This window comes from Daucus carota, chromosome 6 (assembly GCF_001625215.2).
Source record: "Daucus carota subsp. sativus chromosome 6, DH1 v3.0, whole genome shotgun sequence".
Lineage (NCBI taxonomy): Eukaryota > Viridiplantae > Streptophyta > Magnoliopsida > Apiales > Apiaceae > Daucus > Daucus carota.
In genome coordinates this window covers 15,346,775-15,418,863 of record NC_030386.2, presented here as the reverse complement: position 1 = coordinate 15,418,863, position 72,089 = coordinate 15,346,775, and the positions used below count along the sequence as shown (strand labels likewise).

Sequence of the window (72,089 nt, the reverse complement as noted above, 5' to 3'; positions counted from 1 at the left end):
TTAAACTTTAAATGTATATTTGTTTGATTTTAATTAAAATTAAACTTTAAATGTATATTTGTTTGATTTAAACAGTACCGATTAAACGGCAGGTATAAATATGAAATTTGGAATTTTATTATTATCAATTTTCTTAGTTATAGTAAAAAGATTAAAAAAAAATTATAACCAACAATGAAATGACAGTCTATTGATCATTCTTTTCTTGTAAAATATCATATCAAATTTACTTCTGGACCCTTTTGTTGACAAATATATATTTCAAAAAGAGTAATGCTACGTTCACACAAAGCGTCACAGAAAAAGGTTACAGAATATCACTTATGTTCCTTTTTATTTTCAAACATCTTATTACTTCTATTCTTTTTAATGAAAATAAAGAGTCTCATTTAAATATTTCTCATGTGATTTTTTCATATACCTTAAATGATTTTAAAAAGGTTTAATTCGTATGAATTATATTTTCAGTTTTTATTTTATTTTCTTCTCTATGTATTTCACCTTTTATTTTTTACTGCTTTTTAGTTTTTAATTATTTATGTCACTTATTTTAACTGTATAATATTTTGATGTAAATTGATAATTTTTCTATATTAGACTCCTAATATATAAAATATGTGTGGGTTTTTTAGTTATTTTTTTTGTTTTTTATATGTAATCACATTTTTAGTTTTTATTACTCTGTTTTCCAATGTATTTATATCGATTATATTTTTCTATTACTTCTAATATTAATGTTTTGATTGAAATTAATATTTTAAATATATTAGATTCATAAAATCAGTTGAAAAATATTATGAAATTGGTCAATTGAAAAATTAGTTGAAATATGTGATGAAACTGGTGAGTTCAAAAAATATAAGTGACAGAAATATATTAGGAAAAAAGTAATAAGAACTAAAAAGATGATTGCATAGAAATAAATAAAAAAATAACTAAAAATAAAAACTCACATAAGATATATATATATATATATATATATATATATATATATATATATATATATATATATATATATATATATATATATATATTACAAGTCTAATATCATAAAATTATCAATTTACATCAAAATATTACAAAAATAAAATAAGTGATATAAATAATTTAAAAGGAAAAGATAATGAAAATTAAATGGTAAAATACATAAAAAAGCAAAATAAAACTAAAAATATAATTCAAATAAACTATATTTTTCTGAAAGTTATTTCAAAAAATCACATAAATTGAAATTATACTCTTCATTTTCATTAATTATATTATACAAATAACCGACATAAATACATTGAAAAATAGAGTAATAAAAAGTGAAATATTGATTACATATAAAAAAAAGTAAAAGAATAACTAAAAAACCCTCACATAATATATATTAGGAGTCTAATATAGCAAAGTCATCAAATTACATCAAGATATTATACAGTTAAAGTAAGTGACATAAATAATTAAAAATGTGAAAGGCATATGTTAAGCCTATTTGTATTTAAGAGGAATCAACTCAACTCTGATAAGAAAGCAAGAAAATAGCAAGTACTGTTAACTGGAATCCGTTCGAAGAACGTCAAATGATTTATTGAAGATTTTATGTCAGAAGAATTTCAGGATGCTGCTGCAAACCACTGGAAGAAGTTCATTAATATGATCAAGCCTCAGTGTACAAATAATCTTTTGTAGCACGTCCAGAAGATCAGAAGGTATAAAGTTTAAATACTTTATTTATTCAGAAGATTCCATATTGTGTCAACAAATGAAGATGAACTAAGAAGACGAAGAATCGACGAACAAGCCACTGCCTAATTGTTTAATTGACAAGGAATATTTAATTCAGCTAGTTACAGATGAACCAGACAGTACATTTGTGTATCAGCTCATCCGGTTAAATATTCTGAGTCAAGAGAAGGTGGTCGTTCAATCAAGTCGAAGATCATAATTATTTAAAGAAGACTGAAGACTCTGCTGAAGAAGGAAAAGGATAATTAATTATCTAATTAATTATTTCACTTCTCAAAATAATTATATTGGATGTGTAATTTATTTATTAAATTAATTCTATCTCGAATTAATTTAATTTATGAATTTATGCATTTAAAATAATTAAGTGAATATTAATTGGTTAATTAATTAAAGGGAAAATGGATTGTCTACTTGAAGTATACAAGGAAAGACAATCTATTTGATTGTCTAGTTGAAAAACAAGAAGGAAAGACAATCTAGTTGATTGTCTAAGTGTTTAATCAAAAGGAAAGACAATCCAAGGCATTGTCTTGCTAAAACAAGCAAGGTAAGACAATCCAATGGATTGTCTTGCTGTTTTAAGCAAGGTAAGACAATCCAAAGGATTGTCTTACCGACTGTTGCCTTCACACAACACGGCAAGACAATCTCCTAGATTGTCTTACCGCATTTCTTCCCCTTCCTTTACACGGGAAGACAATCCTTGTGATTGTCTTACCGATTGTTTCAATTGTCTTGCCTTGGTAGCTTGCAAGACAATCCTTGTGATTGTCTTGCCGATTGTAGAACAGTAAGACAATCTCCCAGATTGTCTTACCGCACTTCTCAATTGTCTTACCGACCCCTAGATTGTCTTGCCCACGGATTTCATTGTCTTACTAGTTGTAGACAATTAATTTAATTGTCTTACAAGCTCTAAAATAGCAAGACAAAGTGCCAAATTGTCTTAGCAAGCTAGGGATTGTCTTTGCCACCATTGTCTTACTAGTTCAAGGGTTTTGCCTATAAATATGGCTCTCCCCCCTTCATTTATTCTTGTTCAAAGTATTGTAAAGCTTTCAAGTTGTGCTAAACTTGCTATTCGTTAAATCCACAGTTTACGGTGCTTTGATCATTCGGTTGTTTTGTTCCGCTGAGTTAGAATACTTTCTGTCAAATTTATTCTACGAACTAGTGGACATTAAAACGAACCATATTAATTATATAACGACTTAAAACATTGTTATATTAATTAATCTTAATCTGATTAACAAGTTACATTCCAATCAGATTTATTCCGCCGCGATTATTTTGTGACGATTGTATTCAACCCCCCCCTTCTACAATCGTATCTGGACCTAACAATTGGTATCAGAGCGGTTGATACCATTTTACCGTATCAGATCCTATACACACTCTGTAACGTCAAAATATTTTTTATTCGAATTAATTTTATTCCAAAAATTAATTTTGATTTAAAATATTTTTCATTCAAAAATCCATTTCTCATCCAAACACTATTCACTTTAAATCCTTAAAAATGAGTACCCAAAAGATTAGTAGCATTAAAATCCCACCGTTCAGCCAAGAACACTTTGGCCTATGGAAAAGGCACATGTTCCTATTCCTCCGAACAGCGAACAGAAAATACATCGGGATTTTGGACAAAGGTGTTACTACTCCGATGAATGTCATATTAGCACACGAAGAGGATGGTGTGTTAATACCTCATCAGGTCATTCCGAAAGAACTTTCTGAGTACACAGATGAAGAGAGTGAACAGATGAACTTAGATGACGCTCTTCAACTAATATTGGTTGAATCTCTAAATCCAGTAATGTACAATGCTGTTGTAAATTGTACGAACGCCAAGCAAATCTGGGATACATTAGAGATTATCAATGAAGGCTCAGAGGAAGTTAGGGAAAACAAGAAAGAGATACTGATGGCTCAGTATGAACAGTTTGGTTCCCATCCCGGTGAAGGGATTTCAGAAGTATTTATCAGACTCAATAATCTGATTAATAACTTGAATCTGAATGGGAAATTCTACGACAAGAAAGAGGTCAACATGAAGTTTCTCTTAACCCTTCCCGAACATCTGGAACACAGAATCACTGCCATCAGGGAAAGCAGAGATCTGAATGAGATTTCTCTGGAAAGACTCTACGGAGTTTTGAAAACTTATGAACTGGAGCAAGTTCAGAGTAAACAGAGATATGGCTGGGGTAAAACACAGAACCATTCGAGAGCTCTAGTTGTTGAGTCACCTGCACCGGAAGAAAAGAAGGATGTTGTTGTTCCTTCTAAAACCACTCAGGAATTTGTTGTACCTGAGATGGGTCAGACTGCTTCTTCCAGTGGTGACGAAGAGTTCTATACAATGGAAGAGCTAGAACAGTTAGAAGATCAATCTCTATCACTGTTTGCCAAGAAATTTGGAAACATGAGATTCAAGAAGAACCCCTCCTACAAGTACAAACCTACTGTGAACAGGTTTCAGAAAGGAGGTTATTCATCTTCTACGAGCAAAGGAGGATACAAGACTGGGATGGTCGATAGAAGCAAATTCAAATGCTTCAACTGTGGTGAACCGGGACACTTTGCAACTGAATGCAAACAACCCAAGGTTCAAGGAAAGAGAAAGGATTCGTACGACGAGCTGAAGCAGAAGTATGATGCACTAGTGAGAAAGCATCAGGGTACTTCTGGAAGTCAAAGTTTCAAGAGCAAGTCTTATCTGGCAGAAGGGAAAAGCTGGGATGATACAGACAGTGATGAAGAAGAGCAGATAGGGAATGTTGCTCTCATGGCTAATGCTGGATCATCTTCACCTCCTCCTGCTGGAAGCTTTCAGGTAGATCCTACATGCCCTAAACTTTTTATGCAATTAGGACTTGAAAGAGATGATGCTATTAAAAAGATGAAAGCTGCCAATCTTAAAGTTGATACTTTAGTCTTAGAAATTCATGCTTATAAGATGAATGAGATGAAAGTATTAAAACCTAAAATAGAACAATTGACTATGGATTTAGGATTACAATGTGCTAAAGTCAAAGTTCTAGAGAAAGGTGAGATTGCTTTAAGACTTCAGCTAGACGAAGAGAAAGTGAAATGTAAAGCCTTCAAGGATGCCTCCATGATAGTCAAAGAACTTAATGATAAACAAGAGATCAAGAGAACTGTTGGAATAGGTTTTGACTATAACAAATCTGTAGGTAAGGCTAGTAACATTACTCCTTTTAAGAAGAGTGCTGAGGAGAGAGGGATTCCTTTTGTTTTGAAAGATTCCCCTAAACCTTTGTTTAAAACCTCAGAAGCTGAACCTCTTTTAGAGACTCCTGTTGTCATTAGATATGAACTCAAACAGGAAGACCTTAAATTGAAAGAGAGTAATGAGAAGAGAGATGAGATCCTGACATCACTGAAACCAATCAAAGTGAAAGGCAATGTTAGGTTGCCCAAAGCTGGTTTAGGTGTCAACTCTGAGAGAACTAAATTCAACAAGCCTAATAATTTTGTGAATAGTAAGAACAAGAACAATAGATGTCATTCTACTGAAAACTTTAAATCTGATAACAAGGTTAGAGTAGAATCTATTGATGTTCCTACTACTATGACTGATACTCCTGTTGTTTCTGCTTTTGATGCATGTCATAAATCTTGTAGTGTTGATAATTGTATGACTTGTGCTTTCAATTTGATGTCTGCTTATTTTAAAAATTTGCATGCTAAAAATGAAAACACATCACCTAAACAACACACAAACAACAAGCATGCTAGATCAAAGACTGCTAGTCCTACTCGTGTTAGGAAGGAGACTTATGTTCCGAAGCCTAAAACCAAGGTTTATAAGGCTGTTGTTAAGGAAGTAAGTTCAGTCAAATCGGAACCAAGTATCAGTCCAAGAGGCTCTGTTGTTACACCTGATAGAAATCAGTTCTTTAAGTTTGCTGGACCCAATCAAGTGTGGGTCCCAAAGAATGTTTAATCAATTTGTCTTTTGCAGGGTGCCAGTGGAATTGTTCGTGTTACCTGGGTGCTTGACAGTGGAGCGTCAATGCACATGACTGGCAATAAATCCCTGCTGGAAGACATAAGAGAAGGAGCTGGCCCTACAGTCAGTTTTGCTGATAATAGCAAAGGTCGTACTGTGGGATATGGCAAGTACAAAATTGGAAGAATCATCATAGAGGATGTTGCTTTAGTTGAAGGACTTCAACATAATCTCCTGAGTGTCAGTCAGTTTTGTGACAAAGGATATTATGTTCACTTTGAAAAGGAGATATGTATCATCAAACATATCAAGGATAAGCGTCCTTCACTATGTGGCGTAAGGAAAGGCAATATATACGTAGCTGATTTGTCTTCAGGACCAGGAAACGAAGTTCACTGTTTCTATGCTAAAGCATCTGCTGAAGATAGTTGGTTATGGCATAAGAAGCTCTCACACCTCAACTTCAAAACCATGAACTCTCTAGTCAAGAGAGATCTAGTGAGAGGTTTGCCTTCCCTGGAATTCTCATCTGATGATCTGTGTGAAGCTTGTCAGAAAGGAAAAGCGAAGAGAGCATCTCACAAAGGCAAGACCATCAATACCATTACAGATCCACTTCATTTATTACATATGGATTTGTTTGGCCCTGTGAATGTTGCATCCATTGATGGAGGAAGATATGCCTTGGTTATTGTGGATGACTTCTCGAAATTTACTTGGGTTTACTTCCTTGCTTCTAAGGATGAAACCCCGTTGACAGTGATTGATCATATAAAGTTAGTTGAATTGGATAAAGGTGTGCCAGTCAAAGCTGTAAGGTCAGACAATGGCACAGAATTCAAGAATCAAACTCTAATCAACTTTTACTCTGAAAAGGGAATTAGAAGGCAGTATTCAGCACCAAGGACTCCTCAGCAGAATGGAGTCGTCGAAAGAAAGAATCGTACATTGATTGAAGCTGCAAGGACAATGATTGCTGAAGCAAAGCTTCCTCTGTACTTTTGGGCTGAAGCTGTGTCTACTGCCTGCTATACCCAGAATAGAACTTTGATCAACAAGGATCATATGAAAACTCCATTTCATCTGTATAACAACAAGAAACCTTATGTCAAACATCTTCATGTCTTTGGAGCCAAGTGTTATGTTCTCAAGGATGGTGAAGAGAACTTGAACAAGTTTGAGCCAAAGGCATCTGAAGCAATTTTTGTTGGTTATACAAATAATGCTTATAGAGTTTTTGTAATTGATACTCTGTCAGTGAAAGTTAGTGTCAATGTAACATTTGATGACACTAAACTACCAAGTTTACAATCTGCTGATCCATCTGAATCACTGAAGTTTGACAACTATCCAGATTCTGATTCAGATGATGATGTGCCACCTGAGGTTGCAACAGGTGATGACAACAATGATAATGATCCAGGCAATGGTGGAGGAAATGGCAATAATGCTGGAGATTCCACTGATGCTAGTGGTGGATCATCAAGTCATCCTGGCAACAACTCAGGGGGAGCTGGTGGATCAACTAGTCATACACATCAGCTTACTGACAATACAGCTGAATCATCAAGGACACAACTTCCAAGGGAAAGGATTTGGAGCAGAGATCATCCCTTTGATCTTATAATTGGTGATCCTGATGTTGGTGTAAGAACTAGAAGTGCTACGACAAATGAATGTCTATTCTCTGGTTTTCTATCACAATTGGAACCAAAGAAAATAGATGAAGCACTTGCTGATCCTGATTGGGTTCTTGCCATGCAAGAAGAACTCAATCAATTTGAGAGACAAGAAGTCTGGGCCCTGGTTCCAAGGCCAAAAGGAAAGTCTACAATTGGAGCTAGATGGGTCTTCCGTAACAAGTTAGATAGTGATGGCATTGTTGTAAGAAACAAAGCCAGACTGGTCGCAAAAGGTTATTCTCAAGAAGAAGGAATTGATTACGATGAAACCTATGCTCCAGTTGCTCGTCTTGAAGCCATCAGAATATTCCTTGCATTTGCTGCACATTCCAACTTCAAGGTTTATCAGATGGATGTGAAAAGTGCATTTCTGAATGGAAAGCTAGAAGAAGAAGTATATCTGGAACAGCCCCCTGGCTTTGAAAATCCAGAATTTGCTGATTTTGTTTACTTCTTATTCAAAGCTGTCTATGGGCTCAAGCAGTCACCAAGGACATGGTATGACACTCTCTCTGAGTTTTTAATTGAAAACAATTTCACTAGAGGTGTCATAGACAAAACTCTCTTTTACAAATTGCATGATAATAATATGATATTTGTTCAAATATATGTTGATGATATTATATTTGGTTCTACTAACGATAACTTGTGCAAGAGATTTGCTAAGTTAATGCAGAGCAATTATGAAATGAGTATGATGGGTGAGCTGTCCTACTTTCTTGGTCTTCAAGTAAGCCAAAAGGAAGATGGCATCTTCATTTGCCAGTCAAAGTATGTCAAAGATCTTCTGCGAAAGTACAATCTAGAAGACTCTTCTCCGGCAAAGACACCCATGGCCACTGCCACAAAGCTTGACCAGGATAAATCTGGTAAGAAAGTTGATATCTCAAGCTATCGAGGTATGATTGGCTCTTTACTCTATCTCACTGCTAGTAGACCAGATATTATGTTTGCAACATGTTTGTGTGCTAGGTTCCAAGCTGATCCTAAAGAATCACATCTTATAGCCGTCAAAAGAATCTTTAGATATCTTAAGGGTACACCTGGTTTAGGTATTTGGTACCCTAAGAATACTGGTTTTGACTTAACCGGCTATACAGATTCTGATTATGCAGGATGCAGGATTGATAGGAAAAGTACGTCTGGAAGCTGTCAATTTCTAGGACGTCGGTTGGTTTCCTGGTACAGCAAGAAGCAGCATTCAGTGTCTACTTCTACTGCTGAAGCTGAGTACATAGCTGCTGGAAGCTGCTGTGCTCAGCAACTGTGGATCAGAAACCAATTGAATGATTATGGGATTTCTGTCGACAAAATTCCAATATTTTGTGACAACACAAGTGCCATAGCCATTTCCAACAATCCGGTTCAACATTCCAGAACCAAGCACATAGATATCAGGTATCATTTTATTCGAGAACATGTCATGAATGGTACTGTGGTGTTACATTTTGTGCCCACGGCTGATCAAATCGCTGACATCTTCACTAAACCACTTGATGAATCCACTTTCTCTAAGTTGGTTTGTGAGCTAGGGATGTTAAATATGACATGATTCTCATTGTATAATATGCTTTATATGATTTTATATAATTTTATGAATTTTCTGTGTATTTATAGGTATATTATTAAATTTTATATGTTTACCTGTAATTTTCTAAATGCCTGATTACTCCCCTGTATTATTCTCTATGCATTTAGATAATTATTTGTAGTTATTTTGTATTTTTTCAAAATTAATTAAGCATAAATATTTGAATTTAAGTTAATTCATTTTTATGAATTAAAGTTAAGTTCATAAGTATTTATATTTAATTAAAGTTGAATTTTACAAAATATATGTGTAATATTTAATATTGTTTTTATTTTAGATTTTTGATTTAATGTGCAAAACATTTTATTTCAAAAATAAGTCAAAAATCACCGTTATATATATATTTTTTTTTCGTTTGTTTTTATTCTGAAAAACTCGGCAAGACAATTGTTTTAATTGTCTTACCGAATTTCTCAGGTTTTTCGTCTATTGTCTTATTGAAAACTCGGCAAGACAATTCCTGTAATTGTCTTACCGAATTTTTCATATGTTAAATGTCTTTTTCTGTTTTTATTCACGGCAAGACAATTATTAAAATTGTCTTACCGACTTTTGTTTGCATATCTTCTCGCGCACTCTTCTCAGGGTCGGCAAGACAATCTAACGAATTGTCTTACCGAGTTTTGAACTCGTAAGACAATCTGCCAGATTGTCTTACCGACTTCAAAACCCTTAAGACAATCATATAAATTGTCTTACTCCCCATTTCTTTCATCTTCTTCATCCATACGCGTATATACACACATAGTTTCTCGAGTTTTTCAAGTTTTAATCCATAAAAACTTGCTGTTCTTCGTTTTCAAGTAACGTATAACTTGCTGGTGTGATTTATTTGGTTGTTTACTACCGTTACGCTGCCGGATTTTCGCCGGAATCTTACCCGCTTGCCCGAGTTTCGATCGGAGTTTTCTGGAGTTTGGGGATCGTGTTTACACTGAGATTCTTGACTATACAGTCGATTTGAATAGACTAAACTGTTGTTTTTAGTTCGAATTAAGGAGAAAAGCCCTCGTTTTTGATTCTTGGGTTTTCGAAATTAGGGTTTCTATTTGTTTAATTTGGGGGTTTTCGATTTCTGAGGCTTTTGTGGAGATTTTGGACTGATTTTGGAGTTTTGGTTCAAGTTGGATTGATTTTTCATACATTAAATTAATTAAATTTTAATTCGAGATTACATCAATATTTCGAATTATCAATTAATTAATTAATTGTTAATTAATTATCAAGTGAAATTTGCGAGAAATTTGAGAAGTTTCGTTTAATTTGATAAATTCTCGCTTAATTCATTTCATAATTATACTAATGGCTGGAAAATTTGTAATCCAAGAGACCAATTACAATGCCTATCTGGATCCTGAGGTTTGCCCGAGCCGGTTCAAGCACTGGGTGAGATTTCTGAATGAACAATGTATCGCCAGTACTGCCCTCACCGCATCTGCAGAGTTACAGATACAGCCTCTCTACGACTTCTACTCAACCGCGCTGAATTCTACACTGCTAGAAGAGTACAGAATGATCGGAGATATAAGGCTTGGTGATGTGAACGGCCGAAGGAGTATTTTGATTACATCTGATGATGTTAATCGTGTTTTGGGTTTTCCTAGGGGGAACTTTGCTGAAGTTCCTGAAGAACCAGAGTTGGTACAGTTCTTTCAGACCATACAGTACCAAGGAGATATCAATCTGCCCAAGATGTCTAAGGGTCATTTGAAGCCTGAGTGGGAGATTTTCTTTGACACCTTGGCTAAGGTGTTCTCTCCTACAGATCGCAGAAACTTCCACAACATCTCCAACATCCTTCAGGTTTTTGGACTTTGCATTGCTTATAATCGTCCAATTGATTTTGGAAAGATAATTCTGAAGGAGATTCTGAGGAAAATGGGACCACTGATGAGTCGATCAGTGGATAACAATGATAAAGTTGAATGCTTCTACCCTCGGTTTCTTATGCTGCTTTTGAATGACAAGATGACGGAAGCTGATAAGAACTTCTACTTCAACAGTGAACGAGCTTTGGTCAAGAAGGCCAGTACTAAGTTGGTGAATAAGCTCGCTAAATCTAAGAAGCACCTTTCTGTTCCACTTGTAGTCACTCCATTCATGTCAGAGATGTTCAACGCTCCGTTGGCACCTCTTCAGTTTAATGTGGCTCAACCTGAACCCCTGCAACAACAACAACCTCAACAGCAACAACAACAACCCCTGCAACAGTTATTTCAACCACAACAACAACACTCTCCTCAACCATCACCTCAACACTCACCTCAACAATCACCTCAACAATCACCTACTCAATCACCTATCCACCACCAACAAGAATTCCATTCAGTTGAAGATGAGCCTCTACAATACAACTTCTTCGAAAATCATCCATCTTCATCTGAACCTATAATACCCCTCACTCAAACACAATACTCTCCACAAACACAATCAACCTCACAACCACTACCATCAGAATCTAATGTCAACCCTGGACTTCAGGAATTCAGAGATAACTTACAGGTAGCTCAGGTACTTACTGACTTCTCATCTAACTTTAATGTTGATATATCTGATTATGGTTGTAACTTTGATTTGTTTTGTCAGCCTGCCAGCAATGAACCTGACAACACACAGGTTCATATCCCCGCTGATGTTTCATTTCAACAAACTCTCTCTTCTCCAAACACAACAAACATCACTACTACGAAACCTGTTCGTAAAGTAGCCCGGAAAAGGAGTGGGAGTGCTTTTGTGTCTGAACCCGCAGCTCTGTCTTCTCTAAAGAAGCAAAGGGTGGAAACCTCTAAGACAACTGCAGCCTCATCCTCGCCTTCTCAAAAGGGCTTGGACACTGATATGGCAATACAGTCTCTGGAGTCATTCTCTCAACAGAGTGAACCCATTGAAGTTGACCGTCCAGCCACGGTAATCTGTACAGAGTCAAGCACTGATCTAGCACTCACTCTAGTGCAAAATCAAGCCAATACACAGGTTACTACACTTTCTGAGAGCACAGTTTTTCAAAACCAATTTACTATGTATGAAAAATTTGCTGATCATTCTTTCTTTAATGATCAGGAGCTGCTTGGCAATGTGCAAGTACATCTGCCGTCAATGGCATCCGGAGGACAATTTGTTCCTCCACTACCTTTGAACCCATCTCAGGGAACATTGGTAGTATATACAGGTACATCTGGAGCTATGAGTGAATCGAGTGATGAAAGGCAAACACCGAGCGATACACATGCACGAGAGGCTAGTGAAACAGCTTTGAGTGTACGTGAGGTGAGTGCACACACTAACACAACTCTTTTTGAGGAACAAATTGCAAGGTTACAAGCTGAACTTGCCCGGATGATTGCGGAGAATGAAAGATTGAAAGGTGCACAACTGGTCACCTTAGAAAAGAAAGTAGAGGAGGAGCCATCCAGTTCGTACAGGGATGAGCTCAAAGCTGATATCCATTGTTTGACTGTCGAAATGAGATCCAACCATGACCTCTACATGTCTAAATTTGATGAGATCGACAGCAAACTGGATCAACTTCTCAGGAACTCCAAGTCTGATGCTCCAACTTCCGGAGAGGATCCCTCAACTAAGGGGGAGAATAGAGACAAGGGAGGAGAAGACAAAGGAAACAGCTCCAACCAGAGTAATAAAGGGAACACTAACACCAATACTTCTGATTCTGCACCTGGCAGAGAAACTGAAAAGTCTAAAGGCAAGCAACCCATGCATCAACAGGAAGACAATTATGATGCCTTTCCTAAGGAAATGGATGATGATGATGTGTTTGATGCCACTTACTGTCAGAATCAAGATGATGGTGTATTTGATGAAGCTTATCTGTTCCAGACAGAAGAGGAGGCTGTAGATCTTGAACATGAAGAGTCGGTGAAAAAGTTCAAGATGGAAAATGAAGCTAGGAAGCGAAAGCTCAGGGACTTTCAGAAGCTCCTAGAAGACAAGCTGATTACTGAAGAAGAAATCAAGAAGGAAAAGCAGAAAATCTATGATGCTGCCTGTGTGCAGAAGAATCTTGATATTAAGCACAAAGTTGGTAAGAGTTGGGACATTGCACGGAGAATCATCAATGGACCTCAAAGGGAACCCTTCGACGACAAGAAGTTCATGTCTTTGATCTATGATCTAAGGGAGGTAAACCCTGATGAGGATTTATTTATGCATGCCCTATCTCTTGAACTGTGGTACATTACAGTTGCTGTCAGGAACTTGCTAGATGAATGGGAGCTTATCATTTATACCAGGAGGAACGGGACATTCAGACTCTCAGTTGAATTCTTAAAGTCATTTACAGTAACTGAGCTCTGGGTGCTTCGTAACAAAGTTAAAAGAAGCTCTAATTTGAATGAACTCCTACGAGACAAGCTGATGGAACATGCTGAATTCAATAGTCCTCAGATTGTCAAGAAACCTTATTGTCTGAAGTTCATCAATGACGACGTCATAAATACTGTGTATCTGAATGATGAAGCATTCCCAAAGTATCCTGTGAACCAACTGATCCTTGCATCTACTCTCCTACGAACCAAGGGATTCGCTTCTAAAGAGAAGGCTGATGCTGATAGTGTTATCTCTGACTATTGTCTTCGGAATGGTATTTCTAAATATACAAGGAAGATGAAGCAAGTCAAGAAGACTCAGCCTGCTGACTTTCAGGAGGACCCGGTGGATCTGGAAGTAATGCACCAACTGGCTCTGGCTAACGAAAGGAAGAAACGTGGTGAAGCCACTACTGCAGAAAAGCCATCCAGGGAAGAACCTTCAACTCCTATTCTTCACAGTTCTGATACTGAAGAAGGAGAAGTTGATTTGTAGATTTATATAGGGTATTGTAATATATGTTCAAAATGAACACCCCTTTTGTAATCTACTTATTATGTTTGAATCTGGTAAATGTTTAATGAATACCAGAAACTTTTGCTATTTATCTTTCAATGTTTAATCCTTTGTCTTATCAGTTAGTTGAGTCATCCTCTCGATAATTTGCATGTTATGTTAACAAACAAATAGGGGGAGATTGAAAGGCATATGTTAAGCCTATTTGTATTTAAGAGGAATCAACTCAACTCTGATAAGAAAGCAAGAAAATAGCAAGTACTGTTAACTGGAATCCGTTCGAAGAACGTCAAATGATTTATTGAAGATTTTATGTCAGAAGAATTTCAGGATGCTGCTGCAAACCACTGGAAGAAGTTCATTAATATGATCAAGCCTCAGTGTACAAATAATCTTTTGTAGCACGTCCAGAAGATCAGAAGGTATAAAGTTTAAATACTTTATTTATTCAGAAGATTCCATATTGTGTCAACAAATGAAGATGAACTAAGAAGACGAAGAATCGACGAACAAGCCACTGCCTAATTGTTTAATTGACAAGGAATATTTAATTCAGCTAGTTACAGATGAACCAGACAGTACATTTGTGTATCAGCTCATCCGGTTAAATATTCTGAGTCAAGAGAAGGTGGTCGTTCAATCAAGTCGAAGATCATAATTATTTAAAGAAGACTGAAGACTCTGCTGAAGAAGGAAAAGGATAATTAATTATCTAATTAATTATTTCACTTCTCAAAATAATTATATTGGATGTGTAATTTATTTATTAAATTAATTCTATCTCGAATTAATTTAATTTATGAATTTATGCATTTAAAATAATTAAGTGAATATTAATTGGTTAATTAATTAAAGGGAAAATGGATTGTCTACTTGAAGTATACAAGGAAAGACAATCTATTTGATTGTCTAGTTGAAAAACAAGAAGGAAAGACAATCTAGTTGATTGTCTAAGTGTTTAATCAAAAGGAAAGACAATCCAAGGCATTGTCTTGCTAAAACAAGCAAGGTAAGACAATCCAATGGATTGTCTTGCTGTTTTAAGCAAGGTAAGACAATCCAAAGGATTGTCTTACCGACTGTTGCCTTCACACAACACGGCAAGACAATCTCCTAGATTGTCTTACCGCATTTCTTCCCCTTCCTTTACACGGGAAGACAATCCTTGTGATTGTCTTACCGATTGTTTCAATTGTCTTGCCTTGGTAGCTTGCAAGACAATCCTTGTGATTGTCTTGCCGATTGTAGAACAGTAAGACAATCTCCCAGATTGTCTTACCGCACTTCTCAATTGTCTTACCGACCCCTAGATTGTCTTGCCCACGGATTTCATTGTCTTACTAGTTGTAGACAATTAATTTAATTGTCTTACAAGCTCTAAAATAGCAAGACAAAGTGCCAAATTGTCTTAGCAAGCTAGGGATTGTCTTTGCCACCATTGTCTTACTAGTTCAAGGGTTTTGCCTATAAATATGGCTCTCCCCCCTTCATTTATTCTTGTTCAAAGTATTGTAAAGCTTTCAAGTTGTGCTAAACTTGCTATTCGTTAAATCCACAGTTTACTGTGCTTTGATCATTCGGTTGTTTTGTTCCGCTGAGTTAGAATACTTTCTGTCAAATTTATTCTACGAACTAGTGGACATTAAAACGAACCATATTAATTATATAACGACTTAAAACATTGTTATATTAATTAATCTTAATCTGATTAACAAGTTACATTCCAATCAGATTTATTCCGCCGCGATTATTTTGTGACGATTGTATTCAACCCCCCCCTTCTACAATCGTATCTGGACCTAACAAAATGAAAATGCAGTAAAAATTGAAAGGTAAAATACATAAAAAAAAAAGAAAATAAAATAAAAACAAAAATATAATTCATATGAATTAAACTTTTTTAAAATTATTTTAGTTATTTGAAAAAATCACATGGTAAATATTTAAATTAGACTCTTTATCTTCATTAAAAGGAATAGAAATGATAAGTTGTATGAAAATAAAAAAGAATAGAAGTGATAAGAAGAATGAAAATAAAAAGGAATTGAAGTGATAAGCAGGTAAGTGACCGACAACACATTAAATACTCCGTCCAACTCACGCTGCTAAGTCATTCTGTAAATTTTTTTCTGTCGTGCTTTATGTGGACGTAGCATTACTCATTTCAAAAACTAATTTTCTCGCCGAGAAAGTGAGAGATGACCTTCTGTACACGTAAAGAAAAGATTTATGTTACGTGCTTGCTTCTTTTTATGTACTTATTTAGATAGGTTAGGATTAACACATCTTTCATTACCAAACTGATACAGTACATAAAAATAGAACAGACTGATGCTACCTTTTCGAAAGAAGTAAGGTAAGAAGTACAGCACGTCAAAGTCGTGATCAGTTGTGGAAGTTGGCAATGTTGCACTAAAATGAAACTTTAGATGCATCCTACGCTTAATGTGAGAACTACTTTGCTCACTGCACTATATAACAAGCAAGCTCTGTCAAGAGTTTGGCGTTTGTTCCGAAATCCGATCGACTTTGTAAAATAAATTTTTAATTATTTTTGTCCTTGCCGTCTTGAAAAATTACGTGCACTTTTGTAATTATGCATTTTAGCCACCAATTTGTTAAGCGCCTGGTCTGCTACTGTGTGCCTGTGTCCAAAGAGATTACAACAAATTAATTCTCTGTGACAAATTTTATGTAGTTTTCGGGCACTTATGCATGAATTTAACAGAAACTGGCTATAACAAAGGTTGTCTGTTGCTTCAAAACACTGAGAGGAAGATCAAGCCTCTTGAGCAGTGTTGTATTTGATTCGTTTTAATTAACTACTGTGGTCGTCTTCAACTGATGATCCGTAATGTGTTAGTTGTAACAACTGTGTGACTATCTATAATTAAAATTCGAAAGTCTTTCATCCTTTATTCGTAGGTTGCATCTGCAGATTGTTTATCAGTCGAATGCTATATGCTTTTAGTGTCGCCTGCATATACTAAGCCACTTGACCGACGCTAAAAGTATGTTTTGACCGACGTTATAGGCCCTTTTTGTACTAGTGTTTGTTCGTTTGCCAATTATAGTTTCAGACTTTTAGTGTTACGGTTCTCAATTGTTTTTAATGTAACAGTGATGAAAGGAGCACTATGAAACAACATGCCAAGCCCCTTCTACTTCTAAAGCTCCTATTGCGCGCCTTCAGACTGTAAGCAAATAAATAAACAAGAGCAGGATGTGATGATATACTACTACATCAGCTTTAAGTATCTAGAATTTTTATGTTATGAAATTTCTGCAAATAAATATACATTATGATTCTATGCACCAACAGGTTAACCCTTATTAAAGAAGATAAAACCTAACTAGCCGGCATAAGCCAATTAAGTAGCATCCACCTTTGGTTTTGCTGAATTTGGCTCCCTCTGTCAATCTGTGAGGTGAAATTCAGCACAGTCCTTTCCTCCATTATTGGTGAAGTGTGCTCCCAGAGAAATAACCAATTAATGATCATTTTATGCATAAAGGTAAAGGTAGTCGATTCATATATGTGTTTATGATATATGGGAAGCATTTTATTGATAGCACATAATATTTCACTCCCACCACTTGTAGTACTGTAGATATTTCGGCAACCATTTTTCACTCCCACCACTTGTTCAGGTGTTTAGAAAAATGAGGCAGACTCTTCCACGGTCGTACAAAGTTTGGATTAATTTGAAACCCTCTAGAGTGGTAATGAACCTCTTGAAAGAAAAAATTTGAACACATCAATTATAGTGCTATTTTTTAAAAAAATATCAATAAATTAAACTCATAATAACAATAAAATGCAGCAACATGTATGGGTGGAAGATATTTAGAGGATCGGAAGCGAACATTAAAGACAAACAACTCATCACGGTAGAAGGTGTATGTCGGTCCAATGATGAAAACTCGCAAAAAAACAGTGTTTGAGGAGTCTATTCATGAAAAAAAAAAAAAGAAGCAAGAACGGTATGTTTGGGAATTTGAACTTTATTTGAAATTTTAAATTTGATCAAATAACATGTTTTTTTTTCTTTGAAAAGGATCAAATAACATGTTTGGATACACAAAAAGTTGAATTTGAATTTTATTTGAAATCCAGAACATTATAATAATAGTATAAAATAGAGAATTCGAAATGAGATTTTAAATCATGTTATTTGAAATTCAAAATTCGAAAGTAAATATATATTACCAAACGCATAGTGAAAATATTGAGATTGTCGAGGTTAATTGGTTGTACTTTCTTTTCCAGAAAATTGATTATAAAGAAGAAATGCGTCAAGCTTGTTTGAGGAGAAGAAAGCAAAAGTTGATAACTTTTTAATAGAATGGAAAACCAATAAAAATATTCTTGGTGCAAGTAGTTGGGTCACAATTTAAGATTCTCTAAAGAAAACAATTTAAAAAGCCACAAAGTTGATTAAAATGTCCGTAAAATCAAGTGCAACAAAGGGAAATTCGAATGCAAGAATGATACGAAAGCCAAGTCGAGAGATTGTTTGATTTTTAGGATTGCTTTATTTTTCTGTAGAGCTGATTTATAGTATTATTGTGATTATAAATGATTATTGACATTCGATAGATTTTATTCAGAGATGGTCCAAGATCATATAATGCCTCCTGAATTTTCTGCAATAATTAGAATTTATTCTAGTTGGTGAACTGAATTTATTAAGTTTAATAAGCATTCATTCCTTGTTACTCATCAGCTATTGGAAGATCATCCAGGGGTACGTTGGGCTAGGAGTGCAGGGGTCTTTTGGTTCGAGAAGTGGTATCGGGTTGGAATGAGGAATCGGGTTAAGTTGGTATGAGTTTGAGGTATCATATCTGATATTGTGTTTGGTTGAGTGCTGGAATCAATATATACAATTTTTATAAAAATTAAGTTATTAATTTATATTATTTAAAAATATTAATAAAATTATTATTATCACATATTTTTGCATCATTGATTTAATTTTGTATCAAACATGAATATTTCATTACTTGAACAGAGACAAGAATAATAAAAAATAATTGTACCTCATACCTCCATCTCATACTCACCTCCTCATTTGGGTAACAGAGACAAGAATAATAAAAAATAATTGGATCTCATACCTCCATCTCATACCCACCTCCTCATTTGGGTATAAAAATCCAGTCCATAAACTCATGAACCAAACGATCCCTAAAAAAGCTCATCTGCTCCAGCTCTGCTTGTGAAATACTCAAGTACTTTATCAAGTCGAGTTTTAGTATTAAGTTATCTTCCTGACGATTTTATTTTTTTATTTTTTTATTAATTTATAATATGTAGTCTGTTATGTCATTTGTGTATGTGGAGTCATTTGGTGTTTTAATGGTTATTCAAGGCTAAGATCATTAGGTGATTTAAGTGTTGTCAGGCTAAGAAAAAGCTCTATTTAATTTTTCCTTGTGGTGTAGAGTAGTAGTTTATAAGATGAATTAATTTTGGAAGTGCTGTAGACTAAGAATTGCCGATTTTCATTTATTGCTAAATTCTAGTGATGAAAGTTTCACGGTGCTGGATCAGACAACGTTCTTCCAAATATACTACTGCAATTTTCATTTATTGCTAGAATCTGGTGATGAAGTTTCACGGTGCTAGATCAGACAACGTTCTCCAAAATATAATATTACAACAGATTAACCGTTAATCTGAGTCGATTCACTGAGCCATCGCAAACTATATACCTAGAAGCTATCAGAGTGGTGGAGGATCCATCAACCACGGGGAAGATCAGCTCAGTAATGTCCGAGGAAAGAGAATCCATCAAATTTGCACCCTGAAAACTATTAGTCTACTATCATCCATAGCTGAAGCAGCTAACATTCTAGCACCATTGCTCATAGAAATGATGACTCTGTCGAAAAACCAGAACACTACAACAAAAACAACCATAATGTTCCAATGCTCGAGTCTAGTAACGTTTCTAAGATGCAACTCCTATTAGAGAAAAAACTTACAAAAGAGACCTTACATAGTTGAAATTGTAGACTTAGTATGTGGTCGGGCAGAGAGCGTGGGCTAGCAATCGACTCAAGAAACTTATTTTTTAAAAGCTCTGAGAGGGGCATTAACTAAAATTGCAGCGTTTTGACATCAGCTTCCAGAGACCTGTAGCTGAATCTGGACCTCAGATTTGACTGATTCTTCTTCTCCACGACGTCCACCATGGAACACATGCTTGGTATGATTCTGCTGCTCCCTTTCTTCTTCTTTTTAGGCATTGTGGCTCTGGCGCCAGGATTTGGTTTAGAGAAACTAATCGTGCTAACTACACCTACAACTTTGGGCTCGGGTTTCTTCCGTAAGTCTTCCCTGCACTTCATCTCTAGCTGCCTGAAGTACTCAATCTCTTGCAGTACGAGAGATCCAACCGTCCCTTTAGTCCCTATCCCTGCCGGAGGTTTCCCATCCATCCTCTTCATAGTCGATAAGCTGCTAGTGCTAGATTTATATACCACATGTTCTACGATAGGAGGAGAAGTGGAGCTCGGAAACTTATGCTTGAAGGGAGTTGGTTTCGAGTCTTTTTCACTTTGGTGCATCCTAAGGTTGGTCTTTCACCTACTGTTTTTACTTGCCATCAACACTTGGTATTCTTTATATAGACTCAAAGCTATTCTTTCCCTTGTGATGGATGGGAGGTGAAATCATGTGTAGGTGGTGATCACATTCAAGTTGCTTAAACTCTTGTCCCGGTTTCTAACCACTTGGCATTCATATTTTTGCCCCCCTTCATCATGATTAGTTGGTGGTTTTATGTGATATCTTAAAAGCTCCATACCCTTTTGCTCTATATAGGAATGTTTATGGCCACTACGTGGATATAAATTTCGTAATTATGACAACCGACTAATCTTCTGGTAGTTAATGTTTCTGCCTTTTCCCTCCAGTAATTTGTTTAAATGTTCCATAAAACAAGGATCGCAATCGAAACTCCTTAACTGTGAAGATGTGGCTAATTACGCTCATGTTCATTTTATACGAATAAATGGTCACAGTGTTGCAGTCGTAGCACGATCATACCAGTTGCTGCAGCACCAACATCTGATAAATAACAAAACACGTGCCTTAAGCTTAATGGAACCGTAAAGTAGAGTAGAAAAGCATTCATCACTGACAAAAAAGCAACACGGGCTCAAGACTAAATAAAAAATCATGTTTCATGAAAGAATGAAGCTCAAGCGGTGTACTACAGTTCACAGATTGGTATCATCTCCGTGTCACAATTTACAGAAGCGAACCAAAGGTTAGAGAAACTATATTGTTACTTGAAATAAAGCTGAATGAGTTTCTTCAGTGTATCAAAGACACTTGTAAATGGGTCAAATGCAACTGCAGATTTTAACTCTAAATCAGGAAACTGATTTGTTAGGGCTTGCTGGTTTCCGTTCATAGACATCATTGCCGCCAGCCTACTATCAGACACGTCACAATCTTGTGGGGTGTCTTTGATTTTATTAGGATCGTAACCAAAGTCTGCCAAGTAAAGCTTGTATTTCTCAATAAACTCTGGACCAGGATTAGGTGTCCTCGAGTATATCTGAAAGATTAAAGGACAAAGGGAGTCATAAAGAATGCGATACCAAAGATGGAATAATACTCTTCAGTTCAGATAACACGTTCTATTAACAATTGGATATAATCATTAAAAGAGTCAAAACTTTTTCATACAAGGTATGACAACTGCAATACTCCTGTCAAGGTGACCATTAAGACTAAATCATTTGACTGTTGTGGAACGCCTAGATATACTCCTGCGAGAAAATCTGAAAGCGGCTGGTTTCTAAATAGGTTAAGTTCAAATACAACCATATATGTAAAAGACTAGATGAGATTCAAGTTCAAAGATTATCTAGTAGGCCATGTATGAACTCAATTTTCAGCTTATTATAGTACTCCAGCAGTAATCCGTTCTTAGGAAACATCCTAATAACCTTACTAAACTGAACGACAAAAAAACAAAATAATTTTTAAAGAATATAGAATGTCTCGGGACGACAAATTTCACCTGAATAAAGCTTTTGTCTTTGGCCCCTGATACAAGAGCATAATTGTCATAATCAGTAGCAATGACATCATAAGGCTCCTTGGGAATGAACGGCAATGTCGGAAATCGTAGATAGCACTTCCCTTTTACCATTTCTAGCTTTTCTAGATCTGTTTCGCTCATCTCCAGATCTTCATCTGAGATACACTGAACATTACCCCTTATACCAGTGATGTATCCATCTGGACCCCCATGAACACAAAAGGTATCAACCTGGATTGCAGCTTTTTTCTCGTTAAATGTATACACACCCTAAGACGAAAAAACTCAATGGTCAGTTAGATAATCCCACCTTTCAAAGTTCACCATTCTGTTATTATGGAATATCTTTAAGCAGTATCCTTCATACTCATGTCTCTAACTAGATGACCAAAAATCGAAGCATTCAGTATTCTTCAATAAATATATCAGGTCATTCTCTACACAAATGGCAACCAGATATTTTAGCATAAAATGATTCAGTAACAAGTGAAGTCATAGCCTATGTGATATAAACCAAGCTCCATACTATTGCCAAATTGAGTTCCTCCAATTAAACGTTGAAAACTTGCTGTTCTTAATAATGGGTTAAAAATTATAGTTTCCCGATGCATTTACCTGCGTGCAGTGACAATCTTCTTGTCCTGCTCCTGCAAACCCACGCTTGAGTGAAGCGACTTCAAACCATCTCCCTGAATATCTTACGGGATCAAAGTTCTTTGCTGTCATACCTTTTGTCATCATCATCATCCCTAATTTCTCTTCAGGCATGATATCAAGTGGTAGAGTTGGCAAATTATCAGAGGCATTTGCAAGTCCATATACATTCTGAGGATGAGGAAGATCTGCCCCCAAAACCTACAACACAGCATAGAAGATGGCTCTATCAGTCTATTAACACTCAGTTTAAAGTCACTGCTATAATCCTCCTCCTAATCTATACATCTATCTCGCACTCCAAGGAGAACAGATATTAGGGTGCAAACAGTAGGGACAACTGTTCTGCACTTATAAAAACGAGCAGAACAATTTGTGCACCTATAAAAACACGCAGAACAATTGTTGTGCTCATATTTCACAGCCAGAAGGCCCAGAACATACAAATAGAAATTATGTGAGACACGCAAATTAGGAAACCACGAACCTGGCTTGTCTGTGAGAGAAGCACAAAAGAAGCAGCAAGCCCTGATATTGCTTTTCTAACCCCTACTGTATTATTCCATACATGCTGCTCCTCCACAGAGCAGGTAAATTTTATCCTCCCTGCCTCACTTCTTTATTGACAAGATAACAAAAGAAGTGTCATCCATATATGGATGGAAACATTGCCAAAAAATTTAACCAATTAAGCCCGAAAGTAGCTAAACGTTTCACTCCAAAAGGTTCATACCACCCGACATTCAGATATAACAAATGACCCCTTAGTTTGATCATAACCGGAGTTTAATTGTATTCAAAAGAACTAACAGTTAAGCCCGAAAGTAGCTAAATGGTTCACTCTTAACAATTCAGACCAAACAATTTAGTTCATGCCACCCGCCGTTCAGATTTAACAAATGACCCTAGGTCTGATCACAAATGGAGTTGAACGGAATAAAAACTATACGTTTATTACACAAATTTGATCCAAATGCAATAAAGAATGGGATGAAACCTGGGAATATTGAAGTGAAATGGTGATGAATGTGTGCGGAGCAGAACAACAGGAGAAAAGTGTGCAACAGCTGCTGACACAACAATGTTGTGATAAACCATTTGAAAGCGGTTGTGTGAGATTTCTGACACTTGTTGCAGCAGAAGATGATGTTAAAAAAACCCACTTGATTGTCTTGTTGATTGTGTTATATACTTGTGTCAAGTTTCAAGCAGCACCACAGCTAAGATGCAATGAATGTGACGGTGGGAAATTGTAGCAACCCCACCTGGCCCAACTCCACTAAAATTTGTTTAGATTGTAGCATGTGTCGTCAAAAAACGGAAATTTCAATTATCGGGGGACCTCAACCATTTGATACTAACATTTTACCCGTGCTACGCACCGAATGGTTATTTTTATAAAATAAAAATAAGTTTGTATACTTACAAATTCAAGTACATATTGTTTTATCATTTATATAATTTTATTACATAATATAGGTATAAATTTTTAAGAAAAATAATATTATTTCTTAAATACTCTGCTCAACACCCTCATATTATATGAAATGAAATAATCATATTTTCTTTTCAATCAAATATTATATAAGGATCGACTATCGTTTAGAGATCATGGAATGCGAATGCAATCCCTGCTCCCGGTTTCGGATCCAAAATCTGAATTATCTCAATTTCATACTGAATCCTGAATTTGCACCGATGTTGATCTAAACTAATTTGTTTTTATAATATGAGATATTGAAAACTAATATGAGAATAAAAAATGTACATATAAAATTATATTATCGTCAACAATTATGTAATATTTATGTATGAATTTTTTTATAGTATATATGAGGATTGGGGAGACAGTTAGTAAACAGGGAAGGGAGCTGGGCGAGTAATTTGAGAGCCATAAATTTTTTCAATTTTCCGTATTAAATAAAGTAATGTCAGATTAAGGTCGATCGGGTCGGGTGGATGCATCCCCTGATATCAGTCATTATTATTATAATATATAATTTAATTAATTTGTACGTAAAAATTCATTTATATCCGCTTGATTAGTTTTCGTTGCCATAGTTTAGAAAATTTGTATGCACTTAACTTATTTACGAAGTAATATAAATTATTAAATTCAATGGAGCATGCCTTAAAGGTATAAATTTGTAACAAAATCACTCATGTAAATAAGATTTTATGAATTTAAGAAGATAAATATATTTTATTTTTATATCTATTTTAATCACGAACATAATGAAAATTTTGTTCTAATAAATTGTAAAGTCATTGTGAGATTTCTATATTGGTCGTTCTGTATGTTAACTTGTGTTTATTTTATATTATTTTTCTCATTATAATTATAAATTTACACTTATAAAAACGATGTTTATATTAGAGGGTGAATATCCAATATAACTCATTTTCTGCGCATATTGTCCATAATGATCACCCACACTAAAATGGACCAAAATAACCACAAAGAGTCGCATTCTCTGAATGCGAATACTGAGTGCGGATCTAGTTAATGCGCATGCTTTGGCTGATTTTGTGCATGAGCATCAATCGTGTGTGAGGATTAGACTAAATTTTGAATCTGCTTGCAAGTTACGCATATATAGTATGCGTGACCAACAAACACGCATAGTCAGAATGCGTGTCATTTTTTTTTTGTTCACTTTTGAAAACACATATATGATCATACATACAGCATCACGGAGTCCAAAGCTATTTTGGATATGAAGAAATATGCATGGGTTGTCTTTATTTGGATCAGAAGTACCCCGTAGTGGTTAAATCACTTGATTCATATACGCGCATCCTTTGAATGCGCCACTGATTGGTTAAAAGAGGCATCAAAAAGGCATCAAACTCGACGTTTGTTATTTTGGGCATGCATTACATAAATATTAGTTATTTAGGGCATTTTCACTATATTAGATGAGTATGAATTTAATTTTATAAAATATGAAATATTTAATTTCATATCATATAATACTCAAAAGACCATGTATATCATGTAATACATGTTAATATTTTAACCACCGCAATAAATTAGAAATATTGTTTAGTCATATAAAAATTTATGGGTGGACTCGTATAAAATTATTTTAACCACCGCAACAAATTATAAATATTTTATATTTAATTTTATATTATATAATACTCAAAAAACCATGTATGTCACGTAATACATGTTAATATTTTAACCACCGCAACAAATTAGAAATATTGTTTAGTCATATGAAAATTTTTGGGTGGACTTGTATAAAATTATTTTAATTTTAACAATATTGTAATATTTATGTATAAATTTTTTATAATATATATATATGAGAACTGGGGAGCCAGTTAGTGAATGGGGACGCGAGCGGGCGAGTAATTTCAAGGTCATAATGTTTTTTAATTTCCTCTATTGAATAAAGTAATGTTGGGTTAAGGTCGATCGGATCGGGTGGAACATGCCTAATATCAGTCGTTATTATTATATTATATAATTTAATTGATTTATACGCATATTCATTTAATTTGCATAATTGTCATTATAGCCATATTTCTGATAATTTGTATGCACTTAACATATTTATGAAATAATAAAAATTGTTAAATTCAATCGAGTATACTGTAAAAGTGTATATCTTGTAAAAATTCACTTATGTCAATAAATTTTATGGATTTAATAAAAAATTTGTCTTAGTAAATTATAAAATCACTGTGAGGTTTATGAAAACTGGTCATTCTGGATGCTAACTTGTATTTATCCTATATTATAATACCTGAGTCTACCCAGGTATGCAGTTAACCAATCACATTATAATTATATATTTATAATTATAAAAACGATGTTTATATTGGCTAAGTGTGAATTTAATTTTCTAAAATAGTAAATATATAATTTTATATATCATATAATACTCGAAAGACCATGCACGTCATGTAACATGTTAATATTTTATCCACCGCAACATAAGGAAACTGTTTTTCTTTGCCATCGAGTAAATAAAAAGCTCGTTCTAATCTGTAGGGTGTGGAGACTCGTATAATTTTAAAAAAGATTTATCAAATTGATCTAAACATATAATTATTGATTATTCATATAAAAAAAATTTAAGGATGGACTCTGATTTGTTCTAAAATTATCTAAAGTTAACGAATGAATATCATTGGCCTAAAATAAGGAATGATATATTGGTACTAAATTAATTCCTCTTTTTTTTATTGGTTAACATCCTAAATAATTTATTTTTTCATAAATTGAATTGAATTGAATTAAATTACTTAAAGTAAATCTCAAATTCTATTATTATCTAATTAGATTATTTTTAATTAGATAATGAAAAGGAGTCTAATTAGTTTAGTTATAATCAGATAATGAAAAGGAGCTGATTAATTATATTGTATAATAAAAAATTGTATTGACTAACTCATGATTAACTTGTATGTGGTTAATATTTTGGATGAAATTTAATAGAAGAAAAGTTGGATGATGAATAATATTACTGCTAAAATAATTTTTTTTTTCTGATTGGTTAACTGCATAAGGTGGTTGAAAGAAAGTTGAAGAATTAATATGATTGGTCTAAAATTTAGGAATGGCATCTGATCAGTCCTAAAATAATTCTTCTTTTTAATTGGTTAACTGCATTTGAGGATGGACTCTGATTTGTTTTAAAATTATCTAAAGTTAACGGATAAATATTATTGACCTAAAATAAGGAATGATATATTGGTACTAAATTAATTCCTCTTTTTTTATTGGTTAACATCCTAAAATAATTTATTTTTTCATAAATTGAATTGAATTAAATTAAATTACTTAAAGTAAATCTCAAATTCTATTATTATCTAATTAGATTATTTTTAATTAGATAATGAAAAGGAGTCTAATTAGTTGAGTTATAATCAGATAATGAAAAGGAGTTGATTAATTATATTGTATAATAAATAATATTAGTGCTAAAATAATTCTTTTTTTCTGATTGGTTAACTACATAAGGTGGTTGAAAGAAAGTTGAAGAATGAATATGATTGGTCTAAAATTTAGGAATGACTTCTGATTGGTCCTAAAATAATTCCTATTTTCTGATTGGTTAACTGCATACAGTGGTAGAAGGAAAGTTGGAGAATCAATATGATTGGTCTAAAATTTAGGAATGACTTCTGATTGGTACTAAAATAATTCCTCTTTTCTGATTGGTTAACTGCATACCTGGGTAGACTCAGGTATTATAATATAGGATATTAAACAATATAATGATATTTAGATAAATTTATTTTTGATAAATGAGTTAATTAATTCAATAATAAAAAGTCATACGGCATCTACATAAACAGTCGCGTCGAACAAACAAAATACAGAAATAATCACTGATTAATCCATTCATTTTGGAGATAAAATCACGTGATTTGTTGAAGATGATATCTACACATAGTTCGTCACTTTCGCTTCCGCCACAAACAGTTTGAGCTATCGACTGAGAATGCAATCTCTTGACAATTTCTATTACTAAATCAAACATCATACTCACACAAACAGTGAGAAAATAACAAAACTCACACAAACGGTGAGACAACAAAAAAAACCAAAACAAACGTGATAACCTAACAACCAAATGCGTAAATGAAATATTGGCTAAACCAAGGCAATCTTAGATCGGGGGAACAAAACTCACAAAAATAAGATAACTCAGACCACTTTCGAGGATAAAAGTACCGGAAAGAACGAAAAATCTATAGTTTCGTGAAATTGAGATCTAAGAAAAAGAAGGCCAAATCGGAAAAGGTTTTGAATCCTTAGATCCGAAAAAACAAATGCCAAAGAATGAAAAAAAAAGAATACAAAAATAAAGAGAAATAAAATTTTACGGTTTTCAACCGGTAGACATCCGGTGAAAACCCCCGCCGCTACTAAGGGAAAGGGAAAGACAGAGTAGGGGAAATCTGATTTTCGTATAGTGTCGTTACTAAAATCAAGCTTGAATTTAAAGCGGCTACACACTTTAATCCGACCCGTGACCACATAAATGTAGAACAAGAAGTTGTTCTATCATAATAATCCCTAATTGAACAACACAAACCTCGAACTGCCCTAACGGTCTCTTTAAAATTTGAATAATTGTTACTCCTGCACCCCTCTCTAATCGAGATTTACTAGTCCATTTTTAATTTGTTGTATTTGTAGCATGAGCCCTCAAACTCAGATCTCGTTTTCAAGCCCCAAATCAGATCCCATTTTCTTTTCTAAATCAGCTTCTGTATCTCTTTCAATCAAGGTAACACAGTAAACCCCATCTCTAAGTTTCATCAACAACACAATTTTAGCTCCATCTCTCTCTCCCCCTGCCCCATCTCTCTCTCTCTCTCTCTCTCTCTCTCTCTCTCTCTCTCTCTCTCTCTCTCTCTCTCTCTCTCTCCCTCCTCTCTGTCTGTGTGTGTTTCTTGAAAAATGGGTTCCCAAGCCCCCAAATCGTCAAAACCCTCCAAACCCAGTAACCATACACCCCCAGCAAGATCATCATCATCTTCATTATCATCCCATCTTGCTATGATTGAGCTCAAACAGAGAATTCTCACTTCTTTGTCTAAGCTTTCTGATAGAGACACCCACCAGATCGCAGTCGAAGACCTCGAAAAGATCATCCAAACCCTTTCTTCTGATGGCATTTCAATGCTTCTTAATTGCCTGTTTGATGCCACTAATGATCCCAAACCCGCAGTAAAGAAAGAATCCTTACGCCTTCTTGCTGTTCTTTGTGCTACCCATGGTGATTCCTCATCGACCCATTTGACCAAAATTATAGGCCACATTGTCAAGAAACTTAAAGATTCTGATTCTGGAGTTAGGGATTCTTGTCGAGATGCGATTGGGGCGCTTTCGGGTCAGTATTTGAAAGGGGAGACTGGGGAGAATGGGGGACATGGTTCTATTGTTTCGTTGTTTGCTAAGCCTTTGTTTGAGTCAATGAATGATCAGAGCAAAGTTGTCCAAGCTGCTTCAGCAATGTGTTTAGCTAAGATGGTCGATTGTGCTACCGACCCGCCAGTTGCAGCACTCCAGAAGTTGTGCCCTAGGATTTGCAAGTATCTTAATAGTCCTAATTTCTTGGCTAAAGCTGCAATATTGCCCGTTGTTGCATCCCTATCTCAGGTCTAATTAGTTGCACATTTTTAATAAAAAATGGTTAAGATCGTAAAGATAATTGATTTACTTGAGGTATTATTTTGAGAGTTGAAACTTTTTTTTTGTAGGTAGGAGCTATTGCACCACCAAGCTTGGAAACAATGATGCAAAGCATTCATGACTCCCTTAGCAGTACAGACTGGGCAACACGCAAGGCAGCTGCTGACACATTAATTGCCTTGGCACTGCATTCGAGCAGCTTGATCAGAGAAACAGCCCCCTCCACATTGGCTGTCCTCGAATCGTGTCGCTTCGACAAGGTAGAAGAGTAGTTGATTTGATCTTGTAAGTAGGAAATAATGTGGGTGTTTTTATTCTTTAAGCAGAATTCCTCTGTTGCTGTTTTAGGCGTGCTAAGCCAACTGTGTTGGTTCCTATGTTGGTATATTAGGTGGCAATTAAAACTCAGGATATAGAGTGTGAAATATCAATATTGTGTCACATCCACTGTCTTAATAAATTAGGCATGGCTAACGATTAACTTAGATTAAGCCATTATAATATGTCTGTCATGGATGTGATAGCATTGCCAAAATTGATATATATCATGCCTGTAAATATTGGTACTAGGAGGCAGTCCTTTGGATTAGTTTATACATCTTGAAGTTCAACATAACCCCTTTGCTAATTATAATTAGGATTAAAAAATTAAAGCAATATCAAAACTTAGGTAGCTGCCTATTTATTTCGGGTGATGTGATACTCCATTTTGATCACATGATTTACATTTATCAGATTAAACCCGTCAGAGATAGTCTGACAGAGGCATTACAACTCTGGAAGATGGTTTCTGGTAAAGGAGAAGACGGGCCTACAGATAACCCAGAATCTTCAGTTAATGGTCAGCAGTAGCCTGTGTTTATTTCATTTCTCTATGTACCAGTTGTCTCATTCGCATGTTTATGCTTTATATTTCAATTTCTCAGATACTGATACATCAGGAGTAGCAGATGTGTCTAAGCATCATACAGATTCTGCAGAAAGAAGAACTAGTGCATCTGTAAATAATTCAGCTGGTGTGTCGCCCACTACTGGTTCTGTTTCCAAAGCGAAAGGTAGCAACATTTTGGACAAAACGGCTGTACTGTTGAAAAAGAAGGCACCAGCACTATCTGATAAGGAATTGAATCCTGAGTTTTTTCAGAAACTCGAAACCAGGGGTTCAGGTGCTGTGGAAGTTATGGTGGCGCGTAGACGTCCAAAATCACCAAATTCTCAGAGTGAGGATGAGGTAGAGACAATTGATATGGATGCAACAAAATCAAAGGGGAACTGTGAACAAGATGTTGGATCCATAAACAGCAACCTTGATGCAGAGAGAGGAAACGGTGGTGCCACCAGCTGTAGACAGCCTGATTTTGATGATCAGGGTGATACAAATTTAAGAAAGTCATCTGCTAATCGTGTCGGAATCTCTAAGACAGATGGCCAGTCGGAAGGTTTTATGAACAACAAAGGAAATTGGTTGGCAATTCAGAGGCAGTTATTACAACTCGAGAGGCAACAAGCTCATCTTATGAACATGTTGCAGGTCTATTATAGTTCCATGAATGGGGGGGGGGGGGGGGGGGTGTTTTCTGGTTTTGCTTATTTTTGTAATGGTTTTCTTGTATCGCAGGATTTCATGGGTGGTTCGCATGATGGCATGCTTACTCTAGAGAATAGAGTACGGGGACTGGAGAGAATTATTGAAGACATGGCACATGATTTGACAATATCAGGTCGAAGAGGTGGCAATTATATGATGGGATTTGAGGAATCTAATAGGCATTTAGGCAAGTATAGTGGCTTTTCTGACTACAATACAAAATTTACAAGGCCTGGTGATGGACGGAGTTCTTTTGGGGAGAGGTTTGCCCCATCTGATGGAGTTGCTTTCACTGCAAGGGGACGGGGGCCACCTTCTTGGAGAAATGATTTGCCTGAGTCTCGGGATTATTATTCGTATGGAAGAAATGGACAGATTGGCTCTCGGAGAGCTTTGGGTAGTGGTCCTATGGATGGTAGGTCGCCTAAATCTGACCATGGGAGTGATCAGAGTGGTAGCAGGAGAGCTTGGGATAAAGGGGTCGGAGCTGTTAGGTTTGATGAGGGGCCTTCTGCAAGAAGTGTATGGCAAGCATCAAAGGACGAAGCAACCTTAGAAGCAATTCGAGTGGCTGGCGAGGACAATGGAAAAACTCGAACTGCAAGAGTAGCTGAACGCGAATTGACTGCAGAAGCTTTAGGAGATGACAATGCTGTGCCTGATCGTGACCCAGTCTGGACTTCTTGGAGTAATGCAATGGATGCCCTTCACGTAGGAGACATGGACTCTGCTTTTGCGGAAGTGTTGTCTACCGGAGACGATCTCCTGCTTGTGAAATTAATGGACAGATCTGGCCCAGTTATTGATCAAATCTCCAGTGAGGTAGCTAATGAAGTATTGCATGCTGTTGCACAGTTTCTGATAGAGCAAAACTTATTCGACATCTGCTTATCCTGGATTCAGCAGGTAATTTTAAATTATTGAGCTTTGTGGAATCTGTGTATCACTTTATTATGGCGGTCATCTGATACAGTAATATTGTATTAGAGAGACATATAGAACTCGTTTAGCTTTAGTTATGTCCACTCTTTACATTTGACTTGTAACTTGGTATACATTTACCTGAGATTTGCTGGTAGATGAGAGCGCATATGTTGTGAAGACTGGCATGTATAAGAATGACATAGGAATGTAAAAAAGCAGTCAATTTGTCTGCATAAGCAACTCACCTCTGAACATCTTTTAAAAAGCATCTGTCCCACAATGTATAGCACTCACAACATCCTCTGCATATTGAGCCTCGTAGCTTTAATCTTAAAAGTAAGAATTCAGTTATATAATATGCACCTCCTAGTTGTGCGAACAAAGTAGCATTCATCTTCAACAAAGGCTGTCTTAATTTCTGTATGCTGCTAGCTTATGATATTGCCTGGATGATAGATGAATGCACATGTACATCCCTTGTGTTACAGTTTTGCGGCAGACAGATTTATGGTATATATCTAAGCATTTCGTATTTAATGCTTACATGTATATCTGTAAGTGACAAGGAGTTGCACGTTTAGTGTTTAAAACATTTAGTGCAATTTGAGGATTTTTCTTATAGTACTTTTCAGCTTAGGTAGCTTTTTATCCTATGAATTTAGCATATGGTAGTGAAATAGGTAATTGGGTATGAAAGCTTATGCAGCTCGGTCAAACCTGTCGAGGGCCTAGCATACTGTCTTATGAAGTCCAAACTAATTTCCAAACTAAGCATCAAATAAAGCAGTGTACCAATCGATTAATAGTTCACTTTGACCTTTTCTATGCAAAAGGATTTTGAGGCATTCAAAATAATATATCTAAAAGTGGTTATTTCAAGAGGGCGTCAATGCCATAGATTATTGTTGTGGAAAACAGGTTTGCCATAAGTTGAAATTCTCGGCTTAAGCTTTGTAAGGTTTGATTGAAGCAAAAATGTGTCACTAGGTTTCATAAAAGCGTACATGTATGTATCTGTTTGGAAATTTGTTCTTGAATAAAGTAATTCTTGGATGGAAAATTCTAGTTATATCTTCCAGAACAAGCATCAAGATCATTTTTCATGTATCATACTTGTACTTGGTTATCTGAGTTTTATCTATATAGGAAAATTTTGCAGTATATTTAGAGGTTTTGTAGCTTAAAAACTTCTGGCTTCCACATAGAGAAGTCAGTGTTAGTTTTAACCAAAATTCACGTAGGTTTTAAGCTCAGTGATGTTTTGTAAATGGCGATTATTACACACAGCTTTACTCATGTTTCGCTTACCTTGCTCCAGTTGGTCGATCTCATTGTGGAAAGTGGACCGGATGTCTTGGGAACTCCCATGGAAGTGAAGAGGGAGGTATTGGTGAATCTGAATGAAGCATCATCAACAATTGATCCCCCCGAGGACTGGGAAGGCGTTCCACCAGACCAACTATTGTTGCAGCTTGCATCAGCTTGGGAAATTGATCTACAGCAGCTTGAAAAGTGATGAATATATATATGCGCTTTGTACTACATAAATGAAGGTGGATTGCTGGGGAAAAGTACATTTTGTGCCATGGTTTAATCATTATATCTTTGATCGAGTATTGTCATTTTATTAGTGATATTAGCATAATATCAATTTTCTGACAACTGCCTGCTCTTACGAATTGTTTGTAATTTTCTTACTGAATTTCTGTCTGATGATGCGAGAAACCTAGCAGTGATTTAGCACAATTATACATTAAGCATATGAGATATGTTAAGAGTTGTACCATAGTAGCAGAATCTTACGTAAATTGAGTTTAATAGTTCTTGATTTATTTATTTATTTATTGGCTACATGTAATTATGTAATAATATTTTTTTTGCTAAATATCTTTTGATAATATTTATCAGGAACTCGGAGAGTAGTATATAGTATTGATATAAATTATAATTGAAACTGAATCAATGGTTTTTTAGGGGCCATTTGTTTAGAGTTTAATGGGCTTAATGAGGCTGAATGGAAGGTTGTTGAAGCGCTAAGTTGTTTGTCTAAACAAATTCAGCTTCTGAAAGATTCATTTTGTGCTGACCAATTCGGGAGAAAATCTCTGGTTTAATCATTCACATGCTGTGTAACGTGTGTTAACTGTGTACATTCCGGTGCACTACTATTATGTTTTATAGTAATTTTTTTCTTTTTATTATTTTTTGGACATAATTAATTATTTTATTATGAATTTTATTTAGAAATTTATTACATATAATTTATAAAATGATTACGATTAATTATATTATATATTCTCATAGTTGAAAAAAAAAATTAATAATAAATAAGTAAAGATCATTATTTAAAATTATATAAATATAATTTAAAATTTACTTTTATTAATTGTTATATATGTGATAGTTATGATAGAACTTAAATATATTTTTAATAGAAATTATTGACGATAAATATATATTATGTTCAGAAAATATTATGAGTCTTTTTTATCAAATAATATTATTCATTACTCATTCAGATTATTAATCATTCAGAAATTTTAATCATTCAGACATTTACATTCAGATTTGCCAAATGACCCCTTATTCAAATTTAGTGCCTATCTTTTTAACTGTCCCCGATTAAGTTTAATGCGATTTAAGTTCAAACCCGGCATCTTACAGCATCTCCGACCGTACATACTATAACCAAAAAATTTAGGGGTTTTTTCATAAATATATAAGAAAAAGTAAATTTTTGCAAATTTACTTTTCTCAAGAATAGCTATTTGCAGTTTTACTACACTAAGTTTCTAAATTGCAAAAATACTACCTCTCCCTTATGCAGTGAATGCAACCACATGCAACTGCAACTCATGATTTCAGGTTCCAGTTCTCAAATGTCATTTTCGACCTCATCCTTGGAATCCATATATATATATATATATATATATATATATATATATATATATATATATATATATATATGAGGTCGAAAATGGTCGAATGCAATCTCATATGCAACTGAAAACTGTAAGTTACAATTGATGTATGGGTGCCCCTGGCGGGGCCATTAGATCAAAATAGAATCAACTGAATGCAACCTCATAAGGAACTGAATTTTTTTAGGGTGGGGTGATATTGTGGTGGATTTGGGTTGCAGGCCCCGCGGGGGCAATATTCAACTGAATATGCAATCTCATAAGCAACTAAATGCAACTGGAAACTGTAAATTACAACTAATGTATGGGTGCCCCTGGCGGGGCCATTAGATCAAAATAGAATCAACTGAATGCAACCAAATGCAACTGAATGCAATTAAATGCCTGATTTCAAGTTCCAGTCTCCAAATGTCATTTTCGACCAGATTTTCAGAATATATATATATATATATATATATATATATATATGTATATATAGGGATGAGCAAACGGTCGGTTCGGTCGAAAACCGAACCGAACCGAAATAACCGAAAACCGAACTTTCATATTTTTTGAAACCGAACCGAACCGTAATTATCTTTCAAACCGAACCGAACCGAACCGAAATTACTTCGGTTTTTTCAGTTCGGTTCGGTTAAAACCGGACTTTATATATAAAAAAAAAAGCTTCAAACACAAATAAAAAAAAATACAGAAATAAAAAGCTAACCAGATTCGGAGTTCAGAATCAACTAATTAACAGTGAAGAATCAGTACCCGGATTATCAGATATCAAATAAGATTCACAATAAACAAACCCATTATTCAACACAAGAATCAAATTAAACAAACCCACTGAACGGTATAAAAGATTCAAACGATATGCAAACTGAAACTGAAGCTTGAATCAGATGTGAAGGGTGAAGCATGATTCAGATGTGAAGGGTGAAGCTTGAATCGGAACTCTGGAGAATGGAGTGGAGGGCTGAGGCATGGCGAGTGGGATTCGGGAAACTACTGACTAGGTTTAGGGACTCAGGAGAGGAGGCGCAGGTAAGTTAACAAATTACATATTACATATTACATATGTACTTACTAATCTATTATTTGATTATTATTTTTATTATTATATATAAATATAATTTAAAAAATATATATATTAAAAAACTTCGGTTATTTCGGTTAAACCGAAATTAATCTTTTCAGAACCGGACCGAACCGAACTTTTAATTCGGTTAAAACCGAAAATCGAACTAACCGGAGTTTTAAAAAATTCCAAACCAAACCGAACCGAATTTCGACGGTTCGGTTCGGTTATTCCGGTTCGGTTCGGTTTTGCTCAGCCCTATATATATATATATATATATATATATATATATATATATATATATATATATATATATATATATATATATATATATATATATATATATATATATATATATATATATATATATATATATATATATATATATATGGATTCCAAGGATGAGGTCGAAAATGACATTTGAAAACTGGAACCTGAAATCACGAGTTGCAGTTGCATGTGGTTGCATTCAGTTGCAGAAGCTCAGCGGGTCTCAGCGGGTCGCCTAGTGACCAGATTTTCAGAATATATATATATATGGATTTCAAGGATGAGGTCGAAAATGACATTTGAAAAGTAGAACTTGAAATCAGGCATTCAGTTGCATATGAGGTTGCATTTAGTTGCAGGGGGAGGGGGTAGTATTTTTGCAATTTAGAAACTTAGTTTAGTAAATATGCAATTAATTTAGGAAGATGATATTTTTGCAAATAAGATCCTAAAAAGTAGTATATTTGATAAATTCCCAAAAAATTACTATTTATTATAAATAAAATTATAGAGATTATAAATAAAAGTTCAACTCCAAAGGAAACTTTGTTATTGTTTATAGTTTTAGCCAAATTTCTAGTGTTAGTTATATTTATTGGACTTCGGAGAGTTGCAAGAAAACTCAACACCATATGTTACAATATTAAGTAATATATCAGATTTATAATTATCAAAAACAGTAATTGTATACTATTTTTTAAATATATCTAATTAATATAATTAATACATCAAAACAAAACATATTAAAATTCAGCAAATTTACATAATTATATTTTATTATTCTAGTCAATCTCATTGGACATTGTCTTGCGAGTTACGACAACCTGGTTAGAGGCCAAGTTATCAAGGCATTGTTTTATGCAGATGTTGCAAATAAACCCAAAAAATGCTGGAAAATATTGATAAATTCGCCTTTGTGAGTAACACATTTTGGCTCAAAAATTATTATTCATACAGAAAAATACATCCTCATTGTTTTGGACAAAAAATGTTTTTCACACTATTGTTTAGAAAAATAAGTCTCTATTCTTTTGGGAATGGGAAAGACCGTTTTTGACTTTTAGTGAGAAACTGTCGCAAACTTCAACCAAAACAACTGTCTAAAAAAAAAAACTTCAACCAAAACAATATTTTATATACTAAACTCAAAATATAAAAATGATACCAAACAACTATCTGATGTTTATGGCACATCTTTTACCAACATTTTTCTAACATAACAGTTTTAAACGGCCTTACAGTTTGAAACAGATCCTGAAATAATTCCTTTACCTCTACCAGAAACTGCAATAACCAAAAAAAGACCCGAACAACATTCATACTTTAACTTAATGCCTCAACACTGTCAAGCTGCAGGCCAACAGAATGGCTGAAATAATAAAACCTTGAAACAGCAATGCAGATGCAAAAACCTTTTACAGAATCTAGATGAGCTGCCGAATTTTAACACAACGGCAGAACTGTTTATAAAGATTAGTGTTACAAGTCTTAACCCTACCTTACAGAAGCATAAATATAACTGCAAAATTGGCATTCTGTAAAGAAGTGGATGACACTAGATCAATTACATATATTTACATTTAAAAAGGGATTTCTATGCACAACGCAAATTGCATCTTCAAAGTAAAGCAGCAAATTATATCAGCAACATACACCGGATTAATTCTTTCATGAAACATGTCTGATAAGCTCCTAGAACGTGGCAAGGAACTCCATCTTTGAGAATGAAACACGCCTTGTTGCACACAGGGGGATGGAGCAGTGGGGGTTTTGATGTAGCAAATGTCACAGCACTACAGTCCGCTATCTACTTGGCAGCATACCAGTTTTGAGCAAATTTGGCATCAACTGAAAGGCCAACTTTAAGAATATTCTGGCCGTTAAATGGCTTGGACATGCAATCAACAACTATAGCCTTGGCGACTTCAGCAGACTCCGTCGGCCCTTCGAGGATTACTTCATCATGAACCTGTAAAAGCAATTTCCACCCAAGTTCCTTTAGACGAGCATTCTTTACTATTTCTAGCATGGCACACATAGCAACATCAGCAGCACTACCCTGTCAGAAAACAAAGCCAGATCACAATGAGACGTTAGTTGATATTTTCAGATGCAACAAGGTAACATACTTGTATCATACACTAAATCCTCTTCATGTGTATATGCCTCACTTTTTGCCACATGCTATGATTAGTGTTGTAAAAAGCGCATTAAGCGGGCGCTTAAGCGGCCGCCTAAGCGGAATCTGCCACAAAACGCTTCGATTTTGTGCTAAGCGGGTGATTAAGCGTTTTTGAAAATTAAGCGGACTATTAAGCGGTTATTAAGCGGTCAAAATGATGTTGACTTGCTATTTTTTTTAATTTTAATTTAAATATTAATTTGTTATATTATAACTATATATTATATTAAAATATTAAAATATATATATTTCATTACAAATATTATAAATTTAAATTCTTACTACAACATAATATTAGTTTAAATATATTAACATTATACTCCCTCCGTCCCCCTCAATTGTTTACATTGGAGGGGGACACGGAGACCAAGACAATGTATGAAAAATGAGTAAAGTTAGATGAAAAGTGGGTAAAATGGTGGGACCCATCAATATTTAATAATGGATTTGAGATAGTGGAGGAAGGTAGTGGGTGTAATAGTGGTTTTTATTGTTAAATATGAGATAGTGGGGGAAGATAGTGGATATAATGATTGAAAAAACTTACTATTTATGGTAATGTAAAGAAATGAGAGGGACATCCCAAAATAGTAACTGTAAAGAAATGAGAGGGACAGAGGGAGTAACAAAATATTTAATTATATATAGCTAATCCGCTTATGGACCCGCTTAAAATTCCGCCTTACCGCTTAAGCGCTAGAAGGTCTTTCCACCGCTTAGGACTAATTTGCGCTTTTCACATCATCGACTATGAATGGAGAAAGGATCCAGCACTGTATTTATTATGTACCAGCTAATTTAATAAGATAGCGTAAAGCTGTAAATTACATGGATCAATAAAGTTCAGTCCATCGTTATTGAGTCGACGACTAGTCGTCGTCGACTAGTCGCTAAGTCGGATGAAGAAGAAAAGTCGAACAACGACTGGGCTTGAAAAGTCGTCCACGGGTAAAAGCCGACCCGGTCCAATCAAGTTTTACCCGACCCAATTAGGGTTTTTTAAACATACTTACGCAGATTTTTGAGAGTATCGTGAAAGAAAATACGGAGCTGTTAGCGGCGGAGGCGAAAATCATCAGGTGGTGGAGCTTTTTTCCGATAAGTGCCTCTCTCCTCCTTCATCTCTTTCTCCTCTCCTCTCGTCTCTTTTCTCTCCTCTCTCTTCATCTCTTTTTCTTCTTTTTGTTTTTGTTTTGGGCATTTTGGCCGACTCTGATGTTTGTATATACACACACGCCTTCGTGTGTATATATATGCTGGGGGTTGTGTTATAGTGCGTGTACATGGCTGTCACGTACCTATATTAGCCAACTGTTACATTTTACTTCTATTTAAAATTTTGTAAATTAATTATTGATTATTTATGTTTTATAATTTATATTCTCTTTTATTTTAAAAATTACATTGTAGGTTTATTTTACTTAAAATACTTTGATATTTATTTATTTTATCCTGTTTTATTTTATAAAAAACGTTTTACTAATTACTTTTTTTAATATTAATAATTAATAATTAATTAATATTTATAATTTATTTTTTATATATTTTATTTTTAAAAAATACATTTTAGTTTTGTTTTGCTTAAAATATTTTTATATTAATTTCTGCTATCCTGTTTTATTTAATTAAAAATATTTAATAATTAATTTTAATTAATTTTTATTCATATTCAAAAAAAAATTAACACGTTTTTTTTTTATTTTGATCTTTCACAAGTGATCAGGGGGGTTGCCCTGTTGTTTTGCAACTGCCAGAGAATTTTACATGCGGCCAGTTTTACAAGTAAATTTTACAAAAAATTCTGGACAGTAGCTCTACATGCTCCGTTACGCTGCATGCTCTGTTTCTCCCCGTCTTCATATTACTCTGTTTTCACATAACTTCATGTCCTGTTTTTACATAACTTGTTTATTCATCATCATTTCAATAACCTGCACCCTTATGACCGATGGATAGACGGATAGACGATGAAGGCATCTTGTCAACTTCCTTGCTAATAGTCCCGAAGGTACACTTTTCTTGCAATCTTTTGATGCTTCGAGTGAATCACATGATGCAGACATGTTGTCTAATTTGATTAATTCAATGATCATTAATGTCGGGATTCCAAATGTTGTTCAAGTGGTGACGGAACGGGGCAAATTATAAGCAAGCCGGTGCACACTTGGAAGAATTGTATCCTACTTTGTTTTGGACTCCATGTGCGGCTCATTGTCTTGATTTAATGTTAGAAGATGTTGGCAAGCTTCCGAACATTAAATAAGTAATAAATCAAGCAAGAAGATGTACTACCTTTATCTATAGACATGGGCGTGTTCTTCAAGCAATGAGGGAGCACACTAATGGGATGGATTTAGTGAGAACTGGAGCTACAAGGTTTGCCACTGCTTTTCTTACATTACAACGCTTGCACAAGCTTAGGCCGGCCTTGCTCAAATTGTTTGGGTCAGAATATTGGATTGTCAAAGCTATCAAAAACAGAAAATGGGAGGAGAGTTTATGAGATTGTATTCTCAATAGCCTTTTGGGAAGGTTTAGAGGATTGCTTGAATGCATCACAGCCACTTCTTCAAGTTTTGCGAATGGCGGATGGTGATGAAAGGCCTGCTCTCGCAGAGGTTGCAGCTGCTATGGATTATGCAAGAGTCCAATTTACAAAGGCATTTGTTGGTCCAAAAACGCAACTTCGAAACAAAGTATTGAAAATTATTGATGACCGTTGGAATACACAAATGGGGAAACCTTTGTATGGGGCGGCCTTGTTTCTTAATCCCGGAAAGTACTTTGACATAGTTGAAAGGACTCCTTCATGTGCCTCCCGGATAAGAGAAGACTTTAATGATGTACTTGAGAAGATGGTTAAAGATCGGACTACAAAGAACCTTATAAGTAACTCCGCGGATGACTACAAAAATACAAGAGGAGGATTCGCTAGAGAGATGGCAATTGACCACCGAAAGGAAAACAGTCCTAGTAAGCTCACTTGTGTTAGTCTTACTTCCATATTAGCTATTTATATATTCTTATTACTTATTAGAATTATTTTTATTTTTATATTAGTTGATTGGTGGGATGCTTAAGGAGGTCGTGCAATTGAGCTTCAATCATTTGCAAAGCGTATTGTTGGTTTATGTTGTTCATCTTCCGGTTGTGAACGGAATTGGAGTACATTTGAATTCGTACGTGCCTACACTTTTATTATTATTATTATTATTATTATTATTATTATTATTATTATTATTATTATTATTATTATTATTATTATTATTATTATTATTATTATTATTATTGTTGTTGTTGTTATCAATTCACAACTACTAAAGTACTAATACTTGCTATCTAATTAATTTTCATATTTGATTAATTTAGATACATACAAAGAAGAGGAATAGGTTGGAACACCAACGTTTAAATGATTTGGTGTATGTTCAATACAACCGGAAGATTGATTCCCGATTCAAAAAGATGCGTGAACTTGGAGAAAAATATAATCCACTAATATTTGAAGACTTGGAGTGGACTAATGATTGGATGAATGATATTGAGGATAGGTTTTGGAGTGCGGTGGATATAGCTTCGGGTGCCTCACAAGGACTTGAGGGACGCACTTTACCAAGAAAAGCTAAAGGTGGTTCAACTAGTGATATGCTTACCTACAATCGACGTGGCGCTAGTTCGACACTACATGATGATGATGATGATGATGATGGATGGGGGGAAGATGAAGACCATACTCCTATTGATGATATGGAAGTGGAAGATGACTATGGTGTTCCTCCCGATCCATCCTTGAAGAATACTCAAGAGGGAGATGAAGATTTCATGCTTGATTAGTTTATTTCACTCATCTATTATGTTTTTATTTGCTTAGGGATGCTTAACTTTTGGTATTTGAACTTATTGTCTCTATCCTATTTGAAATATTGAATGATGTGTTTTTATCTATATTATATAATCTTTACTATATATATATATATATATATATATATATATATATATATATATATATTCATGTATATCACGACTTGTCGACTTATTTCGACTAGTCGGGCGACTTGTCGACTAGTCGATTCCAAGGTGTCCGGGCGCCGAGGCTCGACTTGTCGACTTAATAAGCATGGTTCAGTCACATTACCGCAACAGCTCAGTACTAAAGGGAAAGAAAAATATTATTTCAACAGAGGATAGGGGAGACTGGAGAGGGAAGTAGGAGGAAGGGGCATTATAAGATTTTTTTTTTTTTTTTTAACTTCTCAAATTGATATCATCATTGTCATAAATAAAAAGCTCGCTTTTAAAAAAGGAATACCCGTCATATAGACAAAGCCACAATAATTGTTTTGAAACATGAATACTTCACGCACCTGTACTGGGGTATTAATTGCAGCACGCTCAATGTGACCTCTTTGGGCGTAAGTAGAAGCTGACGGGAACTTGCGAGCACGTCCCAGCAATGTGTGGACATGTCCCTTCTCGCGAGCCTCTTTTTTTCTTAGTTCCTGCCAGTTCAGCACTTCTTTTCTATCACTATACCAGCGCTTAACTGTTTCTTCTGCTTCCTTCAAAGAAACCTGAAAATACAGGTGGTAAGTGGATCCTCTACTTAATCGCGGCCTCAGTGTAAAGAAGATGACAATCAAAAGACCAAAGATTCGATTGCAGACATTTAATAGACCGAGATTGAATTGCAAGAATACCTTCCAATCGCGAGCTAGCCCCACAGTGGTTTTCCCATAAGCAATTGAGAAATTAAGCATCTTCGCTTTCCTTCTTTCCGAAGCAAAAGCATCCTGCAAACATAGATGTGTTTTAGTGACATTTTGAACCCCTTGAAGGAAAAGCTCTGTCAATTTACATATTCCCATGATGAAGCTTGGTATAGACCAACAAAACTATATTGCAAAATTTGAGCATTGTCACCTAAATATCCACTTCGCTGTTCATACTCCATATTAGTTAAGCTCGCTTTAAAACCAAAACTACTATATTTATAAGATTTGTATCTGACTTAAGGTTCTGTAGATACTTAAACCATCCAATTTTGGAAAGAGAACAAAATACAGCCAGCTTGCTACAGGTTGCAACAAACACATTTAGGTTTTTTTTTTTTTTGGTGTAAAATCTCTCATGCTTTTTCAAAAAAAAAATGCTTTTTTTCCACATTTATTTGTCGACGACATACATAATATTATATATCAGGTAGAATGTTTAAAAAACAACTTGAACTAATTCAGACTAGTGTATGCATATGTCGAATATAAATGTGCATACAGGTAAGGTAGCTGGTAGCCAATTTTTTATAAACCATTTGTGTTCCTGTTTCCTAGATCTTGGTGTATTGAAATTTCAGAGGAAAGGTTTGATAGTTACCTTTAATAAAGGAACTGGAGGTTTATCTTCACCAGGCTGAGGATACCATTCAAGAAGTACATCTTTGTGCTCCACGGCATCACGGATGTATGGATACATGTTCATTGCAGTCCTCGAATGAAAATCTCCACCAGATTTGAAGGCATCCAGCATGCTCTTACAGTTGGCAAGATGTGCTAGTATCCTAAGTTCCAACTACTTACATCATCAAAATCAATCAGCTCGCCCAAAAAATGAGTTATAAATGACTTTAATCTAGTAGGTGAAAATCATATGCACCTGCCCATAATCAGCAACTATAAGGGAGTTTCCTGGTGCAGCTATAAATGCTTGGCGGATCTTGTACCGATCCTTCTCTAAAGCAGGTTGATTCTGATTTGCAGAGGTTGTTGCATGCAAAAAAAGAACTCAGTGAAAAAAAGAACACATTCCCTGTGCAACTTTGCTAAAGATCTACCTTCTGGACACATAGTTTAGCTAATATGTAGTTTCCATAACATTAATTTTAGATTAAAAGTCACTATCTTGAGATAACACAAAACCATACTAACATAAAATCTAAATAGTACCTGCAGATTTGGCCTTCTAGCTGATAACCTTCCAGTTTCAGTATTGATGTTTAGTGAACAATGAATGCGGCCATTTTTTCCAGATATATGATCCCCCTGAAACAATATAACACAAATAAACTCAGTTTCAAGTGTGTAAACATTTTCTGAGGCCCTGCATATCATTTTGAGGAGTTATCTCTTCTAATATTTGTCTGGACCTTGAATGAAGCTCTTTAAACTATTTCACAAGTATACTTGAGGTAAATACTTGCAAAGTTGCCTATTTAGATTACAGCAAATAAACAATTAACATATGATCATGGTTGTCATGTCGGTCAATCGATTAAGAGATTAATGGATGTCGACTCAACATGTCGACTAGATGAATGTCGATATTTCGGTCGCCTGGGCGACTAAGCAGTCGACTAGTGGACTAAGCGGGCGACTAGTCGACTAGTCGAGCTGCAGTTTAAATTCTGCATTTTTTTGTTCTGCATATCAGATTTCTGCTCTATGTTTCTGCAGATTATTGCTTCTGCTCTGTTTTTCTGCAATCTGCATTGTGCACAATTAATTCTGCTAATTTTGCATATATTATTCGGCATAATTTTGTTGCTGCACTGCACTACCAGTGCCATACTTCATTACAAATTAGATCACATAACCATATCACACAATTGTTATATGTTAATTATTACATATATCATTTGATCACAAGTACTTTGATTTGTTGTTAACTCTTTCCACTCTTCCCTCATTCTCTTCAAGTTTGTGATCCTTAATTCTTTAGATAGTTACACTTTGAAGGAAGATACTGTGGAAGGTGTTAGAACTTAGAAACCTCATTACGTAATATATACATATGTTATATTTAATTTACTATAACATATTATATTTTTATCAACTAGTCTACGACTAATCGACTAGTCGACTAGCCAGAGGTCCATCGACTCGCTTCGACTTACCGATGTGACAACCATGCACATGTTTCATGATAATACTTGTTTCTGTCCTCAACCTGATTTGTTCTACACCGGCTAGATAAGACTAAAAAACAGTATACATCTCCTACCGTAGTTACATTGTACTTTGAAGTATGTACAACCTGAAAGTACTTACCCAAGCCGTACTACATTCCTATCAGATAATGGAGGCTGACCAAGATATTTAATGCCTAAAGATCACGAGAACATGTTGCTATTGCATATACATGGTAAGCCTGTGTACGGGTCTCTCTCTCTCTCTCTCTCTCTGTGTGTGTGTAAGAGTACTTTAGGGACTAAAGCAAAGATTTAGCAAGATGTTTAGCAGTCTCAGTGATTCTTAATCAAAAAAATAAACTTTGTAGCAAGTTAAGATTGCATAACCAAAACTAACAAAGAGGAAATGAACAAACCTGCAAAGGAAGGATGAAGTTAGATATTAATGAGTCGATAGAGCAAACTTCACATAAAGAAGCGATGGCATGGCAGGCCTCCATGCCCTTTGACCCCCCTCCAAATGCAGAATAAGCAGTGCCATATGCTGAGGTATCAGTGATAGCTCCTTCATTTTCCTCCATTTCAGGTATTTCAATACTTCCATCAGGCTCAGAGTCAAGGGATTCATCTGCAAATTCATATTCTGCTGATACCTTACCAGAGAGGGCTTTCAAAGCCACTCCACTCATAGAGGGCCAACCACTTGCCGTGTACTGTTCACTTCGCATTTCTTCTCCAATTTTGTGCAGAGTAATTTTGCGGAACTTTGTGGCTTTCTTCTTTCCTTCTTCAATAATGTTATCAACATTAGGAATTTTAAATTCTTTCTCCTCTTGAAGTATATCACCAGTTTTTCTATAATTTAAACAGAAAAACAGTTACAAGTCAGTAGAAAGCCTGGGGGATGAGCTGCATTGTAATAGAAAGTAGGCAATTTTATTAAGACAGGTAGTGAACATAGTATTTGAGGCCTGAACATTGAAAGTAATAAAATTATGAATATAATTGGATCATGGATGTTAAACTGTTTGCATGACCCCATAAGATGTATACTGTTTGCTATTACTGTTTTTACTGGTGCATGTTTACACACATTAATTATTACTTATACAGGAACTCTTGTCTTGAACCACATCAATTGCTACAAGTCAACTGAGTATAGGCTTTAATCAGTTGACTTGTAGCTTGCGTTATATAAATGAAGGAAAAATTCAATTATTGAGACATTATGAGAACATAACCTAAGAGGATAAAACAAGAAGATAAATGTGGTTCATACAAACAGGTACATATGATTTTTATATATTACTGTTCTGGCATAGGTAAAATTTTAGTTTTGAACAGTTTTAAGGTCCCAACTAATATAACCCAGAACAACCCAATGTGCTAAATTGAGGTTATGTAGAGTTTAATATAGTCCATATCAGGGACAACTTGTACCTGTTGGCCGTGCCGCCAAAAAATAGCTGGCGAAGCTGTGTATCACTTCCAACATTCATGTATCTGGCATCAGGACAGTGCTTGGATGCCCAATTCCTAAATCTATCCGCAGCAATTTGTTGCTCTGCTATAGCCACTTTCTCAATTTCAGCAAGATAAGTTCGATCAACTAGCATCCCTTGAGTTTCCAAATTAACCAGGAGTTCACCAAATGGACGCCAGTACTTCTCATAAAAAGTGAACATTGACCCTTCTTTAACTCCATTGACTTGCCATTCCATACAGGACAACTTATTTTTCAAGCTCTCGTAGAGCTGGAGTGTGCTAATAGAATCCAAAGCAGAATAAGAAACCCATGGTTTACGCTCCACTCTCTGAAGCTCTTCAACAGGAGGAATGACAATAACTTTTCCTTCAGATCCATCTTTCTTAAGCTTTCTCCTGCCAAAGATGGTTTTCATTGAGATTTTACCAATGAGCCCTTCGCTAGGGCAGACTCCAGCAGCAGACATAACCTTACGATCACTTGTAAGTACTTCTAAAGAATAACCTCCAATTATTCTTCTTGAAGAATCCCATAGTCGAGCCATATGCATAGTGTCAGCATGGAAACCAGAAACTTTAAGCCCATAGTTTTCTATAATATGGTTATCGAAACTATAGTTGTGCCAGACCTACAGATACAGGACAACTCATCATTATTATGCCTGTTGATGGTGGTGACCTAGATTTATATTATCATGAAAGATATAAAGGAAGAATCCATTTTGTCCCACTAAATTCAGATTTTATAACGCTTAACATCCAGTAAAAATTCTGGCAAGAAAGATAGGATCCAGTAAAAATTACTAAACACGGTAGTGACAGACCTGATTCCAGAAATATTACCTTTTTAATGGATGGATCTTCAAAAAATGGAGCAAATATGGCTAACATATCCTTGCCACCGCCATCAAGAACATCTACCCAGATACATGACTTTCCATTCCCAAAAGTTGCTTGGGGTCCAGAATAAACACTGAAACATATAATTTCTCCATGGTTAACAGGAGTTTCTTGCTTTACATCAATTCCGGCCACCTGTAAAAAAATTGTGCAAGCAGAGAAGGAGGTTACAATAATATGGTGTTTAGGCAAGAAACGGGGCAAAAAAAAAAAAACTTTTAGCAGATACATGCCTCTGTGTCACATGCATGGACGAGATGCCTGTACTGATTTGTAAGCTTCTCGACAATTTCCTTGGCTGCAGCAACATTGTCAACAACAAGAACCTTGTCATATATACGATTGAGTTTCTCGCGAAGATGTCCATTTGTTCGTTCAGCACTGATTTCCACAACGTAGGTTTCACTTGTATCAGGATCTTTTTTGCTTCCACCATTAGCTAAATTTTCATCTTTTCCTGGACTTCTTTCCATTTTTTCTATTAAGTGTTTCACTGATAACCCATTAGGTTGAGCTTTAGGTATACATGTCACAGAGATATTCTGTTCCCCTTCATTACCAAGTGTTTGACTACTATGATCATTGTTAGACACTGTATTGTGTTGTTGGGTAGAAGCATCTCCTGACAACCCATTTATATAGCCCCTCTCACGCTTATTATTAGCTTCATATCTTTCACTATCAACTCTTGGCTGCGCTACTGAAGAATGCAAGTTAAACGGCACATCATTTTTCTGTTCTACTTCAGTTGACTTCTTTGAAGCTCCTCTCATTGCAATATGATCAAGGTCATAAGAATGAAATTTGCCATTATGTATTCTCTCATCCTTATTTTGCATGCTTACTGACGCTCTGTAAGATATATTATTCTTACTACTTTCTAGTTTCTGAAGTTTCATTCTTTGCACCAGCTCATCCCATCCTTTACTACTATTGGGCTTTGTTAATTCAGGCGTACCGGAAGTAGCAAGACTGGTTATTGGTTTATGCTCCTCCACTTCCCGCAATGCCTGGACAGAGGCACACGACATCTTTCTTGGATCCTCAAATCTAGAGTTGTTATTAATTGGCAAATTTGTATAACTCGAACTCTTGTTCAAATTAATAGAACCAATAGTAGTGGTCACATTAAGAGAATGCTTTTTGGCGCTCGCAATTGTGCAAACTTGTGATCTGCAAATTAAAACATAAGGCAATTATTATCCAACAAGAATGCAAAACACGGTCCAATAAAAGGTTAAAATTCAGCATTTGTGCTTAATGAACAAGTTACAGTTGCATCGCTTAACAAAAAAGTGTGGTTTGCTTTCATTAAGAATGTTTGTTAACTAGTTAATAACTTTAATGTGCTGCTCCAATAAGTGAACTGGTCATTCAGAGGCTATTCAGTGTTATCAGACAGGCCATAAGTATGAGATGCAAGATTAGCAAAAAAACATATCGTATTGCAGTAAGAAAAGGTAAAATGCTAACAATAAAATTAGAAGTGACAAACATCAAACTGTTACTTGTAAAGAAGGTAACCGTAAAACCAAACAATCCTGTGGCTAACTCTTCCGTAACCACTTGACTACAGCAGCTAACACAAGGAACTCACCACAGTGCTAAACTGCTACAGCTTGTCAGCTGGTTTTAGCTTACCATGATTCTCCCATCCACCTCATAAAGCTACTTAAAGTAACAATTATCAACCTATATAATCTTAATCTTGCATTGACTATCAATTAACCCATGCAACAAAAAAAATTGTCTATTTGTCACTTCATGTCTATTAATTATTATTTTTATATTGTCAAATTTTAGTAAGTTTACAAAACATTGCAAGTTTCAAAACTACAAAAAATCAACATATTTACAAGCACAGCTCGGAACTTGAAATTTCCAACCATAGGACTATGACAACAGAAAGCTAGCAAAGAAGCCTTAATTCAAGAACAGTGGGTCAAAACAATTTCAATAAATTTGTTATAAAAACTCTAACAATATGCTTACACAAACATAGTAAAACAAGAAAATTCAAAAAGGGTAGTTCAGAAATACTTAAAAGTGGCCTGAGAGAGAGAGAGAGAGAGAGAGAGGGTGTTCAACCTGAGCAAAGCCATTTTAGGGGAAGCACGCCAGAAGGAACGAGAAGAGGACAACCAAATATAAGGATGAAAAGGGGGCTTAAAAGGGGCAGACTGAGTAGAAATCCCCAGTGAAGCCATAGCTTTACCCGCCTTATATCTGACTCTGTAACCACAAAAAGAAGCAATCTTGGTAAGTTCTTGAAATTAAAGATTTACTGGGGGTCAAGAAATTTAGGGTTTTGAGGGGTTTGTCATATCTGAGCCCAGAGCTTAGTTTTTTGCTCATAGATTCTGGGGCGTCATGTGTGCACAACAGCAGCAGCAACAAAAACACGCAGACTGTGTGAAAAAGGGAAAGAAAGAGAGGGGGGATAAGCTGCAAAGACCTCAAAACGTTAAACCCTTTTTGTGTTTTCTTCTTTTCTCTAAAGAAACCAAATTAAATATTATGATGCCCCTCTGTCAAAAAATATATATATATATTATGATGCCCCACAATCAAACTCATGACTCAAGTCAACAAATGGTATCAATTTCATCACTGATCTCCATGGGGTCTCAAGTGGCTCATTAAACTCGCTTAAAGGTATCAAACTCATCACTGCTGTTAAAAAAAGTAACGTAAATATAACGGAATGACAGATTGGCTTTAAGGTTTCAAATGTGACGGGCCACATAATTTGAAATCTATATGAAAATAAAGTATGCAATCTTTTTATTAAATTAATTTTAGGATATAATTATCTAAATAAATGCATAGAATTAAATTTAATGATATAATTAACTAAACATTCAAGATTAACTTTTATGTTTTTTATTAGATTATAATTATTTTTGAATAATATTGAAATGTTTTCTCTTTTAATAAATTTTATTTATGTGAATATTATTGTTGGCAAAAAATTTATTTTTAAATTTTTGCAATCCCGATCACTTCGAACTGGTAAAATATTACAGTAGTCCACTTGAGATAAAAATTAGACTTGAGCTACTGTTTGACGTATGTTTTTACTATTGTTGTTTACTTTCTTTCTTTCTATTTTCTACTTTTTCTTCTTCATTATTTATTTTCTTTCATTTGTTTTTCTTTAGTCTTTTTTATTAATGTGCCACGTCAACAACCTGTCATTCCGTCTATACTTCCGTTATCTTTTTTAACGGCAGTGATGAGTTTGATACCATTAAGCAAGTTTAATGAGCAACTTGAGACCCGGTGGAGATCAGTGATGAAGTTGATACTATTTGTCAACTTCAGTGATGAGTTTGATAATTAATCCAAATCTATTATGAAATTAAATCGTTTACTTGTCATTTTTATCCAAACTCTTCGAGGAACTATTTTTCATATTTTATACTCTCTCTACCCCTCACATATGTTTACGGTTTCTATTTTGGACCGTCTTTTTCATTTATTTATATTACTTAAAACAACTACTTTTTAACATTATAAAAATATGTGCGGTCCCATAATTTCTGACCTTGCAGATTTTATCACCCTCCTTTTTACAATATCTGTATGATTACTCTATTGTGTTTCTATGAAATGGATTATTAAAAAAATTATATTGATCTTCGTGTCCCTCTCATGTGTAAATTACTGAAAGGAACAGAGAGTAATTTATATATTGTTTGTTTTATCCCTCTTTTCTAACAAAAAAATATAAGATATTTCAAAATTTGTTTTCAATTTTTTTTAAAAAAATTTGGGAATAGAATTTCAGATTTGTAATATTACTTTTTCCATATTTTTCAGAAATACTTTTTTCCTGAATTATTTTTCATCTGGGGTGTGCTTAGATAACTTTAAAAAAAAAAATACACGTTTTCCAATTGTTTATAAATAAATGATTTATTTCTGAAAAATAAAGCAAGACAAAGACCATAAAAATACAATTAAATAACATTGACAGTAGTTTTTAAGGGGAATTGATCTGAGGATACAAAACGCAAAGAGTGTAAAACTTAGGTTGCAAACAGTAAAAAATTGATAACTCGTAAGTGCGAAAAATGGCCCCAGATCTCATATATTTTAAAAGTAATATTCTAAATAGCAGAGTTGGAAAACATGAACTCAAATATGATAATCTAGCGTTTTCAATTTGAAATGAAAACGCTAAATCGTATAGCGTTTTAACAAATACGCTATATCATGCGTGCTGTTAGGATTAACTTGATTAGACGCACAGAAGGCTAGACGATTTAGCGTTTTTGATAAATAATTTAAACGTTACACGATGCAACGTTACTAAATACCTTCCTCTATCCCAATTTAGATGAGTCTTTTGCTCGTTTCACACATATTAAGAAGTATTAAATGATTCTTCTTTTTTTCATCCCTACCCATATTTATTTATTACATTGACTTTCAATTGTATTAGCTAGATGTTATATTGGAGATAAATAAGAAAGGCAAGTATGGAAAATTGTTGATAAATATACATTGAAAAGAGAGTCTCAAGTATTTTGGGATGAATTTTTTCCTCAAAAGGCTCATCGAATTTGGGATGAAGGGAGTATTATTTGGGGACCATTTTTTCGAATCTTGATATTATGCGCCTCTGCATCTAGCTCGTTATAAATGGGATCAGGGGTACTTCCAGCAAAAGATATATCGAAGAGTTAGCGCTGGGCTAGCCGAAAATCAAAGTTTATCAGAAGCTTGGCCCAAATCCCCTCAGGTCCAAGTGTCTGGGTCTAGAGATGCACAAAAGATCTGTTCGGGCCAGATCCAGACCGGGCCAAAAAAATCCGGATTTTTTTCAAACCAGATCGGGCCGGGCTTTTTTAAAAATCGGGCCGGGCCGGGCCGGGCTTTTCCAAAAATACTAGGCCCGGTTTAGTTATAAAAAGCCCGGATTTTTCAAAAATCCGGATTTTATCCGGGTTTTTTTGAAAATATTAGGCCTGTTTTAGGCCCTCGGGCCGGGCCGGGCCGGGCCGGGTTTTTTTCGGATCGGATTTTTCAGATTTTTTTCCAGATCGGATCAGATCGGATTTCAGATTTCGGATTTTTTGAACATCTCTATCTGGGTCATAGTGAAGGGCTTCCAGATTGTAATAAACTCACATCCAAATTATAATGCACTGATACCCGAGTGTTAATCTGAGTCCGTTGTACAACATGTTACATCATACATGCTCTATGGGGTTTGACTTGAATCGGAGTTCCATCAAACCGCAGTTAACAAAAAATAAAATGCTATGGTTACAAAAAGTGACAAGTTCAGTCAATCTTTTAGGGCATATTACAGGTAGATGGTTCTACTCTGCATTTCCTCAAATGTAGCAAAATTTGTCAGATTGTGGTTGAAGAACCATATGCTGACCTACTGTAATTTCTAATGTATCCTACATGTAATCTTTTCGTATATGCTGCAACTCTTGTTCTGTTTCAAAGAATTTATCTTGACATCTATACTAAGCTGAAATTCCTGTTGCCTCCTTTGGTATCAGAAACAGGAAAGCAACTGGGATGAAGGTGCAGATGATTTGAATGAAAATACCCAGAGGGAGGTTGTCAAATGAAGCTGAAGAGATGCTTAGAATCGAAGCCAGTCCAGCACCTAAAATTGATCCAACCATTGACCCAAAATTGTTTATTGACATGAAGAGGGCGAATAGAGTCCCTTCTATTCCTGGAGGGCACAGCTGGCCCGATAAAATCAAAAACGGCATGAACCTGCCATGACATTTATTTTAGTTAATATGCAGATGCGGGAAGATGCAACTAACAAGAATTTACAAGTTATGTACTTCTCAAAATTTCCTTTATTCTGTTTGATATAAGCATGAAGACCAAGAACATTTTTAGTTAATTTAAAGATCATCACAAGTCAAGCAAGAATATCTATAAATGTAAAGAATATTCAATACCCTGCCTCTCAATATAAATAAATAATTGAATGAATGAATAAAAAATCCATTATGCATAACATATACTTACTTGAACTGATTAATTGCATCTGCAAGAGCAGACCCACAGAGAACCATAATCTTGTCAGGTATGTTAAATCCAACATTTAATCGAGACACTAATGCTAAATCTAGCAGTGTCAAGAAAGCAAGACCAAGATGAGCCCACCTGCAAGTTGCACGAAGTGAAGCAATTACCAATCTATATCAAATGTGATGCTCCATAAATTGATATGCTTCGACAAAGTTAAAAGATTTTATGCTGGGTGCAGAGCAAAGTTAAAATAAAGAGGAAGCTACTTTTCTGATTTGTTTGCAGAGTACTCAAGAGTCAAGACACCATATATGGAGAAGTATTTTGACACATAAGTTTGCTTACATAAGAATTCTTCGTAGTTTCATTTTCTGCAAGTGGCGATTGTATATGTAAGTTCCAAACATGAGGCTCAACCATCCAACAACACGGGTCGTGCCCAAAAAGGAAGGTTCCAACTTTAAGAACTCCGTCTGGTAGAAGAACATTATAGTTGAGAGGTTTGGCACAGTAACATGAGCTAGGAAAAACCAAGCCATTGGCCTGTCCTTCACAAAAAGATCAGCGATAACCATGAGTTAGGGAAACATACTAGAGGGAAAAAAAAGCAGAAACAGTATTATAGTATCTACAAAAGTAAATCAACAAATGACAATCGCAAATTGCAGATCCATATGCTATCTCATAGTCATATATAGAGATTGTGAAATACAGGTGGAAAACAATAAGAAATTCAAAGCACCCAATTAGCATATATTCACAGAGTCACAAGTATTACCTCAAAATGATTGGCTGACGAAAAGCTTGGAACAAAGCAAAAGTGGCCACTTTCAGAGACAAGAACCATTGTGATGCCAATGAGCCATCTTTCTCGCGGTTCTGAAATTTATTAGTAACAGCTACTCTCTTTTTTCTTTTCTTTTGGTTCTTCTTTCTCCGTGAAACCTTACTTTTGGCCTTTCCAACAGAGAAATCTTCTTCATCCACTGAATTTCCATTCATAGTGTGGGATTCTAATGTATCAGAAGAACCAGGCAAAATTTCACTACTTACTGACTTCTCCCTGACAAAACTACATGACAACAGCTGAATAGCTGGAAGCACAGAAAAAAGAAAGAAAATTACATCAATCTGGATATTATTTAAAGCATATCCTCCTAATAAACTCCCGCTAATTCCTCCCAAAGCCATGGCCATCCAAGAAATTGACTGGAGATCGCCAGCAAATGAGGCCCTGATTACCAACACTTTAGATATCAGTATGACCCAAAATTTAAATTTAGAAGCAATATCAACATCTTTAAAAAGACATGTGCACAGATCAAATTTAATTATTATATTATAATACATAAAAAATTCCATATCATACATCTGGAGAAGTGGAAGCTTGATACTTTGAGCCCGTTGGCTGAGCTTAAAATTGTGATTTTTGACTTAAGGTGACTTAATTTGATAAGTTGAGGGTTTAAAAATGTCTGTTAAGGTAATTTTGACTTATTAATGACTTATGGATTATTAAAAATGTAAAAACTAAAAATAAAAGAGATTTATGGGTAACTTATGGACAACTTTTATTTTAAAAAAAAAAAAAGTTCTAAAAAATAAGTCTACTGAAAAAAATACCTCAAACTAACTCCTGGCTTTAAGTCAGTTTCTAACTTATTTCTAACTTTAAGCCGACTTCTGACTTATATAACAAACAGACATTTTTCAGCTTAAAGTCGAAAATTGCTTAAAGCCCGGGCTTTAAGCCCAGGCAAACAGAATCCCAATCTAAACCTTAACAATTGATATGGATGGTTCTAGAAATCATCTGATCCGATTAATAATCTGACCCACTGACCTGCCTACCCCGGAGCCATGTTGACCTGCCGGTTATTATTATCATCAAGCTTATGTTAAAACAAACAGACTCAACTTCACTAGCTCGAAATATCTATTTTTGCAGGGCAAATGTTGCTCATATTGGCCAGTATGGTAGAAACAAGAGCTAAAAATATGTTCAGTTAATCAAGCTATCCTAGTTTTTGTTGCCAGATGTATATTCATGAATCGTGATTATGCAAGTACAGTTTAAATCTTTAATTTTGCACCAACTCTACCTTGACATGTCCATTTCCAGCCTATCATTTGAAACTAAACATGTAGGTAGTGTATAAGCGTAACAAAAAACTAATTTCCAAAAGGAAAAAAGTAAGCAGAACACTAGAAGAAATTAATTGGAACATACCGTTCATGTCTAACAGCCTCAGCTATCATCGCATCAATTACAACATCTGCCATTGCAGAACCTAAGTTTTGCACTGTCAAGAAAATCATGAGATGCACTCTGGAATCTCTCAAGGCTGCATTTACGCCCAATATGAGCCATGGTACTAGAGAAAGCAAAGTAGCAAATACTAGGTATGGAATTCTTCTTCTACCCCCAATTGGTATACAATCGGACACGATTCTGCACAAGAAATAGAGAATAAGATTGTTAATGAGTATAAATTATATCCATTTCTAATAAAACCACAAAAATTGTTGCTTGGCTGCCATCAGCAGTTTTTCTGCCAGAACAGACAATATTTCTTTTGTGATTACTCATCCCAGGATTGAATTTTGGTTTGCAATTTTTTTGAACTTTTTTTTTTTTAAAAGAAGGGTACCCTGGGACTATGTATAGCAGCAGTCATTATGGTGAAAAGCTGAGAACATGGCCATGACTTCAGCAGCGGATCAAATTTCTGCCGCTACAGTTAGTCATGGAAACAAAAATTCAGTGGACCTTGATTGCTAATTGAGTCGAAAATTAAAGTTCTTAAATTCACAAAAGAACTATACCTTATTACCTCTTTATACTGTTCTAATGGATTACATCCGTCAGTAATTCAATTATAAAAGGATAATAAAAATAAACGCTACACCACCCAGAAGTGTGGAAAGCCACACTAGCAATTTACATAAATATTTCATTTAAATATTGCCCGAGACACAACAATCAAGGAACAGACAGATTGGCTAAGAGAGGTTCTGAAAAATTCATGGGTGGGTGGTAGTGATGCCTCTCGTATGCTTCTTACGTGCAGGGGTGTAGCTATGTATTAAGATATAGGGTCACTCGAACCCCCTAAAATTCTGGTTTTATCTATATAATTATTGTAAATCTGATTTCGAACCAATATAAAAATAGCATTAACCCCATATATCAATAAACAAAGCTAACATTAATTTTTAAAAGACCAACTTCTATGGTCAGTGCGATGTTTTAGTTATTTTTTGTTTAGTTATGTCACGTTAAGTACAGTGATTTAATTACTATTTGGTTTTTATTTTTCATTTATTTCTTGCTTGTTATTGAGACTAGCCTATGAGAGATTAGTCCTTGGTGGGCTTTAAGTTTTAACACCAAAAAAAAAAAAAAACGCATCTAAACATTCTTTTTATATCCTATAACTGAGAAAACAAACATTTAAAAAAGCAATGGATGCAAATTTGATCAGTACCCGTATAATGGTTTTATGCTCCAAGGAAAAAATGCTATTGATGTGACAAATTGTGATGCTGAGGGTGAGAGCTTAAGTCTGTCTTTTAGCTGATAAGATACTGCTGTCCACACAAATGATCGAAAACCCTAATATCACAAATTTAAGTAGAGGAAATGTAAGCATATCAAGAAAACATCAAGTAATGTGATGCATATAAACAAAATTACAAGTAAGAAACAAACTAAAGTATTTGAGAGTGAAGCCTGGACATTTTATATATAAATTTGATTCCAATATTAATTTCCAGTTTTCCACTCAAAACCACGGGGGAACCCCCTGCGCAGCGTCAAATACAAATCTGTCCATAATTTCTTGTTGGGAATTAACAAGCATCAGTGTTGCTGATAATTATTTGGAATTTATGGAAATATGCATAGAATAACTTAAAAGGACTGTTTTACTAATAACATTTTCCAGGTATCAACAATATATGTTCTCTTCTAATTTTTTGTTAGCCTATCAAAATTACTCTGTTCTTCTAAAACATATTAATTTTATTTTCTAAATAATGCTGATTTTTTATTAGATAATTCATGACTTCAGATTGTACCGTGCTTATATAATTATACTCTTGTTTCTACCATAACTAAATTAAGCAATGTAAGACAAAACCAAAACATAGAATTAGGCTTCCCGAACCTAAGTCCTAACTCCACCACAGCCTAATGGACATTCAATTCTGTCCATAGACTTAGTTTCACTCCAGAAACAGGCTTTCGAAATTCCGCCTTAACTAACATTCTGTCCAACTAAAACCCTAACACCGAGTGATCCACTTAGTCTGCCACCAAACTTATCAAACAGCAGGTTTCTTTCAGTAGTTAGCTCATTCTCTCACGCGCACAAACTCACTCTCACTCTTCCTCTCCGCAACTAAATCTGCTTTCAACATAACACCATTCCTAACCTACAAGTCATCAAAATAACGCGATCAACAATCCAGCACATCAACACCACATATAACTCCAACATTACACACATACATATAAACATCAACAAGTATAACAGCTCGAAATGATCATACATTAAAAAAATCGATAAAAAATTATAAAAAAAGAAATAGGCGAAGAAGACGATAAAATGAAGTGAAAGAGACCTGGTTAAAGTAAATTAAACAGATAAGCCAGAGAAATGAGGAGCCGAAAGCGAGTCGTAACCGATTCATCCACTGTATTATCATTTCTTTTAATTGAACGCCTCGTAACAGAACTGAAAAAAGATGAATTAAGAAGCTTGTCGTCGACGATTGTGTGTTGTTTTGGATCTGAGATTGGGGGATTTTTCAGTTTGTTTTCGCTTATTGTTATTGTGCTGGAATGGGATGCTCTGTATCTGTGTAAAAAAGTGTTTGATATTTCAACGGTGACACACTAGTTAAGGCCTTGTTTGGGTGTTTCAAATTAAGATGCACTGCTTTTAGTGGGCTCGTAGCCTCGTAGGAGTCGGTTTTGAATTTTATGTCAATTTTAATATTATAAATGCAAGACGTTTGTAGCAGGTTCATTTGTAATTTTAAATGGTATCTTCAATTATTCAGGAGATTTCTTAAATGATATCTTAAATTAGTATCTACGGAATTTAAGACTTAGTAATTAATTTTTATTTTCAATATATTATTATATATGTTTTGTTGTTTTTAGGTGATAATAGTTTTATATTTCTTTTTTCAACGCACTTCTCTTTCTTTTTCCATTACTTATTTCTTCCAGTTTTATGTCCAACATGTTGAATTTAAAATGAATGAAATTTGTGAATTATTCAATTTGTCTAAGTTTTGGAATGGAAAAGTTCATTAATATGATGTTATTTCTTAGGCAAATCAAGGTACAATTGGATTTATCTTGTTTTCCATTAACTTATTTTTTAAATACATAAATGTGTATTCTTTCTAAAAATAAACGATTTAATTTTTTTTTAAAAATAACATTTAATGTTATTAAAAATTTGATATTAAATTTTTGTTGATAAATATAAAATAAATATCTATTCTTATTAAAAATGATTGGCCAAATACGTGATTATGTATTTTTTTTTCGAAAATAAGTGATTTATTTTATCAAAAAAAATATAAAATCCTTACTAAATACTTATTATTAAATATTTTTTTGGATAAATATGAAACTTTTCTCAAAATAAATATTTATTTTCACCTTAAACAATTAGTCAAACACACCCACGGTCACGTCCCCGTCCCATCCATCCCGTTCAGGATGCGAAATCCGGGATATTTTCACATATTGATACGGGGATCAGGAAATGTTCACAGAAGATTCTGAGATGGGGGCACGTTCGGCAACCCGCCCGGCCAAAATTTCTCAATTTTCATATATGATATAAATATTATAAATATATAATATATATTAATCATATAAAAATGTTAATGATAACTCTATTATATAATTAAGTAACCCTCGTCATTTTGTTGGTTAATTTATTTCATATTATACTACGGAATTAATTATAATAAATCTAATTTTATCTTTTATTTTTATCCTAAATAAGTATTAATTTGAATTGATAATCACAATATGAACAAATTTTTTTGTAAATCACATTTCATTGTAGTATTTTCGACCAACATATTAATAATCAATCTTTCTTAATCCAACGGTTATTATTAATCATAACATTTTAAATTATAAAAATTGTTTATTGATTGCTTGCCACGTATACAGTAGAATATACGGTGGTTACTTCCAAAACACTAATTCAGGGTTTCGATTATGTACAATATTTCTTGTTTATCTCTCTATCATGGTCATATATGTGAGGCCCCAGATCCACATCCTGCAGATTTGGTCCGCCACTAAACATCTGGCTTAAAACAACACTTGCTTTATATATTGATATTACATAATCCAACTCTTACCCCACAAGTCCAGGGTCGATCGTCTTACAACATTACTATCGAGTCTAACTTTATTACATAAAGGGAAGTCCGATTTCAGACCCTCATAATAACTATAGCTCGTACTACCAAGCGGCGTAGTCTAGCTGTCTCAGCTTGGGTGATGCGCCTTTTCTCTGCTTTTGCCAAAAACCCATTTCCGGGCGGTTCTCTTGAGTTGTGCCATACTCACTATTTACTGCTCAAAAAGGAATAAAATAGATGCAAGAATGAGCAATCAAATTGCTCAGCAAGTCCACATAGAACAAAACAACAATCAACAGAATGTGCACGTAGGGCATAGAAAACAATTCAAGTCAAAGCAACAAAGCAGCTACTGTCAAAAGACAACACAAGTTCAAGTAAAGAAAACGCTGGTCTTCCACCTCTCGGTAACACTACATGGCTCGATCAGCACCATTTCGTGAATACCGTTCTCCTGTGTGATCTTTGCAGTCTGATCGTAACCGCACAAGACACACCTACCACTCTCATTTGCTAGCATAAGGTTAACATTTGTAACCCCAAACTATCTGCCTTACCAGATAGTAAATTCTCAACTCTACCACGAATTTAATAAATTCGTGTTGACCAGCTTGAACAGATTCCTCCGAATACAAGGAAATTCTTCCAAACAAACACTTCTCAATCTCAAAGAAGTGCGAACAATGCACCCTTTCAACAAAGATTATCCGAAGGTAGAAGTGAAGGATAATTAAAAGAACTAGATTCCAAAGAATAAGATGATCTCCAAAAAGGGAGTAAGTTAATTGTGGTGAGATCATCACTGCAATGTATTCACTTCAAGTTTCGAAGAATCCGAATATTATCGTTATTAGGATCAGCTCATTCCCGTTCAATGGGAGTGCTCGAATTAGAAGAAGTAATGTATGAACAATATGTTTTAGAGTTTTCAAATGAAATGGAGATATTTTCTCGATTCACGTTAGTACGAAATGTAATATCTTCACAATCAATACTTTTCACACAATAATCAAACAGGAACGAAAAACTTCACGTCAAGAGAGGGATAGTGAACTTGCCTGACTTCCTTCGCAAAATAATTCTGAATTTAAATCAATTAATTGAACTTCGCCTTTTTCCTGCTAGGAAATATTCTACGTCACAAAATACTGGATTTAATAATATTCATCTCTAAATAATGATCTAGAAAGATTCATTAAAATTTAATTAATTAACAATGTTTTCATTCTTCCCTTTTTTCATCTCTTTATATCGATTAAAGAATATATTCTTTAAACTTCAAGTCATAGATTAATTAAATAATCTCATGAGTATCCCAAAACCTCGGTCATTGTTTGTAAAAATCTAATTAAGAATATTCTTTAATATTTGTACAACCCATTCCAAGATTATTAATAAATGATTATTATCTTCTAATCTCTTACTAATTGATTCAATCTATTTAATCCTCCACCAATCATTTTCTAATATTATTTAACCTTCTAAATTGCAATTTAAGAATCTTACACTACCACCACTCATCTACTAATATGAGATTTCATTCCTTAGGCTTTAATCCCACTAACGAATATTATAGTTTTATTAATCATTTGGTTCCATTCTCAAAATTTCTACAATTACTAAATAAATTCTAATCTCACCTTACCCCAACTATATTATCATAAGTCTCACTTACCATTACGACACCAAATCTATTTTATTAATTTTTATCAACTTGTTGATTACATCAATATTTCAAATCAAATTTTCTCTTTATTTTATCCTCTCAATACTATTATTACACTCTTGCTTTTACATAAATAAACTCATATTTATGTTTTTATTTTTAGTAAGCAGCCCATTTATTAAATACTTTTATATCCTTGTCTCTCTCAATTTTCTTCTCTCCCCCATCTTCTCCCTTCCTCTATCCTACCCACTACCACCGCCGGCCGGAGTAAACTCCGGCGGCTCCCCAGCCTTTCCTCCCTTGCTGACATCTCTTTCTTTCTCTCTCTCTCTCTTTCTTGCCCATCACCGCCGCAAACCGCCGCGGCCGATTGCCGCCTCCCCACTTCTCCTCCGATTTTCATCATTCCAGTACAAACTCAAACCTCCGCACCTAAATCAGCCAACAATTAAACAAGTTCCAAATAAATCTCAATTTCCATACTTAGGTACACACCGTAGCTTTGTAGCTTTGGGGAAAAACAAATACACACTATCTTTATATCTATTGATGCTTAGCAGATTGGTTTAATTGAAAAGAAATAACATTAATTATCATTAAAGGTGGGACTATAAAGGAATAATTAAAAAGGCAAGTTACAGAATCCTTACTATATTAAATTGAGTATGTCCTCCTTTCTGCAAATTCACCCAGTCGTCTGCCATACTTCCTTTTCAACTATTTGTTTGGAAACTAATTTTTATCAAATCTTGAGGCTTTTATAGTGGTCCTTAATCATGCTTAAATCTTGGTTAGTCTTAATTACTTGGGCAGTACTCATATTACTTGGGCAGCACACACAAATATTGGGCACCAAGCTTTGCACCTGTTTCAAGGCTTGCTTTTAAGTTTTTTTTTTTTTATATTTATTTTATTACCTCGCGTCGCAGTCACGTCTTGTTTTAGTTATTCTCGTTTCGTTTATCTATAAATATTTCGGTCCCGACTCATTTAACGATTCCTATTTGAATATTAAAAATATATTTTTCGAGGTTATAAAAATACGAGAATAATTAGTTAAATTATTATTCTAATGCTTCTATGACTATTTCGAATTTTAATAATTATAATGAAACATTTATTTAGCTAACCCATAATATTTATAATTTTCTGGGTCGCAACAAAAATATACGTCTACCAACTGATTTACATAACCGAGATTTAATTTGCTAGCCAGTATAATCTAGACTCGTACTAGCCTTAACTATTTTACGTACCAATATTTCGTTCACAATTATTTAAATAACTTTAACCGCGTATAATCAAATAATTATTTTACCTACATTCTTGAAATTTTTAGGTCGTTACATTCTTCCCTCCATAAAGGATTCCGTCCTCGGAATCACGATTAGTGTCAAACAACTCCGGTAGCCTTTTCTCATTGCATCTTCTATTTCCCACATCGCTTCTTCTTTTGCGTGGTTTCGCCAAATCACCCTAACTAATTTCACTTTCTTATTCCTTAGCTCTTGATAGTTTGAATCTACTATCTCTACAGGTTTCTCTTTGCACTTTAAATCATACTGAATATTTATTAGCTCATAGTTCAAAACATGACGGTTATGGGTCTTTTAGGCCTTTAATAAATACACATGAAAACATCATGAGTAGGTTGTTAAAATCGAGGTAAAGCCAATTAATAAGAAACACTTCCAACTTTCCTTAGAATCTCAAACGATCCTATATACTTTGGATTTAAAATTCTTCTCTTCCCAAATCTAACCATTCCTTTCTAAGATGATACTTTCAAAAGTACTTTTTCACCAATCTCAAATGTCTTCTCCTTTCTTTCCAAATCTACATATTTCTTTTGTCTGTCTTGAGCTGCCTACAAATCTCTTTTGTATCTTTTCAATTGATTGTTTAGTGTGTTAAACTATTTCAGGCGCTAAAATCTTTTTTTTTTTTCTCCAACTTCATCCTAACAAAGAGGTGATCTACAATTTCTACCATACAATGCCTCAAAAGGTGCTATACCGATACTAGAATGGTAACTATTATTATAAGCAAACTCTACTAATGGTAGGTGATCATCCCAACTTCTTTTAAAATTCAAAGAACATGCTCTTAACATATCTTCTATAATTTGAATCATCCTTTCACTTTGCCCATCAGTCTAAGGGTGATACTCAATACTCAGGTTAGGCTTAGTTCCAAATATTCCTAAACGCTTGCTAAAGTTTCGATGTGAATCTCGCATTTCTATATGAAACAATTGACACTAGTACTCCATGCTTAGAAACAACTTCATTCATATATACCTTTACCAATTTTTCAAGGATATATTTCTCACTAATAGATATAAAATGCGCAAATTTCGTCAATCTATCTATAGTTACCCAAATAGCGTCATGTTTGGCTCGGGTCCTTAGGAAACCCACAATGAAGTCTATTGTGATGTGTTCCCATTTCCATATATTCTGGGATTTCTACTAGTTGCAACAATCCACTAGGTCGTTGATGCTCAGCCTTTTATAATCCATCAAGTCAAACATTTACTTACCCATTCAGCGATCTCTCCTTTCATATTAGGCAACCAATAATTTTTCTTCAAGTCTTGGTACATTTTAGCGCTCCTGGGATGAACGGAATATCTTGATTCGTGAGCGTCACTCAGAATATCTCTTCTAAGATCTATCATGTTAGGAATCCAAATCCTATTAACAAATCTTCAAATTTGTTTCTCATCTTTAACACTTAAGTATTCATCACCTTACAACTCAGATTGTCTTTCTTCAATCATCAATTCTGGATTCTTTTTGATTTTTTTTTTTTTTTTTTTAACTCTGATTGTACAAACATCTCATAAATCCTTCCCTCCTTAAAGTCTGAATCCCGTATTTCTAATCCTAGCTTTACTACGTCTTTAATCAATTTCTTTGGTAAAAACATCACATTGACTCGTTCTTTCCTACCTAATGTATCAGCAACTACATTCGTTTCTCCTGGGTGATAGGTTGTACGATCATAGTCCTTTATTAATTATAACGATTTCTTTTGTTTCAAATTCAACTCTTTCAGAGTAAACAAGTATTTTAACTCTTAAGATCCGTGAGTATCTCATATTTCTCACTATACAAGTAATGACTCCGAATCTTCAAGACAAATACTACAGTAGCTAACTCTAGATCAGGGGTAGGGTATCCCAACTTGTAATCCTTAAGTTGTCTTGAAGCATACGCTATCAATTTTTCCATATTGCATAAGAACACATCCTAGTCTATTAAGAGGTGAATCATTATACATTACAAAATTTCCTGTTTCGTTAGGTAAGGTTAACACAGAGGCCACTGTAAGGCACTTCCTTAATTCCTAAAAACTTCTTCGCATTTGGGAATCCATTCACACTTCTCTTCTTTCATAGAAAAATCTTTTACGAATCTTAGTATCCTGTTAAACCAAGAAAACTTCTCACCTTTGTTGAGATCCTTAGTCTTTCCCAATTTGATATTGCCTCAGTCCTCGTAAGGTCTACTTATATATTATAAACCATACGCCTTACAGAAAATGTACTTGCTCAATCAAAATTCACTTTTCGAAAGTCTTGCCTATAACTTTTATTTTCTCAAAATTTCCAAGTCATCCTAAGATGCTCAACATGCTCTTCTTTCATCTTAGAATAAATCAAAATATCATTGATCAATGAATTATATCAATCAATAAGAACTCATGCCGTCTTAAGTACATTCTTAGACCTGATTCTTTATCTGATGGTATCCATATCTCAATTCTATCTTAAAAAGTAAGATGTTTTCTTGAACTGATTCAAACAAATTATCAACCCTAGGTAAGGGTCATCTTATTTAAGTCTCGATACTTGATGTAACCATCCTCAAATCTGAGGGTCTGGATTTGACTTCTTCATACAACACCTTCCTAAAATATTTTTTTTTTATAGATAATTGTATTTTCGAAAAGAACAACATCAAAGAATTTGAAATCTGAGTATTTTGAAAAGAACTCAAAGGAAATGAGAATTTTAGAACTTTCTTGGATATATAGAAGTCTTTCACGATGATGATTACCAATCAATGAGTTTTCAGAATAGCTTTCATTTGAAATAAAAGGATGACTGGGAGACCAATATGAACAAATGAACTAAGTGTTGCGTGTCCAAATTAAGACACTACTAAAGGTTGTTAACCTTCTTGTAATCACAACACACACAAGTGATGGCGTCCCATCCAACTCCTATCACACAGACAGGTATACCTTGTGTCCCCTATAGTTAGGGTTGTTCATCCCAATCAGATTGAAGAAATATCAAGGAAATAAGATTTATCTCAAAGATTTGATTTTGAATCGCTATCTCACAACTCGGACAACTTTGATCTACCTTAGTTATTTCCCAACACACTTTTTCCAAGGAATGCGAGTAATACATCTTTTAATCACAAATCAAGGATTTTCAGTGGATAAAATCGGAAATAAGATCAAATATGGGATGATCTCTTAGAATTATTAGATTGAGATCATCATTGTGGTATATATTTATTCCAATTCTCGAATATTAAATCATGAATCACAAAAGATTTCGTAACATCAAAGAAATATTGATTATTAGGAGCAATCACTTCCGAACAAAGGAAGGACTCAAGATACAGAATAAACTTCTCAGTTTTCAAGATGAGATTTGATGTCAACTTGAGTTGAAATAGTGTGAAACGTAATATTATTCATAAATAGCGTATTCTACAGATCTTCTACTCAGGAAACAGGGATCTCCCTTGTAACGCGTTCGCGGTTTGTGAAGTTCTAAACCTTTGATTTCCTTCTATTTCACCTATATTCTCTGCTCGCGGCGTCTCTTATTTCACAAAAGGTTTCTTCACTCCATGAGTCTAACGTTTCCCCCTTTTTTTTTTTTTTATTTTGATTGTTTTACGAGGGTTTCTGTTTCGATTGTTTTGCGGGGTTTTTTTTTTTTTTCCTATCGACAATCTCTCTGTTAAACAACTCATTACTTGCCTCAACTATACAAGTTTTGTGCGCTTAGGCGCATAGCTAGAAATCTTGTGAACGGTAACCCTACTCTGAATCCAGGGCTTTAAGCCCGGCTGTAAATGTTTAGCTTTCTTTTCGTCCGTATTTACTCGATGTGGAATAAATTTCGAAAGTTCGAACTTAACTTCATGTTCAGCTACTAACATACTCTCTTGCTTAGTTTCTAGAAATTTGAGCTCTATATGACTGTCTTGTTTAAAAACATACTTCTCTAGGAATAACTTTGTAAACCTAGTCCATGATATCACACTAGACTCTTCTAGAACTTGCTTAGCTTCCCACCAATAATTAGCCTCTTCATTAAGTAGCAAAGATAGTTTTCTTATCATATTCTACACCAACTATTTCAACAATCTTTTCTATTTCTCTTAGCCATATCTTGGCTTCAACGGGATCTATAATCCCTTTAAATTCTTAGGGTTGCAAAAATTTGAAAGATTTGATTGGAAAGGTAGGTTTCGTAAGTTGACTCGAAAAACTTCTTTCAGGATTGTTTTGAAAATTCCGGGTATGTTGTCAAGTAATTAAACAGAATTGGGTCTGGGTTGAAATCCAGGTGAAGCATTTGGTATTGATTCATCAATAGGGTTGTCATTCCGGTTTGAATCCATCTTAATCTATAAGAGTAGACAAAACAGTTTAATAGGTTTCATCATTATACCAAATACAAGGTTTACCCAAAGGTACAACAAGGCGCAGTTTTGAAAAATACACAGTATAAAACTTTTGAAAATAGGTTGCCCATTTTGGTTGAAAAGACAAGTGGCATAGTATTTTTTTTTTTTTTATTTATTTTTTTTTTTTTTTGAAAATTTTTAGAAACTTTAAAGGTTACATCTTTTCTTTTGAAAACTCCAAAACTTTAGCAACTTGAACATTTCTCTTTTTAGAAACATTTAAAAACTATAAAGGTTGAACACATACCCTTTTTTCCCCATAAGATTTCACATTGGACCATTGATGTAGCAAATGCAAGATAGTTGACAGAAATGAAACAGGTTAAAAGTAGATGACGACTGCAAGAATCACAAGGAAGGTATAGACAAAGAAAGAGACACCAATATGACAACAAGATTGATCATCCTTCCCAAAGTAGTCATAATATCCGAAGCTTCTAGGGTACAAGTAATGATATAGAAGTATATCTGATCTGGTCATCACCCTACTACATCAAATCTAATCTGTACATCACTATACAAAAGATCACTTTATATAAATCTCTACTGGCAGAATGATCTACTGATCGAAACTGTAGCATTTGTATCTAAAGAAGCGCACGATCCTCTATTCCGATACTATATGGTGCCTCAATATCCTCTAGATGCATCATACACTATAACTGAGATACATACAAACTATATGTGTTATCTCTCAAAAGTCAAAAAAACAACTCTATCATTCAAATATCTCTGAGACCCTATGTTGGAACTCAGAAAAGACTCTATTAATCAGCATTGTAACAAGTTTAACATTTACATATCATGAGCTGGTGGAGGGTATCTCACCGATATCAGTACGAAGTCCCTTTAATATAGGAATAAAATTCTTATACACAATCTCCATACTAAACACTTGGGTTAGAAATCCTGAACCCGCAGAGCAAACATAGGATCGTAAGATCCTGGAATCCCAAATCTAGAGTCATAGGCAGACTCCCTCAACAGCTGGTACTAATGGACCAAAGAAAGTGGCACATGGTCGCCACCTGATGGTACAGAAACTGTTGCATAGAAAGATTGTCTTATCAGACAAAGAGTGACCCGAGGTGCAGAAACTGAAATAGTGGATATAAAAGTAAATGGTACACAAGTCTCTGACATGGTAGTAACAAGGAGTGTAACTCGAACTCGAGGTTCAAATATGGTGTAAACACGGGTGTGACTACTCAAAGGTGTTATAGAAGCATTTCCAATCAAAAATGGCATAAAAGTCCCAAAATGACAATGATCAGAAGTATGTGTGGTAACAGGGCTATATGGAAGAGGTGTAGGCTAGAAATGTTGAAGCAAGTCTAAAATGGAAGGGTCCCTACTCTCAAATATAGGTGGAGGAACAACAGAATCGAAAAGGAAGTGGTCAAAGTAGGAACATAAGTCAGCTCAGGTAAGGATATAAAGATATTCATCCAATCACTCAAAAGATTCTATATCCTTGATCTCCTCAGATACTAAGTTAATGATTTCAGGTGTCAGTGGCTCTAATATTTGTCTATAAAAATCCTCATACTCGTTATCTCAATCTTCATAGATGGATCAGAATCAGCCTCATAACCTGACATCTATAACAAACATCATTACGAATAGTTACTGCTACGAGCACGATTGCTTGTAACTATAAATGTTTATATCTGTAGGGTCTAGTAACCCTTTGCTAAAGTTTATTTGGTACATATGTTCTCTAACATACGAAGATAGGTTTATCTAGGTTACCTATCTTATACTTCGTGTCATTCTCGCTTGCTATATTCCTAGGGTTTCTCAAATCCTAAGGATATAACTACAGCTCTGATACCAAATCTGTGACGCCCCCAGATCCACATCCTGCAGATTTGGTCCGCCACTAAACATCTGGCTTAAAACAACACTTGCTTTATATATTGATATTACATAATCCAACTCTTACCCCACAAGTCCAGGGTCGATCGTCTTACAACATTACTATCGAGTCTAACTTTATTACATAAAGGGAAGTCCGATTTCAGACCCTCATAATAACTATAGCTCGTACTACCAAGCGGCGTAGTCTAGCTGTCTCAGCTTGGGTGATGCGCCTTTTCTCTGCTTTTGCCAAAAACCCATTTCCGGGCGGTTCTCTTGAGTTGTGCCATACTCACTATTTACTGCTCAAAAAGGAATAAAATAGATGCAAGAATGAGCAATCAAATTGCTCAGCAAGTCCACATAGAACAAAACAACAATCAACAGAATGTGCACGTAGGGCATAGAAAACAATTCAAGTCAAAGCAACAAAGCAGCTACTGTCAAAAGACAACACAAGTTCAAGTAAAGAAAACGCTGGTCTTCCACCTCTCGGTAACACTACATGGCTCGATCAGCACCATTTCGTGAATACCGTTCTCCTGTGTGATCTTTGCAGTCTGATCGTAACCGCACAAGACACACCTACCACTCTCATTTGCTAGCATAAGGTTAACATTTGTAACCCCAAACTATCTGCCTTACCAGATAGTAAATTCTCAACTCTACCACGAATTTAATAAATTCGTGTTGACCAGCTTGAACAGATTCCTCCGAATACAAGGAAATTCTTCCAAACAAACACTTCTCAATCTCAAAGAAGTGCGAACAATGCACCCTTTCAACAAAGATTATCCGAAGGTAGAAGTGAAGGATAATTAAAAGAACTAGATTCCAAAGAATAAGATGATCTCCAAAAAGGGAGTAAGTTAATTGTGGTGAGATCATCACTGCAATGTATTCACTTCAAGTTTCGAAGAATCCGAATATTATCGTTATTAGGATCAGCTCATTCCCGTTCAATGGGAGTGCTCGAATTAGAAGAAGTAATGTATGAACAATATGTTTTAGAGTTTTCAAATGAAATGGAGATATTTTCTCGATTCACGTTAGTACGAAATGTAATATCTTCACAATCAATACTTTTCACACAATAATCAAACAGGAACGAAAAACTTCACGTCAAGAGAGGGATAGTGAACTTGCCTGACTTCCTTCGCAAAATAATTCTGAATTTAAATCAATTAATTGAACTTCGCCTTTTTCCTGCTAGGAAATATTCTACGTCACAAAATACTGGATTTAATAATATTCATCTCTAAATAATGATCTAGAAAGATTCATTAAAATTTAATTAATTAACAATGTTTTCATTCTTCCCTTTTTTCATCTCTTTATATCGATTAAAGAATATATTCTTTAAACTTCAAGTCATAGATTAATTAAATAATCTCATGAGTATCCCAAAACCTCGGTCATTGTTTGTAAAAATCTAATTAAGAATATTCTTTAATATTTGTACAACCCATTCCAAGATTATTAATAAATGATTATTATCTTCTAATCTCTTACTAATTGATTCAATCTATTTAATCCTCCACCAATCATTTTCTAATATTATTTAACCTTCTAAATTGCAATTTAAGAATCTTACACTACCACCACTCATCTACTAATATGAGATTTCATTCCTTAGGCTTTAATCCCACTAACGAATATTATAGTTTTATTAATCATTTGGTTCCATTCTCAAAATTTCTACAATTACTAAATAAATTCTAATCTCACCTTACCCCAACTATATTATCATAAGTCTCACTTACCATTACGACACCAAATCTATTTTATTAATTTTTATCAACTTGTTGATTACATCAATATTTCAAATCAAATTTTCTCTTTATTTTATCCTCTCAATACTATTATTACACTCTTGCTTTTACATAAATAAACTCATATTTATGTTTTTATTTTTAGTAAGCAGCCCATTTATTAAATACTTTTATATCCTTGTCTCTCTCAATTTTCTTCTCTCCCCCATCTTCTCCCTTCCTCTATCCTACCCACTACCACCGCCGGCCGGAGTAAACTCCGGCGGCTCCCCAGCCTTTCCTCCCTTGCTGACATCTCTTTCTTTCTCTCTCTCTCTCTTTCTTGCCCATCACCGCCGCAAACCGCCGCGGCCGATTGCCGCCTCCCCACTTCTCCTCCGATTTTCATCATTCCAGTACAAACTCAAACCTCCGCACCTAAATCAGCCAACAATTAAACAAGTTCCAAATAAATCTCAATTTCCATACTTAGGTACACACCGTAGCTTTGTAGCTTTGGGGAAAAACAAATACACACTATCTTTATATCTATTGATGCTTAGCAGATTGGTTTAATTGAAAAGAAATAACATTAATTATCATTAAAGGTGGGACTATAAAGGAATAATTAAAAAGGCAAGTTACAGAATCCTTACTATATTAAATTGAGTATGTCCTCCTTTCTGCAAATTCACCCAGTCGTCTGCCATACTTCCTTTTCAACTATTTGTTTG

The 72,089-nt window shown here is 34.7% G+C and overlaps 4 protein-coding genes across 5 annotated transcripts; 1 reads left to right on the top strand and 3 right to left on the bottom strand.

The window, feature by feature from the left end:
• Positions 1-21,001: 21,001 nt before the first annotated feature.
• On the bottom strand, positions 21,002-23,781 carry LOC108227413 (chloroplastic lipocalin). 2 transcript variants are annotated; one of them, XM_017402536.2, is made up of 5 exons: positions 23,540-23,781; positions 23,030-23,159; positions 22,504-22,743; positions 21,868-22,158; positions 21,002-21,399 (listed from the first exon to the last, which is right to left on the bottom strand). In XM_017402536.2, the coding sequence occupies exons 1-5, from the start codon at positions 23,638-23,640 to the stop codon at positions 21,124-21,126; spliced, it is 1,038 nt and encodes a 345-aa protein (XP_017258025.1). In that variant the 5' UTR covers positions 23,641-23,781; the 3' UTR covers positions 21,002-21,123. The 2 variants fall into 2 exon arrangements, with proteins under 2 accessions (XP_017258025.1, XP_017258026.1); XM_017402537.2 differs by having other exon boundaries at positions 23,030-23,156; positions 23,540-23,748.
• A 4,752-nt stretch (positions 23,782-28,533) lies between these two features.
• LOC108227412 (microtubule-associated protein TORTIFOLIA1) lies at positions 28,534-34,053 on the top strand. Its single transcript, XM_017402535.2, has 6 exons — positions 28,534-29,668; positions 29,770-29,961; positions 30,437-30,542; positions 30,628-31,232; positions 31,320-32,195; positions 33,532-34,053. The coding sequence occupies exons 1-6, from the start codon at positions 28,967-28,969 to the stop codon at positions 33,727-33,729; spliced, it is 2,679 nt and encodes an 892-aa protein (XP_017258024.1). The 5' UTR covers positions 28,534-28,966; the 3' UTR covers positions 33,730-34,053.
• A 3,768-nt stretch (positions 34,054-37,821) lies between these two features.
• Positions 37,822-50,455, bottom strand: LOC108227454 (DNA polymerase I A, chloroplastic/mitochondrial). Its single transcript, XM_017402594.2, has 11 exons — positions 50,027-50,455; positions 48,172-49,111; positions 47,882-48,073; positions 46,994-47,667; positions 45,970-46,408; positions 44,592-44,687; positions 44,302-44,394; positions 44,023-44,217; positions 43,350-43,442; positions 43,017-43,223; positions 37,822-38,529 (listed from the first exon to the last, which is right to left on the bottom strand). Exons 1-11 carry the CDS (start codon positions 50,143-50,145, stop codon positions 38,278-38,280), a joined length of 3,300 nt encoding a protein of 1,099 aa, XP_017258083.1. The 5' UTR covers positions 50,146-50,455; the 3' UTR covers positions 37,822-38,277.
• Positions 50,456-53,059: 2,604 nt separating this feature from the next.
• On the bottom strand, positions 53,060-58,851 carry LOC108224819 (probable folate-biopterin transporter 4). The gene is made up of 7 exons (XM_017399550.2): positions 58,580-58,851; positions 57,442-57,569; positions 56,184-56,405; positions 54,732-55,187; positions 54,299-54,496; positions 53,951-54,088; positions 53,060-53,686 (listed from the first exon to the last, which is right to left on the bottom strand). The coding sequence occupies exons 1-7, from the start codon at positions 58,661-58,663 to the stop codon at positions 53,425-53,427; spliced, it is 1,488 nt and encodes a 495-aa protein (XP_017255039.1). The 5' UTR covers positions 58,664-58,851; the 3' UTR covers positions 53,060-53,424.
• Between the last annotated feature and the right edge of the window lie 13,238 nt (positions 58,852-72,089).

Bases quoted from the DNA above. Each gene is read 5' to 3' on its own strand.
- LOC108227413 (XM_017402536.2), bottom strand. From the start codon at position 23,640: ATGGTTTATCACAACATTGTTGTGTCAGCAGCTGTTGCACACTTTTCT. The intron at 23,160-23,539 runs GTTTCATCCCAT...TTGTCAATAAAG, and splicing joins TTTCACTTCAATATTCCCAG to AAGTGAGGCAGGGAGGATAA. The intron at 22,744-23,029 runs GTTCGTGGTTTC...GCTGTGTTGTAG, and splicing joins TTCTCTCACAGACAAGCCAG to GTTTTGGGGGCAGATCTTCC.
- LOC108227412 (XM_017402535.2), top strand. From the start codon at position 28,967: ATGGGTTCCCAAGCCCCCAAATCGTCAAAACCCTCCAAACCCAGTAAC. The intron at 29,962-30,436 runs GTAGAAGAGTAG...TACATTTATCAG, and splicing joins AATCGTGTCGCTTCGACAAG to ATTAAACCCGTCAGAGATAG. The intron at 30,543-30,627 runs GTCAGCAGTAGC...TCAATTTCTCAG, and splicing joins CCCAGAATCTTCAGTTAATG to ATACTGATACATCAGGAGTA.
- LOC108227454 (XM_017402594.2), bottom strand. From the start codon at position 50,145: ATGGCTTCACTGGGGATTTCTACTCAGTCTGCCCCTTTTAAGCCCCCT. The intron at 49,112-50,026 runs GTTGAACACCCT...TTTAATTTGCAG, and splicing joins CCTAAAATGGCTTTGCTCAG to ATCACAAGTTTGCACAATTG. The intron at 44,688-45,969 runs GTTTGTTCATTT...ATATTGTTTCAG, and splicing joins ACTTCATCCTTCCTTTGCAG to GGGGATCATATATCTGGAAA.
- LOC108224819 (XM_017399550.2), bottom strand. From the start codon at position 58,663: ATGATAATACAGTGGATGAATCGGTTACGACTCGCTTTCGGCTCCTCA. The intron at 57,570-58,579 runs GTCTCTTTCACT...TTGTGATATTAG, and splicing joins GTTTAATTTACTTTAACCAG to GGTTTTCGATCATTTGTGTG. The intron at 56,406-57,441 runs GTACTGATCAAA...TTTCTTGTGCAG, and splicing joins AGCATAAAACCATTATACGG to AATCGTGTCCGATTGTATAC.